Source organism: Mauremys reevesii, linkage group 6, assembly GCF_016161935.1.
Source record: "Mauremys reevesii isolate NIE-2019 linkage group 6, ASM1616193v1, whole genome shotgun sequence".
NCBI classification, from domain to species: Eukaryota; Metazoa; Chordata; order Testudines; family Geoemydidae; genus Mauremys; species Mauremys reevesii.
This window is the reverse complement of record NC_052628.1, coordinates 72,524,498-72,596,586: the sequence shown is the minus strand read 5'-3', so window position 1 is coordinate 72,596,586 and position 72,089 is coordinate 72,524,498. Positions and strand designations below refer to the sequence as shown.

Sequence of the window (72,089 nt, the reverse complement as noted above, 5' to 3'; positions counted from 1 at the left end):
GGGCTGGCCCGTAGTTTGCCCACCCCTGCTATAGGGAAAATACTCTGCTTTCTGCTCTTAATTCTGAAGCATGTTGCAGCAGGTGGGTATGTTGTTAACTGGCCAACAGGGAAGCATTGGCAGTGTTAATTGCAGAAAAGGGAAATTGGGAAGAAAATTAATTTTTCATTTTAATTATATACATTCAATGTTGTTTGATTTCAGCCAAATTGTTTTAGTCAAATTGTCTTAACCATTGTGGTTCACCAACTTTAAATGTGATGCTAGGGAAAGAATCATTTCTGTTTTGCTATTCTCCGTTTTGTATTTTTCTTGTAATAGTGATGCTCATTTATACCAGGGGTGGGCAAACTATGGCCCACGGGCTGGATCTGGCTGATTGAGGCAGGGGGAAGCACCGAGTGGGAAGGGGAGGCGCTGATTGGTGGGGCCTGCCAGCAGACAGGAGACTCTGGGGGAAGAGGAAGGTTCTGATAGGGTATCTGCTGGTGGGTGCTCAGTATTTTTTCCCCTGTAGGTGCTCCAGCCCCAGAGCATCCACAGTGTCGGCACCTATGCTATCCTCATTAAGAGGTCTAGAAATGCCAACTGTAATAAAAATACATTTTGGAGTGTTTCTGGTGAGATGTGGATCAGATGGATTTTCAGACTGCCTGGCTCAGCAAAAAGTATGTAGTTTTACTGTAACAGTGGCCAAATCTTGCTTGCTTTACTAATACAAGTAGCCCTAATTTTGTCAATAGAACTGCTTGTGTGAGTAAGGTGATCAGAGTTTGGCCTTGTGGCTGTAGTATGAGTTGTTTCCTTTAAAATAATAAAAGGAATAGCCAAAATAATCAGCAACTTGATATGGGGTACGAATCACTAAAGATAGGGTGGAGTACATAGAAAAGGGAACAACGTACATATTCTTTCTCTGGAAAAAATTTTTATAAGCAGAAATAGAGTTTAAAGCTGACCCATTGCAACTTTACATTATGCAACTACCAATTAAGGTGGATGTGGGTAGAAAAATTCCTCAATTTTTAATATCACTGAACAATCCCTTCAGACTTCACTCAAATGTCAAATCTTATCACACACTGCACCCAATCATAAATTTTGCCCAGGCCTTTGGCCAGCAACTAATCATCTTGACTTCCACTAACACAACCTGGAAGCAAGTGTGGGAAGGAAGGAGCTGCTGATTAAAAGGAGACCTGTGAGGTGTTTATAACTGCAGTTCTCCCATTTTTTCACATTACCTTGCTGGGATCCCTGTGAATAAAGAAAATTAAATGCCTACTGGACTATATCAGAGGACTTGACATTGCTGGAAGGGACAGCTTTCTAAAAGTTCACTCTCTCCTAAAGTTCACACTATTCAAGAGAATTCTTTCTTCATGTTTCTTCACATATTCAAGGAGACTCTTGACAGTTGAGGAAGGTTTTGTCTTGCAGATTTAGTATCATCGAGTTGACTTCTTAGTATGAAGACAAAAACACCTTCTTTCAAAGATGCTCAGGTCAAGTTTTCTTTGAAAATACAGACACGTGCATCATTGGCAGATCTTACTGCCTTGAAGTTTGTTTTTAACGTGTTTTGCACGTGAGATCTACAAAGTAGACTCAGAGTAATCTGAAATCAAATATCAGGATCTTTGCTATTCTATGAAGCAATTAAAGTCAGCTGGTCAGGAATTGCCAATAGGTCATTATCTTGCTCTGAAGTTTGAAATCCACAGGTGTCTCTTCACATGTAGGACTTTACTCTTTTTTTTTTTTTTTTTTAAATCTTCATGGTGATGGGCCTTAGGCCTGATTCTAGAAATATTTAGTCCATGATTTAGGAAAGTATCCCTATTGAGGACAACTGTTAAACAAGGCTTTTGATACTGTACCACAAGGCCTTCCAAACAAACTAGAGAAGTATAGCCTAAACAAATCTATTATAAGGTTGGTGCACAACTGGCTGGAAAAGCATACTCAGAGTAGTTATCAATGACTCACAATCATGCTGGAATGGCATATCAAATGGGATCCCACAGGGATTGTCCTGGGTCCGGTTCTATTCAATATCTTCACAAATACACCTCTACCTCAATATAATGCTGTCCTCGGGAGCCAAAAAATCTTACCGTGTTATAGGTGAAACCACATTATATTGAACTTGCTTTGATCCACCAGAATACGCAGCCCTGCCCCCACAGAGCACTGATTTACCACGTTATATATCCAAATTAGTGTTATATTGGGTCGCGTTATATTGGGGTAGAGGTGTAATTTGGATAACAGCTCCAGCAGCTCCTCTGGATCTCTGGCAGTATAGCAGCCTCTGTCAGGTCCAGGCTCCAGCAGTTGGGGGGAGGCATCCTGCTCCTCTGGCAGCTCTGCCTCAGTGGAGCTGGAGGGCCGGCCTTTCATAGTTTCAGTTCCTGTCCTGCTCCTCTGGCTCTGGCAGGGCGGTAGCGGGTGACCCAGTTCTGACCACCAGGGGACGGTCATGGCTCTCTCCCCATCAGTCAGGGAGTGACACCACTCCCCCTTGCTACAACACTTATAAAGCTTGTGGACAACACTAAGCTGGGAGGAGTTGCAAGCACTCTGCAGGAGAGGATTAAAATTCAAAATGATCTTGACAAACTGGAGAAATGGTCTGAAGTAAAATAGCAAACTCAATAAGGACAAATATAAAGTACTGCACTTAGGGAGGACAAATCAATTGCACAAATACAAAATGAGAAGTGACTGCCTAGGAAAGAGTACTGCAGAAAAGGATATGGGGGTTATAGTGGATCACAAACTAAATATGGGTGGACAATGTAATACTATTGCAAAAAAAAGAAAACATCATTCTAGGATGTATTAGCAGGAGTGTTGTATGCAAGATACAAGTAGTCATTCTTCCACTCTACTTAGTATTAATAGGGCCTCAATTGGAGTACTGTGTCCAGTGCTGGGCACCACACTTTGGGAAAGATGTGGGCTAATTGGAGAGAGTCCAGAAGAGAGCAACAAAAATGATTAAAGGTCTAGAAACATGACCTATGAGGAAAGATTTGTTTTAGTTTGGAGAAGAGAAGACTGAGGGGAGACATGACAACAGTCTACAAGTATGTAAAAGGTTGTTGTAAAGAGAAGGGTGATAAATTATCCTTAACCACTGAGGATAAGACAAGCAGTAATAGTTTTAAATTACAGCAAGGGAGATTTTAGTTAGACATTAGGAAAAACTTCCTAACTGTAAGCAAGGAAACAAATTATCTAGGGAGGTTGTGAAATCTCCATCATTGGAGGTTTTTAAAATAGAGGTTAGACAAACACCTATCAGGGATGGTCTAGATCAGGGGTAGGCAACCTATGGCATGGGTGCCAAAGGCGGCATGTGAGCTGATTTTCAGTGGCACTCACACTGCCCGGGTCCTGGCCACCAGTCTGGGGAGCTCTGCATTTTAATTTAATTTTAAATGAAGCTTCTTAAACATTTTAAAAGCCTTATTTACTTTACATAGAACTAAACTATTGTTGTATCTTATACACTTATAGAAAGAGACCTTATAAAAATGTTAAAATGTATTAATGGTACGTGAAACCTTAAATTAGAGTGAATAAATGAAGACTCGGCACACCACTTCTGAAAGGTTGCCGACCCCTGGTCTAGAAAATACTTAGTTCTGCCTCCATGCAGGGGACTGAACTAGATGACCTACAAAGGTCCCTTCTACTGCTACATTTCTATGATTCTATATGGTTAAATTTAAGAATGTGTTTGAGTGCTGTCCTGAACAGAGATATATGCATAACTACTTTTCAGAGTCAAAGCCTTCCTACCTGGTATAATGCTAACTACTGTGAGGCATCCCACTGACTTCAGTGGGACTCCTTGTGATAGTAAGCCCCAAATCAGGTGTTTGATGGATTGGGCACATAGTTACTCTGAATGTGGATCACTACTTTAATACCTGGCTCTGTGTTTGTCTATTTCATGGAAAACTTAAGTTTAAATATTTTTATAGAGGAAAAAAAAATCAGGGCTAGAGTTTTAAAATTGAATGGAATAGGTAGTATAGCACCTTCTGTGAAGGAAAGTTAGCAGTCTTCATTTCTGTTTACTGCTATTCAGGCTTACCATGAATAGACCAACAGGTACTTTAATTTCTAGCTCCCATGACATCAAGAAAGAAAAGTGAGGGATGGAATTAGAGTAACAGTAGTGTTACTCTGCTGAATCATCCCAGACTGCTAGATCCAGGGTAAAGTTATAGTGGTGTTACAGTGCTGTCACTACTAAGGGTTATTCTTCTGGATTCTGTGGCAATGAATATGACTGACAGTAGCTGAGGGCAAAATTACAATGTCAAATCTCAGCAGCTCAAGGTAGTTAATGTCTGATAAATGTTTAAATTACTCTGAAATAAAGGACTCTTCCCTACTGCAAAGCAAGTGATAATCAATATTCAGTGTAGGAGATATAATTAATAGGCAAGTATATAATCCAGTGTTTCTCAATCAACAAATGTCTCTATGCACACACTATGCTCACTTCATCATGTAGTATGATGGAAAGCAGGAGGGTTGGGTAGGTTGCCTTGAAAATATAGATTCATGGAATGTTTCCTCAAGGCCACAAAGCCATCCACAGCCCCTCCTCACCAACTACTTTCAGGCACTAGCATGTGACATAACGGGGTCTGACCCACCTGCTTGAAGGGGGAAGGAGTCAGGAGTACAGCCATTTTAGATAGCATGTTCCCTACTCAAACTGGTGTAACTTAAACACATTTGTCACCCTAACTGGTACTAAGAGCAGCATTCTCTTGCCTTGCACACTCTATGATCTCCATTGTGAGGGTCACTTGGGCTTCGCTAGCAGAAAGATAATGGTATTGCTGCATGTAGAGGAGTTACCAGGCACACAGACACAGGCTGCATGAATAGACCTTGTCCACAATCGGGCTGGGGGTGGCACCATTCTCAGCCATCCAATTAATGGTAGTGCAGTTCCACCAGCAGTAAAAATAATAGTCCTAGTACAGACAAGGCTTTTGTAGTCTTTAGAGATTTCAATAGCATGCCATTTAGTTTTATTCTGAGCTAGATTTAATACAATGGTCACACTGGTAGCCACAGAAATCTGATCTACAAGAAGAGGCTTCCTGCCATTGCTGAACTGGTGATGGTAACAGCTTCTCATCATTACCATTATCAACCTGTAATAAAAATCAATATGAATTCAACCACAAATACTAGCAATAGTTGGAAACAGCATATTTGTTTTACTTTAGATTTTGATTTTAGAAATTAGTCTCTTTAAGATCACAAGAAGGCAAAGGAACTTAACTAATTTCATTTTTTTGCATTACCTTATTAGAAATAGATTGGGATTTTATAGTACAATTTTGTAGGTTATTAAACCAGACTGAGTAGGTCAGATTAGGATTTAAAATAACTGAAAAATTGAGGTGGAAAATTCCTTTTTCCATGAGGAATTTACTGCTGTAGTTAACCAGTATTATTGATTTCTCTCATCACCACACGTGTGGGTTGTTAATACACATTCTGAGCATTCAACATGCTGAAATAACTGGCTAATGGGAAACAAAATATTACTTCAACACTTCCCCCCCCCCCACATAACATCTGCTTCTTATTTCAAGAGTCTGATCCCGCTCTGCCTCTTCCCTGCCCTTTCCTGGGCCTCACTGTGAAGTGTGTATTGCCAATAGAAAAAGGGAAAAGAAGCTTCTGCTCCACTGAAGTCATAAGTCGTTTCGCATGTCAGACTGCAGGTTTGGGCCCATTTTACTTTGTTTTTTAAATGTCCAGTTGAAAAGTGCCCCTGCCCTTACTCAGCACTTTTAAAGACTGAATAATTCTAGTCTTTCACAGTCAAACCGAGTAGCCAGAAAGTGACAAGAACACTGTTGATGATGAATTCTGAACTTCCAAAGGCTGTCTTAGAGGTACTGATCCCCTGCCTTTGGCTACACTGATGTAAATCTAGCGCAACTCCTCCAGCTTTATCTCTGGTTTCACTTAAATGTAATTGAGGCTGAAATTTGGTCCAATATGTAGAGTTCTGGTCAAATAGAGCCTCACTGGAAGAGCTGTGAGTATACAGCACCTCTCAAGATCACACAATAGTAAGCTATAAAAACAACTACATATAGCAAATGATAAAACAGACACATACAGCAACCAAAAGCAAGGAAAGACAGGAAAACTAACTCGCTTTCCAAGACCCTTTGAAGTGTTCCCCTGCAGTGTCCTGCCCATTATTCACTGAACACTCATACAAATACCAGGTCTGCTGTCCACAAGGGAACAGTGAACACACTAGCTTGAATGATTCAATTCAGGATCAGGTCACTGAACAACATCATAGTACTGAGATATTTATAGTGAGAACAATGATACGTTTATTACCAAAATTCAGAGATAGTAAGAATTATGGAAACAAATGGGTTACATATAAAACAAAATCATAAAACTATTTCTAGGGGCTAAACTTCTGTCTAAAAGTTTCTCACTTCAAATGTTCTCTGTAGCATTTCAGCCAGGGCAGGTTATGATCCTATCTTCATGGCTTTAACTTCACTGCCAAATTACTTCTTAGGTGCAGGATAAAAGGATGTCTTTCTTTCCTTCTTGTATTTCCCCCAAAATTCATTGTCTGTATCCAGAGTCAGGATAATCCTGTGCTGCCTCCCTGTTGATTTCACATTCCACTGTTGACTTTGTAGGTAAATGGAGTTTCCATTGTACTGACTTACAATGCTTAGTTTACATGCTGATAGAGAGACAGGTGAATCAACTTATTTTATCTGCCAGAAAACCTGTTTGTCAACTCAGCCTTGATACATTTTAGGAACATATTATCAGTATACATACATAATCTATGTACATTTCACAATAATATTAATGACCAGCCTGACCTTTGCTTTCACTTAAGGCTCCACTTTTTTTTGGTGAACCAGAATGTACATACCAGAACTGGGATATTCTTGCAGCCCTCTTGGTAGTGGACTTTGAGGGGTTCCTGGTAAATAGCTGCTTCGTGGAACTGTATATCAGCAGTCTAGTAAGTAAACTTTGTCTAAATCTGGTTCTCATCCATGACCACTGCCAATGACAAACAAATCACAGGGATTTAATTAAATCATAAAAAATATTTCTAATGCCAAAAATGTATTTTCACACAAACCAGATTTCAAAATTGGTAACAGAAGCATTAAACTTTGTTTTGCTTAGAGTGAATGGTTTTTAACAAGTGACGCAAAAGTTCAGAATCACTGATACTTGACTAATGCTGTCCCCTTTGCATATTATCAAATGGTCAGGTATTGCTCAGAATCACTTGCAGTATGAATTATTTTTTGTTCTCTTCCTGATATCACACAGGCAGACTTTAAGAGAATTAAAATATTCTGTTTACATTTAGGATTTTTCTTCAGGCACCTTTCACCAGAGCATCAGACAGTACATGATGAGGACCATTTGAGTAGTTAGTGTGACCACATTGAGAATGCCACACTCAGGGCGGACTGCAAGAAATAGGGCAGACAATTCCCCAAAACTGGTGGTTTATTCTATAATTAGAATCACCAAACCAGTATCAAAAGAGCTTCTGCAGCACCACACTGGTTAACAAGAAGCCAAACATAGCCCCCTTTAGGCATTCCAGCCTTTGGCTCCCATCTAGGGAAACAGGTTTTATATAGTGAGGGGTTACTGAAAACCTAATTCACCATATGTAAGGTTCTACTAATCCTAAAGGATCAGACACTTATCTCCAGGTCAGTATGTATCTCAGATCTTTCCTAAATATCACATTGTCAAACAATCCTTAGTAAACTAACTAAAGATTTATTAATAAAAGAAAAGTTTATTGGATGGTTAAACGATTATATACATTACAAAAGCTTGCAAGTCCTTATATCAGATTTGTAGCAGTGATGGATGAGTCTACTGGTTTGCAAAAGTCTCTCTGGAATCATCTCAAAAGGTTAGAATCCAAATGCAGCTTAGATGTAAGTCTGTTAGAGTCTTTCCATGCATTTCCCAGGGTATTCCAAGTAACTACTTGGACAATCTCAGTCCCACAGCTTAAACTTTCCCTGTTTAAAATTCATCAGACTAGAGATGACAGATCAGGCCTGAGGTTTTAGAGCTGAAGCAGACTGTTAAGTGGTTTGAGCACAGCATGTGACTGAGGATTCTTTTTTGCTGAAGACACCCTGACCCACCTCTTTGAAGTTAACATTAAATTTCCTATGCATACATAGGTAATCTACTAACACTTATTTGCATAAGGCAATTAGCCAGTCCTTCATTATAACAGAGTTAGATAAGCTGAAGACAATGTAGATAATTAGTTTCCTGCAGTAGCTCACATCTTTGATCTTAAGGTTAACTGGTAACATACATAATGTAAGGCAATTAAGAAATGAAAAGGAGTTAGCATCTAAAAGCTAATTTGATTACTTTGGTAAATGTCTAGCAGGTTACAGGTACACAGACATAAGAACATAAGAAAGGCCGTACCGGGTCAGACCAAAGGTCCATCTAGCCCAGTATCTGTCTACCAACAGTGGCCAATGCCAGGTGCCCCTGAGGGAGTGAACCTAACAGGCAATGATCAAGTGATCTCTCTCCTGCCATCCATCTCCATCCTCTGATGAACAGAGGCTAGGGACACCATTCTTACCCATCCTGGCTAATAGCCATTTATGGACTTAGCCACCATGAATTTATCCAGTCCCCTTTTAAACATTGTTATAGTCCTAGCCTTCACAACCTCCTCAGGTAAGGAGTTCCACAAGTTGACTGTGCGCTGCGTGTGCGACAAACACATTTAGCATCTCCCCTTGATTTCTATTTCTACAAATGAATGGGTTAATGATTGCTGGTCTAGTACATCTCTTTGAAATTCACATGCAAGTGAATTGTCCTGAAAATTGTAATGCCTCTTGTTTAGTTGTTATGGGTCACACACAGGTTAGCTGGTCTGCCAGTGTCACACTTGGATGTACAGACAACCTACAAGAAGCATATGGCTATGCTCTAATTTTATATATAAAACATGGGCTGATGCATAAAAGATACATGCACTACATACTGAACAACCTGCTGTATTTCTCACTGCTGTTGACTACACATACAAAGAAAATGTAGTGCTAGTTGTAGGTATCGGCTGCAGTGCCTCAAGGGCTGGATCAGGCTATAGGGTGTAATATTTTGTGCATACACCATTGACATTCCTAATTCTATAGTTCCAATGTGACACTTACAGTGGTTTAGGAATCAGTATTCTGTGTAGAGCTGGCAGGGAAACCAATTTTTAATTCCTCAATTTTGAGGTTTTGGAAATAATTTTAATCCTGAAGCAGGACAAAAAGCCAGAAACTCGCATTTTTGTGGAACTGAAATTCCGCAATATTTACATATATGGCATATGTTTAGAATACACTAAAAATGTGGTGTTTGTGAAACAGAATATGATCCCTGGCTGCTGTGGAGCTGGGTATCCTGGAAGTCCTGGGAGCTGCCTGGGGTCCATCAAAAGTCTGTGGAAATAGAATTGTTTCTGCAAATTTTTGTGCATGCTGAACTGGCTAATTCTAAAGGAAGAAGTGTTTCAGTGGAATTTTTCTGATCTGCTCTAATTGTTGGTAGCTCCTACTGCAATACTTTCTTTCCATAAAAATGGCTCTCCTCAGCCCCTCCACACACTCACAGCTACCACTATCCCTTGATTTAGAACTGGTCAAGTAATTATGTGGGGGTGGAGGATGAGAGAGAAGAAACAGCTTTCCAGACATATTTTTAAATACATTTCCCCAATTGCCTTTTGTGGGATAATTCTATTAACTATTCACAACAATTTAGATGACTATTTTCTTGGCAAATTCTCAGTGTTTCATAATGTTTGAACCAGAAACATATCTTTACTATTCTCCATTTGTTGTCATCCTGTTAAAATTAGGGAGCAGAAACCAGGGGCGGCTCTAGGTATTTTGCTGCCCCAAGCACGGCAGGCAGGCTGCCTTCGGCGGCTTGCCTGCGGGAGGTCCCCGGTCCTGCAGATTCGGCGGCAGCCTGTGGGAGGTCCGCCGAAGCCGCGGGACCAGCGGACCCTCTGCAGGCATGCCGCCGAAGGCAACCTGCCTGCCGCCCACACAGCGACCGGCAGAGTGCTCCCCGCGGCTTGCCACTCCAGCCACGCGCTTGGCGTGCTGGTGCCTGGAGCCGCCTCTGGCAGAAACAAATCCGTATGACCAATCACACACCATGAATAGTGAACAACACATAGCTGTAGAGCAGTGGTTCCCAAACTTGTTCCGCTGCTTGTGCAGGGAAAGCTTTGGGAGCAAGTTTGAGAACCACTGCTGTAGAGAATAGCTCATGAACAGTTTGCAAACCAACCATAGTCTGAAAATCATTTAGTGAATACACATGAACAACAAATGCACTTGCAGAAATCAGGAATGGTTCACAAATGATTGTCAAACTAAAAAAAGGCCTAAACTATTTGATAATTTTGGACTATCAAATACTATTTGATCAGCTGTAACACAATAACTCTCACACAGTGAAGAAGCGCCTGCAGCTACTACTGATCCATACCTTTCACCCCGAATTAGAATAACCAGGATTAAAGCCATAACATTCCTTTTTCTAAAACTCCTCTAAAAATAGCCCCCCACTGCCTCCTCAAAAAATTACAGTTCCGAAATGCTGGTGTTAGGGACTATTGGCTAATACTTCCTTCAAATCCCATCTATGTATGCAGCCTCTGAATCTGTTTTGATTAATGATTGAAATTAGAAGCCCAGTATGAAAAGAGTTAAAAGTAGTGACACATGAATACCTGAACTAGATTTGATTTGTACATGGATCCAGCATCAATGGAAAAATTCAGAATTATTCAGATCCTGATGTCTGAATATGGATATCAAATATTCACTTGACTACCATCTGTGTGCACTGATTGATTGGTCATTGCATAAAATCAGCCACTCTGAGTGTTACCTGCAATGTAAGGTCTAGTTTATGAATCTTTGGGGATATACTGGGTGAATAAGAGTAGAAATGCATGGGAGTTTTTCTCAGTCTCAAAATATCTCTCACTGAGTTCTGTAAAACTGAAATTTCTCTAGAAAGTGCTTGGCTAGCTGCTCTGTCTGCCATGAAAAAGCACATTGATACAATTAACCCATATGCTTAGGAAAGAACTATGCATGTGTTCGACAATAAACACTAGGTATAATACTTTTGGTCCAGTCCCAAACACTGAAAGCTGTGCAAAGCACTAAGAACGAGTGTACAGAGGACTCTATACATGGGGATTGTGTGAAAGTTGAAATCTAGTCTACTCTGGGAGAAATGCTAGTAGGTAATTGGCCAATTTCTACTGGAGGCTTTAGGCAACTGTTCAACTCTCAGTATAAAGCCAGCTTCCCTCTTGCATTTGATACTGTGATCTCAGCCAACCACTGATTCTTTCACCTTACACTTCAATATAAGGCTACATAGAGAAGTCCTTCTGAGAGTAAGCCCATAGCAGGGTCACCTGCCACTTCTGCCCAGGGTGGTTGCCTCTTCTACAGTGATTTTTCCCCCTCTACTTTTCCTTAACTACATGCCAGCCCCTCTTTGAGAGAATTGGGTAGGACTGGAAGAGCTTGGGAACATGTTAGAGACTAAAACAGTCTCAATAACACATGACCTGTTTGCCTGAGGCCTCCCCTCTATCACTGATTGTTGACACATACTGCACTTCAGCAGAAAATACCATATATCTGCATGCTCCCTAGGTGAATCCACCCTTCCTGGGATGATTTGCTTGACTGGGTAGAGAGGCAACCCAGCATTAACTGGCTGCAGGTACTGCTCTTCCTCCCAGAATTTTCTACTGCAGGAACACTACTCACTCGGTATCAGAGAAAAAATGAAGCCCTTGACTTCAAGGATCCTACTTTCTTCCTGGGAAAGGCCCAAATTGCTTCTTCCTACAGCAGCACTCACAACCCTTATTATTTCCAATCTACCTGTGGAAGGCAGAATGGCTGAGATCACCCATATCCCAGAGATCTGTTCTAGATTAACAAGCAACAGCTGAACAGGAAGTCCAAAACAGAGGAAACACTGGGCTGAGGTAGCACATCAACTCAGTAAGTGAAGTATCTATTGGGTTTCCGGGAAACGGGGCGGACCAGTAAGTGAAGTATCTATTGGGTTTCCGGGAAACGGGGTGGGCCAGTAAGTGAAGTACACAGGCTTTTGCCTGCTGATTTTAGAAACTTAGTGTTAGAGCCCATGAGACAAAGCTACATTGCACATCTGTGACATACTACATAGTTTTAAAAGAAGCCTTCCACTGGAAGTTTTTTTTTTTCCAAAAAAATCTTTGATATGAAAATAATCTCCAATTTAAAGCTACAACACAGCACATTTGGGAAGTATTTATGCAACAAGCTGGCAATAACAATACATTTGGGATGGGGCAACCTGTATGCACATAAACTTTCAGGTACATAAAGGGAGAGAGACCTTTACTGTCCCCCTTATGAAGCAGTGTAGGAGCCATAAATTAAAGCCCCTAAGTTCTCTGAGCAAAAGGATTACCCTAGACTAGCAACAGCAGTCATCCTGGGCACCCCAGTGTGACAAAGGCTTAGGTTTACCTCTCCTTCCCTAAAAGGCAGTAGAACTGAACCAGGGTGTGGTTGCAAGTCCATAGAGCATCCTTTCAACAGCTATCAGAACAGCCTTGCCAGCATGACCTCCCCAACAGCTCTAGGAGGAATTCTAGCGGACAAAATTCCTGCAGCCAACACAAAACCTCTTCCAATATCTTGTTCCCCTCCCCATGTAACTTTAAACCATGGGCCCATAATCTGACCATAGTTTAACAGAAGAGCTGAAAAAGCCAGTGGCAAAGTATAAAGATAGGAGCCATTTGCACTAAAAATAAGTGTGGTGAGATTATATTTCCACAAGGACTGCTTGGCAGCAGCTGGAATCTATTATACAACATCTTGAGCAGATGTGAAGTGGCTCTCACTGGGAATACTGCTAGACTGCTTCAGGGTCTGACAAAACGAGGTTTGCAAGATTCAGAAGTCTGATAACATTATATTTACACCACTGAACAGAGTTTCGTGTGTGTGGAACAGTGGACTCAGTGAGGTACACTACTTGTTTCTGCAGTATTGTAATTACAAGAGTTTCAGTGTCATGTTTTCCCAGGCGCTATATAGACTAGAAGTTTCCAAGTGGATATATTTATATAAACACACCAGGGACTGAATCATAGTCTTTTGCTTCTGTCTTTATTTCATGTCCTCAGTATTTTTTTTTTCTGATGTTTGAGGCAGCCTATATGTGAGACAACTCTGGGATCATATTGATGAGATTCAGTGCTGAAAGGAAACAGCTTGAAATGAGGAGTTGAAGCATGCTACACCCTCTGCTTCCTTGGAGTCAATAGCAATTAACCAGTCAAACAGAAGATAAAACTCTTCTTTCATGTTCCTAATGCTTTAAGAGGAGAGATGGTCTTGTAGTTAAGGCACAGAGCTGGGAGTCATAAGGTTTGGATTCTATTCCCAGTTCTACCACAAACTTTCTGTGTTAACATGAGCAAGTCACTTGATATCTTTGTATCAGTTTCTCCACCTGTAAAATGGAGACAACAAAACCTACCTACCTACCTTCCAGAGTAGTCCCGAGGCATTATTCATCAGTGTTTGTAAAGTGATTTAAGATCCTTGTTGGGAAGCACTTTAGCAGTACAGTTATTATTGAGCTAGCACTTTGATACTGAAGTGGATTTTGAGACTCATGTCCACAAAAGTTAGCACTTAAAAGTAATGAAGAATGAACCATTCTCTGCTAGCCTCTGTGGTGTCTGAATTAGCACCTCAGCTTTCTGCTTTTGAGTAGAAAATTGCCAGAGCTCACTTCTCCCCTAGGCTTTCTGCATCTTGCGGGTGTAACCTAGCATCACTGGTCAACAAGAAAGCCAGTTCAGTTTCAGCTTGGAAACAGCATCAGAAGTCTGCTTAAAATGGCCAGTTGCTAACATGGCTCTCAGCAAACTTGTTGTAAGGAGATATTATTATTAGAAGAAAGCTGAAGAGTGTGAAGGCAGGCAGGAGGGGCCTGAAGAAAGTTCTGGATAGAGATGGCCAGGAAACTGTCATATACATTTCAGAACAAAGTAATTTAGAACTGAAAAATTAAGCTTTTCATTTAAAATGTATCAAAAAAGGACATTGTGACAATTCTGAATTTTATTTATTTATTGCATTGTAGTTTCATCAAAACCAACCCTTTCCCAGTCTTGATTTTGCTGACTCAGGATTTTCAGATGCAAAATTTTGTCTGAAATTTCTGACTAGCTCTAATTCTGGGTAGAAGTTCTGGAGTGAAACAAGAGTAGAGAGAGAGAGTCCTTTATGGATAATTCTTTTTACATTAATTCCAGTTTTGCCAACACTTGTAATTGAGACTTGCAATATTTATTGTTCTCAAAGCCTCAGCTGCAGGAATCAGGTTATTGCCTGAGAATTCCAGCTTTTATTTGTTTATTTGTTTAAAGTTTCTAGCACACATAGTTGCAGAAAGAAGGTAGCAAATATGACCCCTAAATGCTAGAGGACCAAAAGGCAAAAATCAAAAGCACTCACAATTTATTTTAAATTGGACTATTTTAAGCCAATCATGGTTTTTTGGAACCTGATTTGAATGCTTGGGATTAGCGATACAGAATTTCATTGTTCAGTGTTAGAAAGTGACTGATTCTTTACCACTCTTGTATAATACAGAGTATGGACAAAACACCCCAAAGTCTATACTTTACAGATAATAAAAGCATTCACCCTGTTGATGGCACAGGCTTTTTTTTTTTCCAGAACAATTGTGATGCTATCTTTGGCAATATATCATTTAATAATCTTGACCAGAAAAGAATGATTTTTCTTCCATTAAACTACCCCATTCTGTTGAAAGTGTTATTGATCCAGTAGGCTGTGAGACCAAGAAAAAAAAATCAGTGGACTATTCCGGTTCCACATGTATGCTCTGTGGGCGATAGGAAATAGTAGTAGTTCAGTGTATTTAACATTAATACCCGAGCTGGCTAGAACTTTTCCACTGGAATGGTTTTACTGAAAAATGTCAATTTTTCATTAGGGAAAAACCTAAAGAAATATTTCATTTGGGGTTAGCTTGAATCAAATTGGAATATTTTATTGTTAAACTGATCAAAATATTGTTTCAAATCAGTTCAACAAAACATAAGCAGCATTTCCCTATTAGCACATTGCCTTGTAGGAATTGTTTGGACCCCATTCTCGCCTATGGGCTTGGCTTCCCCAGGGACTTCATCTCCTATAATGCAAAGTGTATTTTCTCTGCATAGTCTGTTGTTGCAGTTAGTCCAACAAGGGGCTTGGCCCATGGAGAGGAATTGGAGCATCAGTCTCCCAGACTACAACCCTCCCCGAGGCAATGCACCACTGTGGGAATGTACATTTTATTATTGAACTAATTATATAAACAAGATAGTTTGGGTCAATTCAGTAAACAAAAGCATTTAGATTTGTGGAATGTCAAACTGTTTTTCAATCAACATTTCTGAATGGGAATTTTTGTTCCCCCCCAAACATTCAAAACCTTGGGACAAATGCAAATACTGAAGTGTTGTAACTTACTGTGGGATAGAAATTCTGAATTTTGCTCAGTGATAATTAATACCAACTTGCAGGCTGAGGCAGACCCCTTTTCATATGCCAAAATGTTTGAATCTCCTTCCATATTTGAATAGAATATTTATATAAAATCATAAAAATTTGGAAAAAAATGAAAAGTTCAAAAAATAAAAAGAGGAGACAAACATTCTTTTGAGGCCTCAAGGTTGTTCGTTAGCATATGCTGTAGTGTTAAAATAGAAGTATGGAACAAATGCATTCCTGTCATGAGATGTCAGAACAAGTATTTTTTCAGGCATGGATAGTTACCATTTCTGGGAGCCAGAGTAAGACCTTGTTGAAAATAGCCTATGATTCTTAACTATCAGAAAATTAAGCTGCATTGCTGCTGTGTTAAAAACCCAATAGTGAATACATGTGAACATCTCCCAGTATCTCAGTCTTCATGTACCTGGTGTCTTGCCTCAGGTCTTTTGAGGCAGAAGCCGCTTTTGTATTGGAAGAAATGTGTTATACATGTGATAACTTCTGGGAAGGAAAATACTCATATTTACATTGAACATCTTTTAAAGGCAGAATTATGCTCTCAAAGTAGGTCACCAGTCCACCTGGCCATATGTTGTGTTGTGTTGATGCTTAAGAACTGGAAAGCAGGTAGGTATTTCAATAAAGAAAAAATGACAGCCCCATAAATACGAGATGGATGAAAGCCAATTTGACTAGTCTGAACTATTGTCTCATAGTGGTCAGGAGCTCCCTGGCTTAGGCGCAAGCCAGATTCAGGCTGGGGGAATAAACAAAACATGCAGGTCTGTGCAAAAATTCAAATGAAAGGAATTTTAGTGGTTAGTGATTTTTTTGAGTGTGTAAGAATATATTGCAATGATATAAGAATCATGAGGTTTAATAGTTTTGTGGAAGGCAGCCCCAGTGTCTTGATGACAGAACACAGCACTTCTAGGTATGGATCTGAGTTTGGGTGCAAAGTCATCCAATCTCCCTGAGTGGAGATAAATCTAGCCCTCATCAGATGAAGAGAGAGTCTCTGTTGTATCAGTCACACTATTACAATTAGTCTAATGAGTGAATGTATTGATTTCAGTTGGATTTAGGAGACTAAATGTTTAAAAAAAAATCTATCCTTTAGATCTTGAATACGCTGGTAAGTGGTTTTTTTTTCTTTTGTTTTTTTTAACAAGCTGGCACATCACATGAAGTTTGGTCCCTACTCATCTTCTCCGCAACTACCTTCATTTCTTATGTGAGGGCTGCTACCAAAAGGATACAAACACAAACCAAAACACTACCTGGTATAAAATAAACTAGAGCTGAAACGGATGCCTTTTGGTGGGGCAGAAGGGGGAAATGACCTCTGGGAAGGGCTCTCCACTATTAAAAGGAAAACATAGACAGGTTCTGGAACATTGCCCCTTTGGGTTTGCTTTGAAGCTGAGTCCAGAGTTAAATACATAAATAAACAAAGTCCTGAAAAAATGTATTGAACAGAATGCAAAGGATGTGAGGTTAAACTAAATATAAATGACACCACATTTACAATTGTTCTGCTCTTATTTAGGTGCACATCAGTAAAAGGAAGAAACTAAAATAATTTGAGGTGAAGTCAGAAATTATATTGAAGGGGAATGTAAAAATATGAAATTGTTGAAGTATTAAATGTACTTTTCCCATGAGGGAAGACATAACTAAATTATACTGGCTTCATGGATGGTAAAGCATAGGTAATAAAGGAGCTGCTCTGAAACAAATTAACATCAAAATGAATAAATGCCTATACCTTTTGGAATTGATGTAGTCAAAGAAAAGGAATAGGCATTTGTGAGCCAATAGAGTAATCTTTTAAGCTTGCCTAATGTGATTTAGTTTTTAGAAGATTAGAAAGAAAGGAGCAGGGTAATAATAATTAAGAAAGGGCAAAGGGGAAAACAGATTTGTTTCTATCAGTAGTACATATTATAGCAGAGTGATAGCTCTGCTATAGTTAACGTTAAGACCATCTTTCTGTTTAAAGAGTAACCCTAAGTGCTCTAAAATCTATACGGTTATTCAGATTGCCTTGAAATTTGGTGTGCCTCATGGGGATGCAGGGTTCTGTCAGTGACCCAGATTTAGGGCTATTTGACTAAAGGGTTCCTGAGTTATAGCTCCCTCCCTGCATAATAGCTTTTCTTATAGCTGGTCTTTTTGTAAATAGCTTAAATATCCTTTTGATTTTTTCTGTTATGAGAAATTTCAAATAGGGCCTGGTCCACGGCACATTGAAGTCAATGGCTCTCTTTTCCCTGACTACAATGAGCTTTCAATCAGGCACATAGTGAATACCTAAATATTAGAGATGAATCTAAGCCTAAACCCTGTATATCCAAAATCTGGGATTGGATTTGAATCTCAATTTTGAAGATCTTTAATAGAACCAAAATCTCAGACTGAACATTCCTGAACTTGCAGGTTCAAAATCCAAATCTTCCCGGTATTTGGGAGTCCAAATTTGATGACCGAACATGACCTACTTTAGATACAGGTTTGAGACGTAAATTTAGATGTAAATCCCAAACTGAGGTTTTGGTTTAATCCCATCTCTACTGAACTATGTGTTTATAAATTTAGAGATGATGATGTCGCTGTTTGTGTGGTTCTTTAGTTTTCGTTTTTGCCACTTAAACGCCGACATTTTTAATGCTTTTTTCTAAGTGTCTTCTTCCTGGCCAATCATGCATCTTTTAGTCCTGATATAGAATGATAAGCTCTTTGTATTGTGAAAATCTGACTTTTCAGTACTAAATGCAGAACTTTTCACTTGGTTTTTATTGAATTTCATCTTGTTGACTTCAGACCAATTCTCCAATAATCAAGGTCCTTTGGAACTCTAATCCTGCTCTCCAAAGTGCTTGCAACCCTCCCTGCAAATTTCATAAGCATACCGTTCACTTCATTATCCACATCATTAACAAAAGTATTGAATAATCAAGCTGTGAGGCGCTCCATAGACCTTACACTAAACCAGAACAAGGCTGGGGGCAGTACTCGGTCAGGGAGGCACCATTCCTTAGCAGCTGCAGGGCATCCTCCTGGTGCGAGGACAGCATAAAAGAACACTGCTAGCACAGAAGCTAGGGCGAAGGAGTTACTTCTCAGTGCAGCCCGTAAGAGTGATGCCTGTAGCTGTGAGAAGAGTGATTACAGTATCGGTGAGGCCATGCTGGAAGCAGTGATCCATATTTCTCTTCCCTCCATTCCCTTTCAGAGTTGGGAATCCAAGAGAGACCCCCAAAGAGAGCTCTGTGTGGTTCATGAGCTTGTCTCTCACCAACAGAAGTTGGTCCAATAAAAAATATTACCTCACCCACCTTGTCTCTTTAATATTCTGGGACAAACACGGCTACAACTACACTGCATACAAAGCTGACTTATACATTATTATTCTCACAATCCCTTGTGCTCTTTAATTATGATTCAGGTATTTACACAAAAAGCGTTATGTCAAGTCACCTCAATGAACTTTGTTTCTGATGGTTTTTGAAGTTTAACAACAATGAGGTTCTTTAACATCTTAACTCAACAGGATTGAACACTGAATAATACATAAATGTTGTATATGAGTTTAAGTACTGTTTAGACATATGCTTTAGTTTCACTAGCAAGTGATATATCAATTAGTTCTGATCTTTTGCCCATGTGCACTCCCCCCCACATCCCTCTAATTTAATAAAATAATAGGGACAAGAACAAAGGAGAAATAAATAACCTGTTGCAGAAGCACACCTCAGGATCTGCATCCCTGAATAGATACTCCTCAATTCTGTGTGTCTTGGAAAAATGCAGACTACTTTCTCTGCATGCATTACATGAGCCTGACTATGAGTATGGTCAGAGCAAAAGAGCAGGAATAATCTCAGCACTGCCTGGAGGAGAAGGGAGGTCGGAGGCTCAGGTGGGAGAAACAGCAAGTGGATGGGCATGGACAAGCTTGCTTTGTTTGTAGCTTGAAGCTGGAGGCCAGTCCTATGAGGGACTTTTGTGGTGCCCGTGGTCCCTTTTTATTCTGCATAGCTGAGCTCACTTGGAGCTCCTGCTGCAAGATGCTGAGACAGAAGTCCTAAATGCCTTCAACTCCCACTGTCATCAGTGGAAGTGGAGTGTGTTCAGTACTTCCCAGTTTTACTGTACACCTTGTGAGGGGCCATAATGCTTGTAGAACAGGTAGTCTGTATTTTTCCAAGGCAGCTAGAATTTCAGGCATGCAGCGCCTGAGGTGTTCTACTGAGACAGGATATTCATTCCTCATTTGTTCTTATAGATGGGTACAAAGAACAACAGGATCTCCCCTAATGAGTTTGAGAGTAAAGAGGGAGGATAGTGTGTGTGTGTTTTGTAAAAGATCAGAAACAGTCACTATATCCCTTGCTACTGGAACAAAATCATAATGTCTAAAACTGTACTTAATGGAGACTCATGAAGAGCATTTGTGTATTCAGTGTTCAATCATCCTAACAGAGTTATGATGTTAATAATGATGCTCATTTGTTAATAAACTTCAACAGCCATCATCTATAAAGCTGATTAATATGGCTTGTCTTCAGATAGCATTTGTATAAATTTGTGGGTCATAATTAAGGAGCCCTAAGGCTTGTGAGAATAATAATATATTTGTTAGCTTTGCCTAGAAAATGATTTCTCTTCATTTAGATTTCATGGATTATTAAGGACTCAAGTTACTTTTAGATGTTGACTGTTTCTGAAATGTTCTTATGTCCCAGCATTTGTATTCTATAGATTGTCCATATATTTGAATGGGCTATGTGAGGATATTTAGTGTAGACTAGAAGATTTGCCTGTGAAGTCATATACTGTGATATAGTGGACAGGAACTAAATAAGACAAGTTGTTTGTGAAGATGTGGAAGGTGACTGTCTGCTGTCACCAATGTTTTAATAAACAAGGTAAAACTCCAGGACAGGACATCAAACTGGTAGTGTGATCCCCGCAAAGTACTTTACTTTTATTTTTTACCATCCTCTTAAGGAAAATGTATTGTAATAAAGCTTCTTGTGGAAGCACCACTTTATGGTATATAATGCTTTGTAATATTTTTAACAAATTATTTTTTGGCATTTAACTATGTCACTGATTAATAAAGTGGTAAAGAATAACACCAGGAGGTTTGTAAAACAGGTTATAAGATTTTAAACTGGCAACCCTAATGAAGAACTGTACCTGATAAACAGACATAGGATACAGCAACAGGATAAGATTTCTCACATACTATGCTCTCAAAGTGCTTCAAGCCTAGACTAGAGGAGATCTTCTCTGGCTTGTTAGGCTATAGCAGTTTTGATAGGATGGACTTGTGGCACTGGATCAAAAAATCATTTTATCAGAATAGGAAGCACTTTATGCAAATAAAATTCCTATTGCAATTAAAGGTAAGTATGAACTGAAACTCTGGATCCAAAACTCCTAGATTATGGAAAAGTTTGGTTTTGGATCTCAATCTGAATCCAAACTTCGGGCCCCATTCTGTTGCCCTTATTCACAGTTACTTTAGGAATAGTCTCACTGAAATAAATGAAACAATTTGTGGAGTAGGGTACTATTCAATGTAAGGGTATCAGAATCAACCCTTTGTGGTTTAGATTAATCTTAAGTTATACTGAGTGGTTCTCAGGACACAGATCTTATTAATGTTTGTGAGTTACCCTCACCATTTCAGGGAATGAAACAAGTAGATTTGGATCCTTATCACCACCCTATAATTACCTACTAACTACAGTTATGGAATACTCCTTTTCTTGCAGACATTGCATCTTACTTATAAATGTGTGAGTTGAATGTATTATTTTCTTCTAGAGTTGCTATGGGTACAGACTTGTGTCTCCCTCACCCCCCATGGTAAGCAAAATTTGATGCAACTTTGCAGATCTAATTCCTTAAGAGTGACACTTTCAATGTGAGTCAAGGACTCTGAATTTTTCATTGCATGTATACTGGGACATGTAAAAATCATTACAATATGGAAGACTTGGCTCATATTCAGCAAAGCACTTAAACACACACACAACTCCCAATGAAGACAAGCACATGCTTAAGTGCTTTTCTGAATAGGGATGGGATTACTCATGTATTGTAAATTAAGCATGTATTTAAGTGCTTTGCTAAATCAAGGCCATGAAGTGTACTGTCCTAATATATATCAAACTTCCACAAGAAGAAGCATATCTCCAGCATTTGAAAGTAGTGGGGGCAGCACCATGACCTTGCTACCTGTGAGCTGGTGAGTAACTCTATTTACCAAGATTCCAGACCATTACTGAATCATTCAGCACATTTACTCACAGGAATTGTGCGAAGTTATAAGAAGCTACAAATGTATTTAACCTCAATTTGATAAACTTTTTTTTTAAATGGTCTCTTCCTGCAATTATATCTACTTGAATGGATTCCAGACAACCCTCCGGCTGGGATCCATATCTTCTTGCAATTTCCATTACAATTTCAGCAGTTAAAGAATAGAGGGGAAACGTCTGTTTAATGTTGCTTATATTGCTGCTCCTGCTACTTAGCCAAGGAACTAATAGCTGTCCTCTGGGGAAAATGGTTGGCATCTGGTTCATAGGATGAATGAAAGTGCAATGATACAACCTTGAATCCTAGCTATCCCAGTAATAAGGTTCTCTTGTGAATATTTGTTGTGTACTACTCCTTATGTCAGACCTATGCTACCTTTGCAGAAGTTTTATTTATGGTACCAATTCTCTATTCATTATTTACCTATGGTAACAAAAAAAAATCCCAAGGAAGTAGAGGTACCATATAAAGTAATGAATGACTGAATTAGTCATCATATTTATATTCTATATGGCATTCAATGTCTCTTCAGTACTTGTCTCTAATTAATCTAAGTAATAAGATTGCATTTCAAAAGGGCCAATGTAAATGAGAAGTCATGAATTGATCAGCCTGATAACTCTCTGCAAGAGCACTCCACAATCATGAAGCAGTGAAGTTGAAACCTTTTCCTTCCCTGTAATGTTTAGAAATGCTATTCAGAGACTTATAGCAACCTAGCATCAACGTGTAGTATGGATAGGAAGGCTTAGATGTGTAGAGACCACATTTTATTAGTTACTACAGCTGACTCATCTTCTGTTTTTGTTGCTATGGAGGGAGATGTTTTTCAAGTCTAGAATATCAGATAAGAAACAAGATTGGTATGACAATTCAGTGAGTACTGCTATATGCTAGCATGGTAGCTGGATTTTACTGGGAGCAGATGACAAACGGTTTGTGATTTTTTTAAACTCTGATGCTATCACTGATTCCCAAGCATGTGAAAGACAATTGGCCTGATTCTGATCTCACCCCACCTGTGAGAATCTGGGATAATTCACTGAAGCTTGTAGAGTTTCACACCAATTTTACAGTAAAATATGAGATTAGAATCAGGTCCAAAGTGTTTATATTACTAAAACATAGAATGTGATTGGGAGGACCAAGAAATTAAAAATCCTTGGCTTGAGAGAGAGCATACAGAATGGTGATATCAATTACAGAAGGGTCTAAACGGAAATCTCAGATCCAAACACACTGTTCTGAAGATATTTGGAACCATATATAAATGTTTCAGCTACTCTCACTCTCTAAGCAGGCCACATCTAAGGTCTGGAGTTGAAAACCTCAGGTATGTCTACACTGAAAAAACGAAACAAACCAACCCATAGCAGCGAGTCTCAGCACTCAGTTAAATTGACTCGTGTTCCCGCTATGGGGCTAAAAGTAGCAGTGTAGATGTTCCCACTCAGTCACTGAGACTGAGACCCACAGGGTCAGCTGACCCAGCCTCCAAGACTCGCTGCTGTGGGTTATTTTTGTTTTGCCATGTAGACGTACCCTACAGACTTTGCAATATAGCCCCAAGTCTAGTGTCAATTCATTTCTCTGAGCTCTGCACTTTGTTTCACAGAAACTACTCCATCATTTCAGATGCCAGCTTGTTAAGATGAGGAAGCAGGGGCAGAAGAAAAAAAACTTAATATTTAAATAACTGACAGGATATGATGAGCTAAAAGCTACAAATAAACCCTAAAACGATCTGCTTTTTATTTTTAAGTGACTGGTAAAGTGATTCTACTTGAGCAACAGTCTTTTCCTACAGCTGATTATTGGCAAGGTTTTAAATCTTTAACAAACCAAATACTTGGCACTGGGCTATTTTGTTTTTTGCTGTGAAGTCATTTACTTCTTGACTGATTCAAGGCTGCAGGTTGTTGATTCTTCCTGTGCATTTGCCACCTTTCTTTTTCTGTTTTTTTTTTATTCTAAATCAGACTTTGGCAAGCTTTTTTTCCCCTTAAGTATACTGAATTCAAGGAACTGGTCCCTTTTCATGTTGCTGCTTTGGAAGGTGAACACAATTGTCAAAGTGCATGTTGTAAAACTGGGTGACAGAAATGTCCCTTACAGAGTTAGTGAACTAACCAAAGATGTGGAGGGGCTAAGGGGTGGCTATCATGAACATTCTCCTCTTGGCACATATGGTATATTCATTTAAACCCTGTTATGCTTAATCTGGAGAAAAGCCAGCCTACGTCTAACATCCCCATTGGGGTTTATGCAGCCTAATGACATGGTGTGCCTAAATGACAAGTCACAGTCTCCTGCCCAAAACATCAAGATGTTTGCACCTGTTTGCAGTGAATAAGGCAGCAATTATTTAAAAAAAAAAATCTCAACCAAGTCAAATAAGGTTGGCAATAAAGGTGATAAAATGAAGGATGTATTCTAAAAGCTAATGAATGAAGGTAATTTGCTGACATGTCTACTTCAATGTTCAAAATTTGATAAAAAGGAGCCATTGTTTTATGTACCATCCAGTGGCCCCTGAGTTACTGAGGCATTGAGATCTTTGAATGAAAAATCTGCCATGTAGCCACAGCCCAGCACTGAGGGTGGTAGGGAGTATTGGAAGGCATTCTGCCTCAGAGGAGCCTCCTTCTGCACCTCCCCATTTGTGCAGGAAAAGAGCAATATCTGATACTTCTTATTCTTCTTCACTCCATCCTTCCCTTCCCTGCTGTTAGGTACTCCCATTCATTGTCATGTCTGAAATATGGATTGTAAACCCTGCCTGTCTCTTGAGAAACACTTATCCCACTTGCAGGTGCTGTAGTAGTAAATAATGATGTGTCCACAAGGAAGTAAACAAAAGGCAGTCCTGCTGATTTTTTTTTTTACTTCATTAGAAACGCAGTGGAGAAAGTCAATATTTGATAAACAATAAAGGACAAACTTGGTGAAGGGGAAAAATTATATTTCCAAACTTTAAGAAAATTACAAGCAATGAACTGTAAACATCTTTTTGAAAAAGTCTAAAAATAGCAGATAGTCTCTCTCTAGCTATTCCATTCTCACAGCAGAACTTCAGAAGAGATGATATGGGAAATTTGTACTCTGGCAGAGAAGAATGATCCTGTAAGAAACAAAATTACAATGAAACTTTGAAATAGTTCCACACATGATAATTATATAAAAACATGAATAAATGAATTTAATGACAGCAGGAGATAGGATATCTGGATTTGAATCCTCTGCTATGAATCAGGCAGAGGGAGGATTTGAACCCAAGTCTCCCTCATCCTGCGTTAGAGCTCTAACCATTGAGATAAAAGTTGTAATAGGCCACTGCAACCACTACCTCCTCCTCTTCTGTCCAGGGGAGGAGCTGAGCTGGTAGACATGATCTAAAGTGGCCTCTGAGCACATCTAGTAGATTGGGTCCTGCAAGTGAGATAAGGGAGGGAATGCCTATTATATGAATCACACCAAGAATTAGATATGAGTTCAATGCTGTGCTGCTGGTGATAGGCTCCTTTTCCTCAGGGACTTTACTAGTGGAAACTTGGGCACCTTAGGAGTTTAGATGCCTACAGGGTTAGGCCACAGCTGAGTGGAGGGTTCTGAGAATCTAAGTTTTAGATGTAGGTGCCTACAGTAGCAGTTAGGCACCTACATTCCCTCTTGTGAATTCCCAACCACAGTTCCTTCATCAATAAATCTATTACATTCCCCTTTCCTAGCTTACTCCCATCCACTTTGTTGTTGAAATCCAAGAACAAACTGATGTCAGAGTATTGAAATGATGAATATGAAAAAAAACCCAGTAAACTAGTTCAGAACAAAATGGAGGCTCAGTTTGGTACATGCCTAGAGACTTGAGAGAGAATGTTATCACCATGTATAATTTTGCAGCCTCCATAGAAATCAGACCTAATTTAAAATGGAAACACTTGTCTTTCTCCTATGCAGCTACTTCAACATCTCTTGCCTAATTATTGATTTATACTCTAACAACTATGGGAGCCAAATTAGTTTTCTGTGAATATTGTAGTTTAGTTTTCTTCTATCCTTGTACTATTTTGACAAGAATCTGATGTGATTAACAAACAAATAGGTCAAAGACAAGAGGAAAAAAAACAAACACAAAAATCATACTTCTGAAATGTTATAGTTTAATTATAAAAAAACATAATGCAGGAATTCCAACACAGACCATCTAATATAAAATGTCTGCATTCTTTGAAAAGAAATATGACCATTAATATATTTCAGTGTGATCAAGGACTATTGTACAGAAAATGCTTTGCTTGAAGTTTATGGTTAATATAAAATGCTTTCCAAACTGAAAAAAATACTTCTTTCTTAAGGTTATTTTTATATCGTACCTACTAGAGTATTGCCTATGCTGCTTCTTACCTTATGATATACGTGAAATTGCAAATGACAAACTATTGTATTGTACAACTGAATATGCAAGGGGATTCATGAGAAGTTGCAATTTTGCTGATTAATAATTAAGGCATTAATTGAAAATGGATTCTGGATGAGTAAATCAAAAACAAACTTCAAGATACAGAAAAATCTTTCTCATACAAAAAATTTGTCATACAATATTCATGAAATCAAAATTCTTGCAAAATGTGCATTAGTGACCTCAATATGTACCCAGATCGGGCTTTTGAAAAACACCTATGTGATTTAGGAGCATATGATACACTGACTTTTAATGAGATTTATGCTCCTAAATCACTTAGGTGCTTCTGAAAATCCCACCCGTATTCAATGGAGAATTGTGAATCTTTGTTGCTTTAATTGAAAATGTATACATTTATATAGCTGTGCTTGCAAACTGAACATTTCAGAAACAAATTGATATTTGGGTAACTAAATGCCTGATTTGCATGTCAAAATGTTTAATTTTTGCACATAGTTTTGGTTACTGCCCACACAAATGAATTTTTACTTTCTGAGTCCGGGCTTTGCTCTTGAAAATCTGGCCCTTAATGTTGATACCGTATCTAAATGTTCACTCAAGTTAACAGTAATATTGCACTGACTTCAACTGACACAAGATCAGACCCACAGAGCAAAGAGAGCTTAATTTTTTTTCAGGTTACCTCTCAAAAAACCTGAATACAGTAAACTTCATTCATGTCTCAGACTTGAAAGGAGAATAAACTGAGTTGATTCTTTTAGCATTTACACACATGGGTCTGAAAGTCCTAGTATTTGAAACCCAAGATTTCGACCACTAAGCAAAACCCTTCAGATAAAATGATTTTTATCTAATCATTACAAATTTACACACTGAGTAAAAAACAAAGCAGGGAAATTTATAAGGAGTTACACTTTTAAGACCTTATTCTTTAAGAGAAATGCTCTTGTAATTAAGTGGAAATGTAGGCAAATACATTCCCTTTAATGTATATTTGTTTTAAAGTCTGTTATATTAGCTTTATTTATAAAGTTTGCATTGTAAACACTAAACCATAGTTTTGACAAACTCCATATTGTAAAAAAAAAAAATTTTTTTTGCAAAAGCAAAATATATATTCCATCTGGTGAGGGAATATTAATAGTGTAAACACAAAATGTAATATGTAAATATAGTCAAACTGCTGCATAGTTTTCTTCTGACCTTATTGGCTTGCAATAGGTATTCACTTAGGGACTAATCATGATCTCCTTGAAGTTGGTGCCAAAAGCTGCTTTGACTTCAAGGGGAGGAGGAGAAGCAGGCAATTTGAGAACTGAATTTAGGTAAATTAAATCTTAGCTGAAATCCACATTAAAATGTAGAATTAGTTTTATAACTTTTGCAGAGAGTAACTGTTCGGAGGTATTAAGTTACACCAGCTACATTTGCAAGAGAAGCCAAATGTTTTTACATTTAAAATTGCAGTTTACAACTTCAGATGAAATGAACCCACAAAATAAACTATTACATATAGAATAATTGCATGGCATCATTTTACCTAAAATATGTTCATCTGATTTCCCCCTTGTAGCTCTGTATGTACCTTTTAAAATACTTCATAGTAGGAATGTATCTCAGCGTTCTATAAAAATTTAATCAAATGCTAGCAGGAACGTTTGAAACAATTACTATATACTGTAATTACTTCCTTCATCCCAGAGAATTATTGTATAAGGTAATGTTAATGTACTGTTGGAATGAATGTATAATTATGCTGTGCCTCATTGGTCTGCCGCTATGATATGCTCATAATTTTAATGAGTCTTGCCCTTGTAACGTCTCAGCATAATACATTAAAAACAGAGGTTAATCCCAATTCTGAACTTCAGGGCTTCATTCATCAGCATGTATTATTTATTTTCTGTAAGTAAATTTTAAAAGTATGAAGAGTTCTGGCTTGTGTTAAAGTAGATTTTTTTTAAAGAGGATGCTGTTAATTACTTATTACCCGTGTCCTGCTGGGCATGTCTATGTGATCCTGTTTGGCATATGAGTGATAAGCAGTTGTCAGGGCAGCTCTTATTACTGGTAATAGGCAGAACTTTCCACATTAAAACTTCAACAGTTCATTGCCTTAAGCATCAGCTAATTCATGTTTTGAAATCACAGAATTACACAGAATAATTTAGCATCTATTGCTTCTAGTCATGCCTGATTGAGTCAGACTTTTGTCTTTTTTAATCAAATGCAAAACTGTAATTAAATGTCACTACCACATGAGTGACCTTGACATGAGTGCTCCATTGGCAGGTTGCTATATTCACACAGATATCATCTCAAAGTGTTCTCCCTGCAGTTATAGGGACAGTCCCAAAGGGGCAGCGGGGCTGTCAGTTTACACCATAACATTTCTCTCTGACACCTCAAATGATAGAAGTTGGAAGTACATTTGACTAGATCCTCAGGTGGTTTAAATTGGCACAACTCCATTAGAGCCAATGGAGTTATGCTTATTTACACCACCTGAGGATCTGGCTTTTTTTTTTTTTTTTTTTTTTTTTTGCATTCATTGTCACTTGTGTCCTTGTATTGCAAGGGAGAAGTGAGAGTTATGCTTGTAACAAAGAGACTGGAATATACTGTTTCCTTTACTGATGTACCACAGGAATAAGAGCTTTACAGAAGCCCTGCTAGCCCTCTGCCTGTGGAAGCAAACTCTTCTGGGACCAAAGAACCCCATTTATGAGAGAGGTGAGGATATAGCAACACAGCCTGCTCAGCTTTCCACAGCAGTAGAGGAGGAAGTGGTTCGCAGGCTTCGAGTCTCCATTTCTTTGTGGCCCAACCTCCTCCGCATCACCAGTGAAAAAATAGAGCAGCCAAGTTGCTCCCTTCTTCCAAAAGGAACTGTTGGCTAGTGGGCTTACTCCCCTGTGGGAGGGGAAAGGGCGGATAAGAGCAGGGAGCTAGAGAAGCAGCAAGGACTTTGGGGATAGTAGCAATGTAGCCCTGCTGAAAGGTAGGGCAGGCGGAGGGGTCTGTATTAACTGTATTGTAGGTGGGCTGAATTAATTGTGTTGGGGCAGGATCAACTCTCTCTTCTCTAAACCTCTCCTCCCCACAAGAAGCTGAAGCAAGACCCTCAGTGCAAAACCTGAGGCCCTGAGCAAGCTGGGCAGGCAGCCCCCTTAAACCTTCCTTGCCCCTGGTCTGTAACTGATTGCAAAATTGGTTTAATTAGTTCACCCAGTGAGAAACCAATCTGAAAACTGATATTATATTTAAAATACCCTAACTTTTCAATTATGATGCAATGTGCCAACAGAACTTGCTGCTTCCTATTTCAGTCATTTGTCATACATTTCAATGGCTTGTGCAACACATAGATAGCTTTGAAAGTTGACAGGTGTCAGGCATCTCTGCCATGGGACTTCAGCGCCTCCTGAGGTGAGGAAGGCTCTGGCAGCATACATACACTGTTCTTTTTTTAACACATTGTTCTGTGCAAGCAATGAACTAACTCAGATCCAGGAAAAGTAGTAGTATAACTGTATCCGACGAAGTGGGCATTCACCCACGAAAGCTCATGCTCCAATATGTCTGTTAGTCTATAAGGTGCCACAGGACTCTTTGCTGCTTTTACAGATCCAGACTAACATGGCTACCCCTCTGATACTTGCATATGTAGAATGGTCCTAATTATGCCTTCGCAAGCCACTGCCCAGAACAAGCTTCCAAAAGACATCACTTGTGTCCTTCTGTAGTTTTCCAACTTACTTGAAATAAAGCAGCCTAGAGTCATTTCTCTTCATAGTTATGTCTTTAACAATTTAACAATTTGGGAAACATTAAGAACTCCCACTTTTTATATACTCAGATTACTGGTAGCTGACAGGCCACTCTATTAATGGGCAGGCAGGACTTGATTATAGTCTTATATCATTGACAGGTCTAAACAGCCTCTGCCCCCTTCAGCAAATCACTGCTTCCCATGATGACTTAACTACACTTGAGTCATACTTCCTTATGTGGAGTGGTGGATCTCTTAATCTGTTTTGTAAGTAGTCTGTTGTACCATTTTTTCAGCAAATAACTTGAAATCTCACCCTAGCTATGATTTAACTGTGAGCATTTTATTGTTTTAGGGATACTGAAGACTTTATCAAGGTGACACTCACCTTGGGCTTTTCAGCAGCTATAAAATACCCAGGTCTGGTAGCTTCCACACACTCTCATTTCCACTGTGCAGGAGGAGTTGATCGGATATATTGCATGGTTGTGTTTGTCATTTTTCCACCTCACTGACTCTCCAGCTCTTTCAAGAGCTTATCTTAAAATTGATTTTTTTCCTCTTCATTTCTCTTTCCCTCTGTTATTGGCCTTGTAGACACAGGTGGCTGTGGGTCAACATTTTACCTAGGGCACTGTAGTTCACCTTATCTGAGCCTGTGTTTATTAAATAAGGTCATATGAAAGAGTTCATTCCTTCATCCTGAGCACATAGTTATGTCAACCTGAGTTTAATTGTAGACCAGGCCTAGGACAGATAGAGTGATAAGGCCCATGTGACAGGACACTGGGCAAGAACTGCTGACTCAGCCCTCTGTCATTCCCGCTCCCATTAAGGGAAGTAAATTGGAGCTGACTAGAGAAAACCTGCACCTAATTGGTGAATGGGATACAGCTGCCCACCCAATTTGCGTGGTGCAACATAAAAGGCTGGGAGGAAGGAAGCAAAATGATAGTTCTCTCCTGGGTGAAGATACGAGAACCCAAGCTGTGTATGGTGAAAAGATGTAGGGAGCACAACCTGTAAATATGTCACCAGTGGTTACTGAACTCAAGGGTTTCCAAGTGACTTTATTAGCACAGCAGGGGCAGAAGCCAAGGGGGCCTTGCACCACCCTGCTGTAGCCTAATTCACCACTGCATTACTTCATTTGTGATATCTAAGGACCTATACTGGCCTTAGACTGGAGTAACTTCATGGTGAATCAGGCCCATTCATTAGATAACTTTAATTGCTTATAACTAACTACTTTATTCACTGTACAATGAGCCTCCTTCTCTTTCTGAAAGGGAGTAAGTTTAGATATTTGTTTATGTTCATACTTTACAAAGAATCCCAAACTGGCACTTTATATCAAACTGCCAATTATTATGTAATTGTACAAGCAAATCTCTTTAGCCACCTCACAAATTACCTTTGCTATTTTTTGCCATTAGTGATAAAGTTTGGTCTTGCCTACCTTGTTGTAAAATCTGATATTGGCTCTCTACTCCTGGTTAGATACCTTTCATCTCTTTGTTATCCATGTTAGCTGTGTTTTAAAATAAAGAATAATCAAAAAGAGGCAATTGGGTGGTATTATTCATTATATATCATCATCATCATCTTCAGATGTCTGATATATCAATATGTTCTTTATCTGTCAGTAACTCCTTTTTCAGTGTTTTTAGAATAAACTTTTTTTGTGTTTTCTTTATATGGCAATACTATGCCTCCATAGCAAAGATTACAGATTAAAATGATTAAAAATCTTCTATTCCGTACACATTGTGTGTGTTACAAGTCCTAATAGTGTGATGCTTTTTCGTGTGCTTTTCTTCCAATTAAGGCTCTTTGAATTAATTGACTATTTTCTTGTTTTGGCCATCTAGGCTCTTGAACTGCATGGTGTGTGCACTAATGATTCATTATTTCTAATAATTGTCTGTTTTTTTTCTGTAGTACAGAGCATTAGATGGATATTGGATTACTGTGTTTGTAATTTTGGTATAAACAAGGTCTATGCTTTATTCATAAGATATTTATGCTTCCATATACCAACAATTTTATAATCAACAGCAAGGCAGAAGTTTTATTTATTATATTTTGCATCTTTTTATTAGTTGATGAATTCATGAAGATTGAGAAGCTGATATTGACTCCACTGGCTGATTAAAACAGCTGTTTTGGCATACTATTTGTTCAAACTTTAATAGGGACTTTCCATTCTTTTAGACAGAGACAGGTCTTATACATGTAAAGCACCAAAAGATGAATAGCTCCACATGTTGTGATGGGGCTTAACCCCCTTCACCTGCAAGACAAGGGAAAGATCACCAGCTAGTCATGCTGTGCTCACTAGCTAATTGCCTCATGTACTGAGGTGGCAGAGCTAGGCCTTCTAAGCAGACTGAGGGAGCTCAGGTTTGAGGGAGATGATAGAGAAGATGGATCTCTCTGGCAAAGAGAGAACAATCCTGAGATAGGGTTTAACAGACTAAATTAATTACCTGACCTAAGAATACTTTGCAGTTACTGAAGCATAACTATATAGATTTCCCCCCACATCCCTCCAGTTGTTATCCTGCTCCTGAATTGGTTCCGGTGATCTGATTTACATAATTACTACATGCATACTACTTAACTATACAATATGTAAATCACTGTACTCTGAATGACAAATTCTTAGGTACAGTGCTGTTTTGAATAATCTATATATGGTTACTGTCTTCAGTGTTCTTACTGTGAGCACACACATCTCTCTCCTAGTATTGTTGTAGATATGTTGGTCCCAGAATATGAGAGAGACAAGGGGCGTGGGGGCATGGTGTGAGGTAATATCATTTATTGGGCCAACTTCTGTTGATGAGACAGAATAGCTTTCAGGTCCTGAAGAAGTTATTGAAAGTTATTGTCTCTCACAAACAGAAGTTGGTCCAATTAATGATATTACCTCTCCCCTCTTGTTTCCCTAATTTGGCTATTGTAGTCCTCTTGGTGAGCTCCTGCACTCATAGTTCTCAGGCTGCTTGCCAGTAAGGGAGAAATCATGTCAGCCTTTCACTCTCTTCAAGTGAATCAGAAGAAACACACAAGTTCCATATAGCAGAAGACTTTCCTCCACCACAAAACAATCCATCAAAGAAAATGGGGCTGGGAAACTATTGACTCACTTCCTTCATTTAGACATCAGCTATGTCTTTTTTACTTTTACTGTGGGATAACCAATGCAAGTTAGCTATTCTCAGGGGCGGCTCTAGACACCAGCGTGCCAAGCAGGCGCGTGGGGCGGCCGTTTCCCGGGGGGGCGGCATTTGGCTCTGGTGGAGCTCCCGCCGGCATGCCTGCGGCAGGTCGACCGGAGCCCGGGACGAGCGGAGCTCCCGCAGGCATGACTGCGGCAGGTCCGCTCGTCCCGGGCTCCGGTCGACCTGCCGCAGGCATGCTGGCGGGAGCTCAACCGGAGCCGCGGGAAGAGGGGACCCGCCGCGGGACCGGGGAAGGGCGGCGCAGCGCTCCGCGCTGCTTGGGGCAGCCTACTTTCTAGAGCCGCCCCTGGTTATTCTGCTGTAAAATCCTAGTGGATATATGGCAGTGCACTTATCATGAGGTAGATAAGCAAGGACAATCATGGGCAGAGGTGGAGTGTTGACCTCTCGTACCTACCTCACAGTAAAATCTGCACAGTAAAAAATGCATCCTTTTTGTCAGTGAAGACATAGCATTAATCTTGCTTCCATTGATGTTAATGGGAATTTTGCCTATGACTTCAGTGAAAATAAATTTTTACCTTTCCTTTTATCCTTCTTCTCCCCGCCCAGCAATCTTTTCCCCCTCCTTAAATGGTAGGGATATTCTTATACCTAGTCAGTTTCACATTTGTACTCTAGACTGGGACAATTCCATCCCCCTTCTTGCCAATTATGGATTTTTTTAAAATATGAAATATATAAGGATAAAAGGAAGAAGGATCAGATTCTGCTCTCATTGAAGTCATCAGCAAAAACTCCCTTACAGCAATGGGAGGAAAATTAGGTCTAAATTAAGGAAATAAGTCTCCTATCTGCCTGCAGATATATCTTGCAGTTATTCCAGGGGGACTCTTCTCTCTGGCCTGTGGAAAGGAAGTGGAAAATGATGGAGAAAGAAGAGAATGGGTTGGAAAGTAGAAAAACAAAGGAGAGAAAGATGTTGAGGAGAAGGAAGGGCCAAAAGTATTAACTTCCCTGAAACAGTTTCTTTCTGCAACCATATTTTCTTTGTCGTTTTTCCTCATCTTTTATTTAAAACATGACTAAATGAATTCAGTATTACTGTATTCTGTGCTAATCAATCCCAAGCCCAATATGGTTTGCCTGCACAGACACTGAATTAAGGAACTCGGGCTTTGGCCCAGCATTGTAGTATAATGCAGTATACATTGTTAATTACCAAATTAATTGGTTCTTAATAGTTAATTGGTATGTATTTTGCATCCAGTGTAGCAAAATTGAGGGTTTCATCCAGCTCCTGTTTAAGTCAAAAGTCTAGACTTCATTCACTTCGGTTAGATTAAGAGCAAACCCTAAAGGCTAGATTCTGTGCTCAGTATGTGCATACAGTCCTCTCCCCCCTCATACCATCATGACTGCAATGGAAAGTTGTCTATTTGTATCTGAGGGCAGAATTTGGCCTATAGTCAGCATTGCAATGTATTAAAGTGTCCTTAATGTATTCCCATGTATGGAATAAGGTATGGCCACAGGAATATTTAAAAGGTCAGAGAAAACCACATGTTCACTGTAGCATTCCACGGAAAGCATAATTATCCACCCTGCACCCCACCCCCTTTGGAATGGTTTGACTTTTTCCATGCAAAATCAGCTCCTTGGCATTAAGACCAAATTTCCCCGAGACTAAAGAAATGCTGATGTTCCCAATTTCCTGACAGCAAGTACTGATAAACACCATGACCATATTAATATTTGAAACTCATTCCAAGAGACTGTTGTTTGTTTGCAAAGTAGTGAATGGCTTGTTTCAGTGTAAAGTAAGTTCAGCTTCATCTGCCTCATTAAAAGTCAGTGTTGTGGTCATACACAAATCTTTTCAAAGGGGTACGTAGAAATGACTAAAAGTATATTTTCTGGCTGCAATGTAGAGATTCCAGTGCTGCTTTTAAAAGAGCTTTTCTACAGATAAAATGCTGTAGCCACGCAGCGAAGACACTACCTACACTGACAGGAGGGGTTCTCCCATTGGCACAGGTAATCCATCTCCCGTCAACCTAGCACTGTCTAAACGGGGGTTAAGTCGGTGGATTTTTCACACCCCTGAGAGATATTGTTTTACCAAACTAATTTCCTAGTGTTGGCCGGGCCTAACTTTGTTTGTCTTCTGAAATAAATTTGTTTCATATGTAACTTAGGGCTGGTCTATACTGGGAACTTATATTGGCATATCTATGTCTCTCAGGGGGTTGAAAAATCCACGCCCTCAAGAGACATAGTTAAGCCAATCTAACCCCCAGTGTGGACAGTGCTATTCTGACAAAAGAATTCTTCTGTCAGTCTAGCTACTGCCTCTAAGGGAGGTGAATTACCCTCCGTGGCGATGGGAGAACCTCTCCTGTAAACATAGGTAGCGTCTACTACATGGAAGTGTTACAGGGACGCAGCTGCAGCTGTGCTGCTGTGGCAGTTTAAGTGTAGACATCCCTTAGTTCTTGTTGAGGGTAATCTGGGACACTTTCATCTTTGTGTGCTATTAACATAGATAATCTTCTTTCTCCGTTGGTGGGCACAGACACAGCATGAGGTTTTCTTTAATGTCAACAATCTATCCTCAAGCTTGTAAAGTTTCAAGAGTCCAGTGTTGTCTTATGCAGCAGAGATCTAACTTTGCATTCTTGTCCTTTCAAATCTTTCTTTCTCTGCTACCTATTTATTTTCATGAAAGGCTGAATACATAGGTTTTCTTAAAATTGATTGACAAATAATTATCACTATAGAAACATTCCCTTTTATGTTAACAGATGTTCATACTTTTTCATGTATTCACTACAGGTATGTATTTAGACTGCCTCGCTCAGATGTAAGTGTATATCATGCAGATCATATTATAAGGCAGGTGGTACATTACATTTATCATGCACGTTTGGCTACTTTTCCTGCTCATTTCCCACAGGTGCATCTATTCCAGGTGAACTTCTGGCACTGCATTCCTCTGTACAGCTTCAAATAGCCACTATTAAAAACAAACACACATCAAAAACTCCTGCCATACCACCTAAATGTTGAATTTCTCTTCAAATTTATATTACTCTGAGGCCCAGTTCAGGGCAGTATTCAGTCCTGGTCCATTAGAAAGGTTTAAAGTCCAATATCTTGCACCCCATCCAACTTGGAAACTGGAATCCTATGCTATTAGAAACTGGAGAGATTCCAGTTTTCCAGTATATATACCACCTGCTTCTACCCCTGATATACTTGACTTTACAATCACACCATTATTTTGTTTGAAAAATGTTATTTTAGGTCATGCTTCTAATATTTTAGGTTATTTCCCTCTGCTCCTGAGACCTGGATAGTTGAACTTCTTGTACTTGGAGGAACAGGTTTTTAGGTGGAGAGATAAGCAACATAGTGCCAGTGAAATATTTAAAAACTGTACCACATTTCTAAAATGTGGTATACACAGGATATGTAATTGTAGCATGATATATACAAAAAGAGCCAGGCCTTAAACAGCAATTAAAGAGCTCCCCTGAAACACATCCTAATAACTGTTGAGGACCAAGAATTCTCTAACCACCTCACTCTCTCCTTTTTAATGAAAGAGTAAAACTTAAATTATAAGTGTATGTGTGTGTGCATACACGTGCCCACACATTTCAAAATTTACTTTGAATTCCTTAACTATTTATACTACCTTATAAATTCCATTTAAACATTGCTGACCACTGTTTTAAAGTTCAAGTTTCTGAGGGGGTCTGATCACTCCTCCAGACTGTTTTCACTTCTACTGAGTTGCATATGGAGTACACTGTGGACGGAGGGCACACTTTCCAACAGAATACCTGCAAGTCCCAAATTCTCTTTGTGTAGAGAAATATTGAAGATGAACCAAATTTCTGTGGAGCAATTTATCTGGAATCTCCACTAGGTAGGATCTGGGAGTTTCCGCTGAGTTCCAAATGTTTAGGTGCTTTTCGTCAAACTTTGTTCCCTGGGCTCAGTTAAGGGAGTGTTTTTGTTCTGTGCCAAACATTGATGTTTTGTTGTTGCCAAATTTTTGTTCCAGCATCCTATTTTCAAAATTCCTTCAGGCTGGGTCACTTAAATTTAGGTTGTATTGGTGCCACAGGTAGAAGCATCCCCTAAAAGGTTCTTCCCCTAAGAGGTTCTCTTGGTGATAGTCCAGACTCAAGTAATAGTGACTTTTTTTTTATCATGAGTGCTTTATAGAGGTGCATGAATTTTTCCAGAAGTCTTTTTAAAATCTGCACTGCTCTCTCCACCTGCCTGTAGCTCTGTGGGCAACGTAGTAAATTGAGGCCCATTATCTGATATGAGGACTTCAGAAACTCCATGTCTTGCTGACAGTACACACTTGAGACCCAGCTGCAAAATTAAATGTGATCCTAAACTTATCTACCGACTTTTTACCTATTAACAACTGCTTACCTTCAATGCAGTGCTACCAGTCTTCCCATTATTAGCTATCCACTCTAAGGTCCCTTTCTGTTTCTGTAGCCACACTACCTCAGATTGAGATCTCACTAAACCTCCCAAAGGCAAGAAAGGACAAGTCTGGTCAATAACTTATTATGGAGTGGGACACATGTTTGCATCCAGTTTGCAGGTTCTGGGACTCTACCACAAGTAGACAGTCCCCAACCCAACTGTAATGGTAAATTAAATAAAAATAAGGAGGAACTAACAAGATACATGTTCTAATAAACATGATCTTTCACTCTTGTAACCCTCATCTTCCCATACAATTTCCATCCTTAGTTTATTTTCATCCCTAACTATATATATCTGGTTTAGGGCCAGAGATGTAAACCCAGAGTATCTTCAGTGAAGTTTGTGGACTTACTGTAGTTTTATACCTACGTGACCAAGGTCATAATTTGACTCTTACTGAGTAAGTTCTTGGGGCACAGACCTATAAGTCTATCTGTCTGCAGAGCACCAGGTCCACCCATACGCATCCATAAACAATAATACTATTTTCACCTTTTATTTGACATAGCAAGACAAAAAATAAAGATTGATCTGATACTTATTGATATTTATTGCACTGAGTTCCTTTAGTGCCCTTTTCACATTTCACTTGATTCTGTATGTATGACAAGTTATCTGGAAATTAAAATTTAAAACAGCAGTTAGTACCTGAGAGATTTTTTTGCCTTCCTTTAATACACCAAATTAATTCAGTTGTCTCTCTGTAGAAAAAAAATCTTTACACCGCAAGGAAGAAAGAGAAAACAAATGTCTGAAACTTGCCATACCTCATGTCTGTTCACTACAGATTCAGCAGCCCATTCATGTTTGGTGTACAGCTGAAGCAGTGAATCACAACAGCAGATAAATACCATAATTATGAATTTCAAGCTCTGGAAAGATGAGAGAGGCTTTAGTGGTGATGAAGACACTTAACCCATCAAAGATCCTTCATGAAATAAGTACCTGTGGAGTTGTTCATTAGACAATGTCGTGTCTAAAAGAGTCTTTTACTGTCCTTTATTCCACAAAGAAAATATGAAAAAGGTCCTTATTTACACCTGGAAAAATTATCGCTGGGGTGTCTTTAGAGGATGTTGGTCAATGATTAAGATATTGATTAAATTAATATACAAGAAGATGACCAGTTGTGGTGTTATAGATTTGATTTGTTTCTTTCCCCCATGGGAACTTATCCATATTTTTTCTTTATAAATAAAATATACAAAACCGGGATTTTTACTGAGATCTCTACTATGCTACCACATATGCTGTGCAGAAACGGGAAAGCCATTAAAATGAAATATCTGCTATGCAGTGGCAGGTTTCGTTTACATGTCTGTTTCAGAAGCTTTGTAAGCTAAGCAATGCTTTTTACAACATAGTGCCACAAGTACTCCTGTTCTTTTTGTGGATACAGACGAACACGGCTCCTACTCTGAAACCTTTTACAAGTTTCCCCTTTATAAATAAGTGCACATGAACATCCATCACCAAGTTACATACAAATTTCTTGCATAAACCAATGACATAATCCTTAATCATGTATGCACCCTCACACATTTATTTAAACAGACATTAAAGGTCATTCTGGAAATGCCTCTTCCAGTGTGATGACAAAGGCATGGATAAACATATTGCCATATTACTAAGATTTCTTTAAGGGTGTGGGGAAATACATTAACAAGGCTTTTGCAAGGAAAAAAATACAATAAAAGCAGAATTTGCATTTAGTTACAAAGCTGCAGAATATTTAAGAACTGCCAGTTTCCAGTTCCTTACCGCTTTTCATTTAAGTAAAGCGTGCAGTCTCCATTCAAGTCTAGATGGTGCCTGTATGCATTGGCTTGAGTAAGTGGTGGTGCATTGGTGCACCATCACAGGGGGTGCACTGAGAGGCCAGGTGTCTCACAGACATCCCAGAGGTACGATTCTTCCTTAGGCTTCCAGTTGCTTTGACGAGGGAGTAATTGTAATATCGCTTTTCAGGGTTCAGTCTCCTCCTCACCTTCCATCCTCTACTCAGAGCCAGCTAGCTCTAGAGGATGGTAAATAGTCTATGGCTTTGCCTAGTCCCTGTCTGCTTTGGCAGCAACTGGAGTCACCACAACATCCCAAGCTAAGATCTGCATTGCTCTAATGGCTATGGAATAGGATGAGAATCTTTATTCTCTTTTTGGCTGTGCTGGGGCTTGTCACAATCTAGGTAATGTAGAAACATGCTATGGAGAGCTAAACTCTGAACCAATCATATTCTTAAGAAGATTTCAAATATCTCTTCACAGCTCACAGAATTAAGATCATTGTTCTAATTAGTAAAATTGCAGTTGTAACAAATGTTCTAGATTAAATTAAAATGTATAGCGATAATGGCTCCAACATGCTAAAAACCAGTACTGTACAGTTTTGAAAAACACTGAAAAATAAATTCCTTTCATGTTCTTTTATAAATTTTATAGCATGCTCAAGTAATGGGAAATGGAGTAAATATGGCCTCATATTCTCCTTAGCAAAACTGTTCTCTAAACACTTGAGTGTAGGTGTTATCAAAAACTTTCACAGGATGGTGGACCAGATCTGGACAGAGATTTTCTATCTGCACTCCAATTCTCAAATGTATAAATTCCCTCATGACAATTACAGTAATTGTTTCCATGGGAAAGTGATATTAATAAAGGGCTCAGTGTATTTTTAGCTTATTTTTTGGAGGGTTGAGGGAGAGGCAAATTTAGCATCTCACAACAAAGAGACAGCACTATTTGACCAGCCTGGTCTCTACAGTCCACCTGCAAGTGCTTTGAGAACAGCAGCTCTCGCCTTACTACTGATGCCCATGGACAAATAGGTTTTTCTCAAGTGTTTTATTCTATTTTTTTTTTTAACAAAAATGCCTCTCAACAACCACTTTATTACTCATTCATTAGGTTGTGCTTCTTGAATTAACGAGACAAGTGTTCATGGAGTAAAATCCATAGTTTAATTTATATGACATTTTACCTTACTGCTGAAGGTTTAACTATGCCCTTCATATCATTTAAGCTTCTCAAACTCTTAAATCAGGGCATCAGTGATATGAAGGGTCAGGAATGAGCTCTCTCCTCTAAGGTAAGCTGCTGAAGAAGCTAGAATATCAATTGAACAATGCCAGTAGTTTGGAGCCTTTCTGAAGATGAGAAACACAAGGTCAAGCCAACTTCATTGTGCACAAAGAAAAAGTGTTTTCCTTTACACTGACAACAACATAATGTTAGGAGAATAGCTATAACAATACAATACAGCATGGTTGCAAGGGAGGCTGAGCCAGCTGCAGTCTGTGAAGGAGAAAAACAAAGTAGAGTTACATATTGAATGTACCTGGTGCTAGCATATTAGTCTGACTCCCATAGCAGGGCACGGTGAAGGGTTGTTTTGCAAGTACTTGTTGCTGTTGTAGTCCTGCATAGGTTTACTTCAGCCCTGAGGCTTTGTGTAGTGAGCATTCTGGCAGATATATAACTGTACCACCTGGAAAAGGAAGTGTAAAAAGGACTTAGTAAAGGAGCAATGACAGGAGTATAGTATAAAAAAAAATCTAAAACAAACAGTACCCTAAACACCAAAAATGTCCCATATCATTTAGATGATGTCTTTCTTTAAGCTTAAGGCTACCTAAATGAATGTTCCAACCACAAACATTCATATCTTGTCAGTTTGCCGCTTTGATCCAACTTGAAATGTACTATTCTGTGTGAGATCAGGCTGATTAGCTGGAAATAGGGACAGTATTTCCTGTGTTGTAAGTTTTGCCATTTAATCAAGAATCTTTAAGTGGCTACTGCCAGCCAGGTGAGGGAGAGGAAGGTGATTAACCCATGGCTGGGACAAGGGATCTCATGACAAGTAACTGTTGCTTAATAACATTTTGAAAATTATTGTGGCATTTTAGAACATAAGAACATAAGAATGGCCATACTGGGTCAGACCAAGGGTCCATCCAGTGTAGCATCCTGTCTGCCGACAGTGGGCAATGCCAGGTGCCCCAGAGGAAGTGAACCTAACAGGCAATGATCAAGTGATCTCTCTCCTGCCATCCATCTCCACCCTCTGACAAACAGAGGCTAGGTACACCATTCCTTACCCATCCTGGCTAACTTTGTTATTGCAGATAGGAACAAATGTGTGGGAAGAGAGAATTACATTCATTCTTTGGGATAAGAGATAGTCTGTGAGTTTGCTTCATTGAAGGCAAAGCAGCATCTGTAAACTGGAGCTCATCTTGAACACTTTAAAGCAATGTATATCTGTAGTAACTCAACCTGGACTCAAGAGAAAAAGCAACAATGAAATAAGTGGAAAGTTTAACAAATGTGGGCTGCAAAGGAATCTAATCAATAGAAATGCTCCATTGAGTTTGATGGACCCATTACTATGCTGAATAAAAATGGAATAGAAATTTATAATGACTATGAATTTTAGATTAACATAATCAGATGTTCATAAAACTTGGATAACAATTAAAATGATGTTAAAGGGTGTGCTGAAAAAATATTATAAATTGGTTCCTTGAGTTCTCTCAAATGCAAGTGAGTTTTGAGGTATCCAATATTAGACTGTAAACCATAGAAGTTGAGTTGTGCAAGATCTTTGTCTGTAAACTATAAAATTCCTACAGCATGAAGATCTTTCAAATATGCGTAGCAGTGAAAAGGTTAAACTTAAAACATGAACCCACAAAAACATGAAAAGTCTGCATTAAGGTGGCGCAATGTGATGGCCACTGGCTTGGCTAACACCCAGGGGATTCAACTGGCGATCTCCAGGGCTAAAAACCATGAGCTGCTAAGCTTGAGCTAAAGCTCACTAGCAGGTAGTGTAAGTCATATCCTGAGAGGATCATCCACAGAAAGGGACCTGTAACACATACTCACAAGTAGATTACATAAACACTTAACTTTTCCCTGGATAAGTAATGCATATGGTCCTATATCAGAGAAGCCTAAGCAGCATGTGTGATTATCTATAAATATAGTTCATAATTCACACTGGTGTATCCAGTATAATGCACTTCCTGAAATGTTTTTTTGCATTCATAACACTTTAAAAAGTACACATTATTTTTTGCATTACTGTGTACTATATAGGACCTAACCAAGAGCAGGTCTCCATTGTAGTAGTCACTGTACAGAGTGAGACACAGTGTCTGCCTTGGATAGTTTCTAGTCTAAATAGACAAAGGGTATGGGGTGTGGAGCACAGGAGATAAATAACTTTTTCCATGGTCATATAGTAAGTTAGTGGGGCTAGAACTGAACTCCGACCTCCAGTCCAGGACCCTACTCACTAGGCAACACTTCTTCAGCACAAATGAGGGTTTGTCTAGAAAAAGAGTTAGTATGTGGCATGCTCAGCTGTCCGCATGCACTAAAAGTTCCCTGGTCTGCACTGAACCACTGCTGTTTCAAAGCTGAGCACTAACTCTCCATCAAGTCAAATCCTGAGGCTAAAGCTGACTCAGTCCTCAGTGAAGATTAGTCACATGTTAAATCCAAAATTCAACCATTTAATTATCTCTGTACCATCAATTTCAGGTTCCCGCATAATTTCCAGATGTTGGATCTTTGCCAATAATACTGGCTCTAGTTAAGGGGCCTTGTTGTAGAATTTAGGGCCAAAGTGTATTTCTCCTAGCTACTGAGAAGAAGAAAGGAGGCTTATATTCCTCTTTGACTGCAGGGAGGGAGTCGTATGGGTGTCTTACTGCTTCCCTTCTGGCTTTGGGATTCAATGAGGGAGGGGATAGAATAAAGTAGGATTGGGAGGGAAAGAAATGTTATTTTGACAAAGGTGGAGGCGGGGAAAACAGATACTCGAGCAGTTGAAGGCATCAGAGTGGAGAAGGGTTTAGATATTCAAAAGCTGTTCAGAAAAGCGGTGGGAAGCATAGCATGTTCAGTTTCAAAGTAGATCACTTTTACCTTGGGGCAGGATAGAGTTGATTTTCAGAGGTCAGTGTCCTGGCGAGATGTCAAGATGCCTGAGAATCTCCTTTGTGTGGCTTAAGGTGCACACTGAAAACAGCAAGGACTCCCTTTGGGTGAGGAGGCAGAAGCAGGCAGGGAGCACAACATGGCAGCTAAAGGCAACAAAAATCTCTCTAAAAACCCTTTTTTCTGTGGCAGCTGGCTCAAATAGCAAATTCTGCAGCCAGAGAATTTAGGGGTATATGAACTTGCTGCCTGAGCTCCCACTTTTCTCTCCCAGGGCTGAGAAAGAAGACTGAATAGTCTGATGATTATTTTTCTTGGAGAAGCAATTAATATTACAGGTGACAGAGGACAACTTTGACCCTCTTGTGTTTTCCCAAACCATAGTTCACCATCAGACCAAATGTGTGCACAAAGGACAATGTGTGAGTGACCATCAGCATGTTTACACCATTGTCTGTGACAAATAGCCCAACTTTAAGGCATATATATATATATATATATATATATATATATATATACACACCTGCCCCTGGAAATTTCCACTGCTTGCATCCGAAGAAGTGGGTATTCACCCACGAAAGCTCATGCTGCAAAACATCTGTTAGTCTATAAGGTGCCACAGCATTCTTTGCTGCTTCAACTTTAAGAGGAAGCTGTGCTTAGTTTGCTTAGAACAGTGTTCTGAAAGATCACATAGTGAGAATGTGTAAACCATCAGTTGTATTTAAATTTCATTTTTATTTTAGAAAATGAATGTTCAAGCTTCTTTGTTAGTGGCAGTCATGCATTCTGAAAAGTCAAAATGACATCCTTTGTCACATAACCAGATTAGAGACCCAATCTCATGAGGAAGGCAAACTATTTTGACGCTTGCAATATTTCTGGATTGTGTGTGTGTGTGTGTGTGTGAGAGAGAGAGAGAGAGAGAGCAAGCGAGCACATGAGAGTGCAAGCTTGCTCTGCACCAGTATTTACAAACAAAAAAACAAATAAATGGTGAAAAACTCCTACCCCTTGGCCTGACTGAGCATGAGAAAGGTCAGTTTTGAACGAATGGAAAAATATTTTTCCATCTTGAAAAATGCTTTCTCTAATGTAACCCATCATTCTCACTACAAATTTGCTTGTAGTTTGGGATTTTATCTGAATCTTAATGAAAGTGATCTGAGTCCAGTTTTGAAAGGAAAGGGGTCCTGATCCAAACCAAAAAGCAAACAACAAAAACCCACATCACCATTTTTACAAACTGGCATCCATGTTGGCAGTCACAGCAGCAGAGTTAGCTGAAAAATAAGTTGTTTCCTGTTAAAAACAATTTAAAGGTTCCAAAAAATGTACCAGCTCTAGCCAGCAGACATCCAAAAGACAAAGAAGGCTGAATGAGCATGGAGAAGAGTACGGATGGAAGAGAAGCAAAGCAAATATAGAAAAGAGAAAGGAAGACAAGAAACCAAAAACATAGAAAGCTAAGAAGAAAATAGAGATGGAAGAAGAGCAAGAAATAAAGCAGAATTCAGGGTTGATGAGACAAGGAGTTGGACCCAGGGGCGGCTCTAGCAATTGCGCCGCCCCAAGCAGGGTGGCACGCTACGGGGGGCACTCTGGCGGTCACCAGTCCCGCGGCTCTGGTGGACCTCCTGCAGACATGCCTGCGGAGGGTCCGCTGGTCCCACGGCTCCGCTTGAGCATCCGCAGGCATGCCTGTGGGAGGTCCACCCGAGCCGCGGGACCAGCGGACCCTCCGCAGGCACGCCTGCGGCAGGTCCACCGGAACCGCTGGACGACCGGACCCTCCGCAGGCATGCCTGCAGGAGGTCCATCGGAGCCGCCTGCCGCCCTCCCGGCGGCACGCCGCCCCAAGCGCACACTTGGCGTGCTGGGGTCTAGAGCTGGCTCTGGTTGGACCTGCAGAAATGGGGTAGGAAGTTCAGGAAAGTGGTGATGGAGAATTCCCCCTCCCAGGGGTCTTGACTTTTTAAAATGTTGAAAGTGAAGAGAGTTGCAGGGGAGGGATGAGGCTTGACATGGAACCATAGAGGATAAAATGGCATGCTTTTCTCTTCAACCTCTCCCTCTCCTCTTCTTTAACTCACACTGAGGGATGGATCCTTCACAAAGTGGCCCCAGGATCAGGGGAGTACAGGTAGTACAGGGGTGATCCTTAAGACAGCTTTGGACTTGCCCTCACTCCTCTTGACCATTGATTTGTGTAGTTTGTCCTGACCCCAGGATCTGCCCAAAATATCTATCAGAGGAAACACATACCAGTTACAAAAGAAACACCTTCATCTTCACAGCATAAATGTTCTCAATTACATTCATTACGGATTGATGTTCCATAAAGTTTCTATTCCTTCACCGAGCCTCTAAAATATTATCTTATGTCATAGGTGCTACGGTACAGGTGCAGATAGGCCTTGTTGAACTTCTATTATGAAAATAGACTAGTAGTTACCCGCTGTCTTTCTCAGGTTTCCTGCTGGCTAGTGGCAGAAAGAGTTTTCTGAGATGTGGTAAGGTTTAGAATTTCCTTTTGCATCCCCCACCACGACTTTGTTTTTCTCATTAGGAATCATAACAGATTTTTAAAGGGATCGTCTAATTCTGGTCTCAGTAATACCGGTGTAAATCTGGACTGACCGTTGAAATCAATGGAGTTTCATTGACGTAAAGCTTGTATGAGATCAGACTCCGGCACAAGCATCTTTTCCGGGCAAGATCTTTTGGTACCTCTTTTAATGCCCATCCATTGCTTTACAACAAGAATGCTTTAATTATTCTCTAGAGCATATTGTAGCTAGTAATGTGTGTGAAGTCTAGTTTTGAAAGCATAACAGGCTACTTGGAAGTTAATCTTAACATGGAAAAGTTCCAGGAAACTTCTGAGACTCTCTTTTCTGTTTCTTGTATTTGCCTAATGTCTTCTTACAAACCGAGTGTATCAATAATTGTATCAAATTCTCTGGGTCAAATTCTCTGGCCTGTTCATGCCCAGGTGACACTAAGGCAGTGGCAAGTAGCCCAGATCCCATACTGTGAATTCCTCTGGTGCTATGGAGTCCTGAGCACGTGCGGATCACAGCTAGCTGGTGTAGTTTAGCTCCTTGGTTGCTCTAAATTATGCCAAGGCTGGCATCGAACTGGCCCCATGATCTGAGCTGCAAATGACTCTTGTTGACCGTTCTCCTACATCTACAATGCAGCCTTCTGTTTAGTTATTGTATTGATATCTAGTGTTCCAGAGTGTAATTCTAGATTTTAAGGCCTTCAAGGGATGGAACCTATTAGGTACAGGTCTCCAATTGCACAGCACTACGTTCACTTACTTCACCTTATAAATTTGTAAGGCTACAATGTTGCCCTCTCTCCCAGGATATGATGTTTACAATGTGATATCCTGACACAATCTAATCATTTCACGATGCAAAATGATGTACGTTAAAATGGCATAAAGTTATGAGGCAACTCTGGGATATTTCATAGCCCCATCCCAGCCCAACTGATTTTTGAGTCCTGTGAATATCCTGGTAGCAATGCTTGTGGGATGAAGAATTGCTATAAGAAAACAAAGATGATCTTGCAAACACTACAACGGACACTAACAACCACTCTAAACCAATGACTCCTATTTCCGGTTTTGGTAATTTATTCCTTATTATCTTTGCTTAATGCAAATCAATTCCTTTTAAATTTCTTGAGTTACCCCTCCTTAGTTTAAGCCTCTGTTCCCTAACTGGCAATTTACATTACTTGAAATAGCATTTAGCATCTCTATTGTCCTCACAATTGTTTATATACTTTGATGCAGTCAGTTTTTAACCTTTTGAAAGATCTGCAATTAATCTACACTGAACCACAGAATACAGCATCAGTCTGCACTACTTTTGTGCATATTCAGTCATTGAGTTGACTGATTGTTTGCCAATTTGGAGTAGCATCAACAAATTTGAGCATCTTTATGTCTGTTATAGTTTTCTGGTTATTTTAAACACATATTAAATTGAAAGTATTCTAATACAAAGATTAAATAATCAATCTCTTCTCTAGAGATAAATGATATTTAGATTGCAATCTAGTTGAAAAAAGAACTTTTTTTCTCATTCCACAACAGATGGCAACTATGCACACTAAATTTAAAGATGCAGTTGCCTCATGAAACTACCATGTCATGGTATTACTCAATAAATATCAATTGCCCCATCTAAACCTATCCACAGATATCAAAATACAGCACGTTATGCTGATACTATCAAACTGAATTTTTCTTTTTACACTAATTTCCCCTCACAATTATTTCTTGCTTTAAGATGCTTTTTTACCTTTTCTTGTGGTTGGCACTTGTGTTGCATTTTCATTTTAGACAGAGGAGCTGCAGTAAAGAGTACAAGGTAGGGGGAAGATTAGAAAAGGAACAATGACACCATCTGTCTAAGAAATGTATTTCAAATGAGAGATGGGAAGGACGAGGTAGAAAAGTTGGGGTACAGTCTCTGGGTTCAGAAGCCCATGTGAAGGATTAGTACTTTGCCCATTGCTAATTTTATGGACAACAAGTGAACCACTGTATTATGTTTTATATGCCATTTGTAACATTCCATAAGTAGTTTTTTTCAGAAGTGATACCACTAAGCTGCTGTTGCCATTCCATGTGGGTGTACAGGTATGCAGAGTGTGAGTGTGGGAAGATAGGTGGCACTGAAATTCTGAATCACTTCTGAAGAAGTTTGTGTCTTTTATGGAGCCTGTATTCTATTGGATGGGAGAAGGAATTGTACAACAATGGCTGCACCCGGTGAGATTGTGTTCAACAGGCTTTATTCTCCATTGTCTGCACCTTATGTAGTCATTTTTCACCCTTGCAAAGTGGGTGTAAAATGCTACTAAATCACTGTGGTAGTATTTACACCCACTTCTCACTTTCCACTGGTGAGAATGACTGAGCAGTAGAGAATCAGGACCATTTTCTCCTGGCATTCTGGAAGGGTGCAGGATTGAGCAGGCTATGGTCCTTTCAGAGGGTGTAGCATATGCTATCCCCTGTGCTGACCAGTAGTGCTGGACAACACAATGTGGAGGGACTGGCCCTGTCCTAGTCTTATCACTCTGTATTGAGGAGTTCACACTAGTCCACCTCGTGGGACCTGTGCTTTAGGAGTGCAAAGAATAGGATTATTTTCCAGAGGTCCATATAAAGTGGAGGGGATATCAAAACTCCTTGCACCTTCCTGCACCTTGTGCACACTGAGCTGGGCATAATTTACCCTATTCGTTTATTTTTCAGTGATCTGAACTAAGATTACAATTCACATGAATAAGACATGATAAATATCACAGATCATTACATTCATATGGATTTAATTTCTAATATCTGAAGAAAGCTACCCAGCATTTTGGATACTAATGAACAACAGGTGTTCACCAAGCTTTGCATTGATGCTTACCACCTGCGCACAAGAACAAAGCCAGGGGTCAGTACAAGTATGGTAAATTCTCTCACAACAGTGCTGGGTGGGGTTATCTTTACAACACAACAGGCAAGTAATTATAGTAACTAACCATATGCGTTGCTAGATGATTTTGGTTGCTTTTGCAAAGATACCATTGTAAATGTGGCCTACTGAGCATATTTACCAGTTAGCTGATATAAACATACTGCCACTTAATCCACTACTTCCTATACCAAAACTTTCTGTTCTTCATAAACAGTGCAGATGTTAGGCATTGGATGTGTATTTTAATATTTAAAACTTTTTTCAGAGCCATCCTATGGCAAGGAAGCAACCCTATCAAAAACCTCTCCTGCTAAAAGATTTAGTCCCAGTTAAACCTCTTAACCACAAGATGGTGTACTAGCATTAGCTAGCTAGGTTTGCAAATAGGATTCCTCTAAATTGGGGTTGGGGAGGTGAACAAAAGCTTTCTAATGCCTGTGCAAAAAAATAATTTTGTCTGGTTGTGCACAAGTATGTTCTGGAAATGAATTACACAATTGACTTATTCAATGTTACTGACACAGAGCTGTATTTTGTTTGCTTTCATGTAATAGTGGAATCAGCAGCTAATTATCATTGCATTGGGTTACAGTAATATAAAGTATATTAAAACAATTATTTTTAAATCATACATTGCATTCTACTCTTACTTAATAAGATCAGTTGTACTTCATGGTCTAAATCTCAGCTGATAGTATGGCCTTTTTGCAGCACCCGAATGGCACAAATTGGCTATAAAGCTGAGGATTCCACTGGTAGAGAGAGTCTGAACTGGGATAGAGCTGGAATAGACAACGCTATGCCTCCCTCACATGACACCCAGCACAGGGAAATATCAGAGGGGAGCCAGGATGAAAGCGGTATGCTGGCTGTCCCTGGTTGTCCTTTGTTTGTTGCAGCTAGCGCACTACAGTCACAGAGATCAGAGAAGTGCAAAGGTGGTAAACAGCCACCTTTGCTCCTCCATTTTGGTCCTGAAGCAAACAGAATTCAGTCAGATGAGAGGATCATGGTCAAGATTTACAAAAAAATCATTAAGATAAAAGAAGGAGCCAGTCAATTGACTAAGGTTGAATTGCAGTGATTGTTATGAGTACCTCAGAACAATGAGGATTGAGTCTCATAAAAAATACTGCTATGTAAGAGAAGCCTGAAATGTGTTTGTTTGTTTTTTTTAAAAAATACAGACTATTCCAAACTGGGGTTACAATATTTATTTGTAAAATCTAAACCATTATCTAGCTTAGATTGTGGTATGAATGCTAAAAATAGATGTTAATATAGATCTTGGTTCACCATAATCAGTAAATTTATAATCTAATATAACCAACAATTTAGCCAGAAAAATTAGACCCTGATCTAATAAAGTTCTTAGCATGTACTTTGTTTTTAGTCACTAAAAAGGAAAAATTCACATCCTTAAATTTAAGTGCTTTACTGGATTAATGCTTTAAAGCTTTTGTGGTACTAACATTTGTAAATTTCTCCATTAACAGGCAAAGCTTGTTACTGATTGGCGGTCTTCCTTGCTAGATCAGAGGACCTATTAGAATCTGATGTCAAAAGGCCACTTTTTTTTTAAATCTAATTTTATTCTTTATTGATCAATTATAGACTCTAACATAATCAAACCATACTACCTTATTAACTGAATCTCTTGTTTCAACAGTTTTGTACACAAACAAATAGCCCTTTCTATAGGTCAACTTTTACTTCAAAAATGTCTTCTAATGAACCAGGTAAAGTTGGGAGGATTATCTTCCTCTGACTCCTCTTTTCAACCCAATACAGAGGATGGAAGCTCTGGATTTATTTACCTTTACAATGAAAAGAAATATCATCTTGTATTAAAATGTTACAACTCCTGCTCCTCTGATAAAACCAATGAGCCACATAAATTCCTCAGGCTGGATAATTCCATATGAAGGAATTTCTGAAGTCAGCTAAGGATGCCTCAGTAAAGTATGTCTGGCTTATTATTAGTCATTCATATAATGGCATAAATACATGGTGCAGTACAGTAGGAGGTCTGGCAGCCCAGTAAAGGTTATCTAACAGTATGACTGGTGCTGGCACCAGTTCCATTCATAAGTGTCTGCTATACCTCTTATTGCTATCAGTACCTTTAAGACCCTGAAATCAAAATGCATCCCAAGTTGTTTTTCTATTCATCTGTACTCTGCATCCTCAATTACTACAGAGTCAGTTACTACCACAGCTCAAGTTACATGTCTGATGGATTATATTTGCATTCAAATAAATGAATAATTATTTGTATTAAAATAAATAACAGTAGCATGCAGGCATTATGGAAAACAAAATATGAATTATCCATGAAGAAAAAAGAGGTATTCATCTTGCATTCTGTGTTTGGGTAAGTTTCCTAATAATATAGTTTATAATCCCATTGATGGAGAAAAATCACCTCCACATTAACACGGTCAAGATTGCTTTGTGTTTAAAAAAATAAAAGTACATATTGTCTAAATGTCCCTGTTCCTAATCAAGAACAATCTAATGTACAGAGATCAGCATGAAATACATCCAGATGTGATGAAGTTAGATCCTGGAATGTTGTATTTCATGCCTAACAAAGCAGATTTTCTACTGGAGATGTGCCAAATCTGTCAGAGGGGAGCATCCAGGCAGTTAATTTATTTCCCACCTGGATTCATATTTAGAAATTCAAACACTTTCTTCAGTGGCAGAAACATGAGTCTGTCCCTAGCCTCTGCCAGCTTCCAGGCATGGAAGGATCTATCTTCAGATAAATAGAGCACTAAATCAGCAAAAAAAAGTTCCATACTAATGCACTTCCTGGCCTTGTTTGGTTGGATGCTCTTTCAGTTAGAAAGTCACATCTAGTAAAACATCTTTAGCTGTCGAAGAACAAGATAACTTGCTGTGATCACACAAGCAAAGAATCTGAGACAGGCTTACCATATTTCTTCAGCTGTAGTCATTCACGTTTAAAGGGGGGAAAAAAAGAGGCGAGGTCATAGAGCTGGTTTAACTGACCAAATGAGGATTCCCTAGGGATCAGGAAACATGCAGATGCTGAACAGCTGGCATAGCCAGCTCTAGGCCACTCAGCCTCGTGGTGTAGGAGATGTGGCTGGAGCTTTGCCCTACTAGATGGATGACTTTCTTATGCTCCCGTTACTGTAGTTATACCACTTTGTGATCTGTAAAGTGGCATAGACAGCTGGGGTCCTCAAGAGAGCCATACTGATTTTTCTTCTTAGAGAGTGGCTAGTGTAGAAGTAGCACTGATGGACAATCTGTGAGCAACTGAGAACAAAGTTGTAATTAAACTGTTTAACTAGCAAATTAAACTATAGCATTTGCTACTAAGAAAGCACTTACCTGTAAAAAAAATTAATTTTTAAAGAACCGTAAAAAGCAAGTAGCTGGTCTATAAAATTCAGAGTGCATTTTTTCCTGCTTCTGGTGTACTGATAAGAAATGCTCTGGGACAGGAGTGGTGCATGTGGTTGTTAGCCGCTTAGATTTTGGTCACTGACAATTGGGACTGTTTCTTCTCTTACAATATTGTGAAACCAGTGCAACTCCACTGAATTCATTGGAATAGTTTCTGCTATACAAGAATTAAGTGTGAGGGGAATCAAGCTATCTGAGAGCAAAAATTGACAGAAATCCAAAATAAAGCTTCTTGGATTATGTGAATCTTTTAATCCAGGTGCTGTTGCAGTTTGATGTGCTTTAGTACATATTTCTTCAAAATGGCTTCTTGACATTTAAGCATTTTCTATCGACTTTTGAGGGAATAAGCTAGGAACTCTTCTATAATCAATCAGTCAGCTGCAGTACTTATTGTTCTGAAACAAATCCAAATCCAACAAGAAAACAAAGATCCCAATCTCACTATATGAATACTCAAAGTAGACCGTGCTCTCAAAGAATTCAAGGAAGGAATTAGAATCAAGCATACATGTTGACAGAATTACATGATGAAAAGTTGCAAGGGAAAATATTTAAGTTGTGATTCCACTGGGCTCAGATATCATCATTTCATTTGTAGGAATCTGTCTCTTGTGATCAGAGACCTTTGCCTACATTGGAAGAGATGCCTTGTCAGAGGCTGCACTTTAAAGAACAGGGGAAAATGAGTTTTGAATTAGTATCTTGCCCATGGGATGAGCTACTGCTACAGTACTATGCACAAACATTTCTCTTCAGCTCATTGTTGAAACACTACTTATCCAACTTCCCATAAGGGAAGAGAATGAAAACTCCAAATTCAAGGGAGAACAAAATGCTTAGGTTGGTAATGGAAAACTGTTCTTTCCCTGTGACCAAAGTGTTGCTGTCTTGTTCGAGTAGGAAATGAAGAAAGAAAAAACCAAACAAATTTCAGGAGTTTCCAAGAAATGAAGAACATCTTGAAAGATGGAGTTGTTTCCTAGAGAATCTTCATTGGCTTTATATATTTCTGCTTTGCATTTTTGGAATATGCTGACCACACATAAATCACATTAACTAACTACATTATTTTAAGTCAAACAAAGGAGATTGCTGTGTCCTTACTCTTTTGCAATTGAAATATATTCTACTTTAATATCTACCCAAAAGAAAACTATCAAAGAGAAAACTACTAGCAGACCATTTCAAAAGTGTGGTGCCTTTAAAGCAGAGACATAGTTAGAGAGCACAGATGAGCAGATTTCAAAAGGTTTCCTGTATCCCTTGACCAGTATCCTACCACTAACCACTCTCAGTCTTTGGGATAGGTCAACTATGAATGCTGTGACTAAGCCCCTTTAAACTGGACTAAGTCAAAACATGTTCAGATTGAAATCCAAATTTTGCAGCTAAGGCCCATCTCCAATAATCTTCAAATATTTGGATGATGATCTGAAGCTTATTCACAGCACTTGGATCTGCAAAACTGTGTGAGACATTTTCAAAGTCAGCTTTCTGGCAAGACATTTAGTAGTATGTTTAACCAGAGAATAGAAGTGAAATTCGACAAGAATAGTCTTTGTGTGTAGTTTTGCTGCACTTCCATTTAATTATAGAGCTAAATTACAGGAAAATGAAAGTGACTGGGGTGGGAGGAATTATTTTTACTTTTTCAAATCTCATAAGTGTTCAGCTCTGATTCTTATAATACCTGAACTTATTCCACCATGCCTAGTTAAGCATGAGCACAAGCAAGCCACAAAGACATTGTCTGGCATGTAATGTTTTAAGAACTATTGGTTGACTACAATATAGTATAGTCTTTAAAATCTGTGAGACATACCAATGTTGGCTTAGGGTCTAGCTCTATATTGTAATCTCATTATTGTAATGTTAATATACTTTGTAATCAAAAGAGCTAAATATTACCATAAACATATTTTAATAAATAAACTTAAGATAAAAACTGTAGTAACTGTATTTACAGTAATATAGAATTACTGTAATTGTATAAAAAATAATTTTCCTATAGTATTTTTTTCCTGGGACTCGACAGCAACAGCATGTCTTTAGGCCTGTGATAAGGTTCTCCCTACTCTTAACCCTGGTGGGTTAATATGGACAAGAGAGAGGCCAATTAGCAATAGGCTGCACCTGAAGGGGAGCTAAGATGTGAGGAGGCTTAACTGGGGATAAAGTTTGCAGTTATACCCTCTGTTACAAAGTGGGGAGAGAGTAGGAGCCTGTAATAATGTAGGAAGGACCAGTAAAGGCTAAGAGAATAGATTTGAACTACTGGTTTGAGGGCACCTGGATTGGAACCCAGGTTAGAGGGTGGACCTGGGTTCCTCTATAAGCCACATGGTCAATGCTGTAGCTATGGAGACTGCCTAAGACTGTGTGGAGAGAGACTGTGGTGAGACCCTGACAGGGGAGGACAGTTGTGACTTGGTTGGAGGATAGGGTGACCAGACAGCAACTGTGAAAAAACGAGATGGGGGTGGAGGGTAATAGGTGCCTATATAAGAAAAAGTCCCCCAAAATGGGACTTTAAAAATGGGACATCTGATCACCCTACTGGAGGACTAAGCCATGAAAGAGAGGTGCTGTAGCTCCTGACCAGTGAGAGAGGGGCTGCAGAGCAAGTGACTAAGACAACAGGCTGAGTGACTGCCAGATGGAGTGTGGACAGAGTCAAGCTAATTCCCCAGATGAGTCCCAAGGAGCTGCCACTGAGTGGTGAGTAGCACGCACCCTGTGGCAAGACCCCATTTATTTTTGGACTCTGTGCATTTTCTGTGAACCATAACAAGCTGATTGGGAGCGTAGAGTCAGGGACAGCTATTTTATGCTCACCTAGAAAACACTGTATTGCAAGCCAAGAAATGAAACCGACATTAATGTACAGTAAAACATTTTATTCAAGTATGACTTCTGTTCCCCCTTGCAAGGGATATGCGTCTGCACCCTTGGCCAGTAGACTTGTGGTAGCATGGCTGGTCAGCTACTAGGATGGAGAGGAGGGTTAAGAAATAAAATAAGTGCTCTGGAATGTGCATAGTTGATGTTAGAAATTCCTGCAGGCTTCTGTGTAGCTGTAAGACAGTACCACTTGCTCAATCTATGTTGCTGCTAATCCATCCTACAAGGAGGTAGGATGATGTGGTTTCCAAACCGCAAATGAACCAGATTTCAATACTACTACTCTTTCTTGAGATTTTCCTTCAGAATGTGACATTATGCTCTCAGGGCTAAATCTTCCTGCCAGCACCCAACTCGAGTATTATCTAGGCTGGGTACTGGGCAGATGTGCAGTGAAGGTGGGAGAAGAAATATAGCCTCCCTCAGCTGTGGAGAGGCTGTGTGGTGGTTACCTCAGCATATGCTTGAACCCATATGCATATATGCCATGGGGTGGATCGCTAGAGAATTTCACACACACCTTCTTCAGAATCCTCACCAATCCTCTTTTCTTTGCACTGTGGAGCTATACTGTGACCTCTAGCATAGCATAGTAACCACCATGGCTGTGAAGTGCATTCATGCCTTAGTGCATGTTAAAAAGGTCAGAAATTGAGTAGAGAGCACAGTTGAAAAGACTTTGATCTATTTTTATTACTTTTGAAAGCCACAACCCTGGCCCCAGCATAACTACCTCCTTGCTTGAAGCCTAGCTCTGGTCATGGCAGACCTCCTTGTTTGAAGCCTAATTCCTATACCCTTAACCTTAACTCTGGTATGGGCAGGTCTACCTCCTACAACCCTATGTATATTTATGTATATTTATTTCCCCACACTCCTTCATGCTATGCTAGCAGTTTGAATAAATTCACTCACTTTCTGCAAAAATAAATACTTTGATACAAAAGTTTGCTGTATGTATAAAGTCATTGGAACTTGCTTGACTTTGAGCACTTGATGTAAAGTTTGAGAGAAGTGAATAAAAACATCCATTTTGTGAGATCTGTAGTGTGCAGATTAGATGCTTCTCTAAGGGACCACTGCCCTTTCAACTGAACTTCACAGACTCAGATTAACAATTGGATCCTAAGGATAATACTCTTCAATAACTGATTTCAGTATGTTTTCTGAGTTTTAAGACTGTATATTCCCTTCTGTCATGGGAAATGGGCAGCCCTGTGTGAAAGTTCATGTACTCTTTAGCATCCCAAAGAGCATTTGATAATTTTGGTTCCATCAGAATCACAGTTCCTTTATATGCTTTTTAAAGAGAAAAATCTTGTCATTCATTAGCCACAGAAAGTAGTTTATGAAAACATACATATGAGGCAGCTGTAATCTAGCAGATTGAGTTCTGTAGTGGAAGATGGGAGACTGCACACCAAATTATGCTCTTGCGTATTCTGGTGAGCATTTCATACATCCCAGTTACCCCATGGGTAAAATGCAGATGCTAATATTTAACTCCACAAACTGACTTGAAATTTATGGATGGAAAAACACTATAGAATGATTTCATGTAAACAGCAAGTTTGCTTGATGCTCAACAGCATGAAAATAAAATCTCAGTGACTAATGAATAGTGCTGAGTGAATAGTGGAAAACATTTCCATGACTATTATTTTGAATTGGAAAACTACTGTTGATTCAACTGTGCTGGCAGCCTTTCCATGTTGATTCTGAAAATATTTAAATGCTCAAACTTTACAAAGACTAATACAAAAAGTGAACATTCAGCTGACCAGTCTGAACATCTCCCAAGAATAAATATAAAATTATGTGTGATTGTAAAATTTATAATTTGTCTGTTGACAGACAATTTACAAACTGGAAAAAAGGGCAAATTTGAAAAATTATGTATTATTTCCGTAGCTCTACCAATGAGGATTCTCATCAGTCATAAATAATTATTTTATCACTTATTAACTTCTCTCTCTTTATGTTAAAATAACCACGTGGGGCACTATTTTCCCCCTAATTTTTTCCTAATTTAGATTGGGTTTTTAAACACTACAGGATTTAGGATCCTGTGGTCCATAAAGGTGCTAAAAGCTTTTATTTTGTTGTCAGTTTGAATGGTAAGAGCTGTCATTATGTTAACAGCTCCTGTAAAACTGTTTTGACTTGGCAGCAAAGTAAACTACTTATGACAGATTTTTTTTGAACAACCACACTTTTTTTGGGGTGTGAAGGTGAAAGGCTCAAGATCAGAATTTTGAATATTACAGTCAGTCTATCCAACAACCCTGTTCTGTGTTATTTAATTCCACATGCCCTTTAATTTATGGCCCATTGTAAATTGAGCATTTAAAAACACCTAAGAACTTCTTGCATCCAAAGGCAATGGGCCTGATGAGAAAATTATAACGTTTTACACCATGTGACTTTTCTTTGCTCATGTGTCAGCTGTGCTGGCTTAGAATGATTTCAAGAGAAACTAAGGCAGCACAGCCTTTATTGGAGATATGTTTGCCATCTAAAGAAAAATGAATTACAGCTGACAAACACTTCTTCAAGAGCTAAGGCCTAACTCCACAAAGGGACTCGTGTGGTTTTGTCCCAGTGATTTTTCTAGGAAAAGCCTGAATCAGGTGTCTAGGCTCCCTATACAATGTATGGGGAAGATAGTCATCTAAGAATGGGATCCACAAAAGTCAGCAAGGTAGGCTGGGAAAGCTACTCAATGGAAGATGCCAATGAGAGGGCGGTGTCCTAAGCCCTGCCCCTTTCACCAACACAGGTATCTAAGTCTGGCTGCAGGGAGGCACCTGTCTTTGCTTGTGATCTATAACTGAGAACCCCTCTTCTGGAGTCAGGCAACTTAGATGCCTAAGTAGTTTCTTCTGAGAATGTTAGGTGCCTGCCTTTCTTCACATATAATAGCTGCCAGGAGGGAAGGAGCAGAAGCAACTTCCTTATAGACTTTTGTCCAGTGGTTAGGGGACTCAGCGGGAATGTGGGAGACCCCCCCCCCTTCAAGTTCCTCTTATGCCTGAACCTGATGAGGAAAAGGGTTCTGAACAGGGATCTGATACCTCTCAGGTAAGTGCCCTAACCACTGGGCTATGGGATATTCTAATATGGGTATCTCTCCAGTTAAGCTGTACCACTTTATATATTTAATTGACTAATTAATATTAATTGGCCCAGAGAAACAGTGGGACTCTCTTCATTCCACATCCCATGTGAGTACTTCAACCGCTAGGATAAGGTTATAAGGGAGCACTACCACCTCTTCTGTCATTTTGTGTATAGGTAGGTGAGCATCCTACTGGCTCAGACACTGCAGACAAGATAGGTGGAGGAAAGCCTGTCTTCCCTTGATTCACTGAATCACTCTGGGGCTTAGGCAGGAGTTGGGTACCTAGATGAGGCAGCTATGCACATGCCCAGAGGTAGAAACATGGGTAGGGACAGTGCTTAATTTGTAATAAGAGGTGCTGGGGCTCAAGCAATTTTTTTACATTAAAAACTGATGCAGCAAGCCTAGAGGTGCCGGGCTCTGCCCTGGCACAAATTAAGCACAGCAAAGAGTGATAGCTGAGCAAGTTTAGGAGCGAACAGGGTTAGGCAGCAGCCAGGCAGGGTTTTTTTTGGATCACAGTGGAACCTAAAAAGGGGACTTAGGTGCCTAAGTGCAGGGTTAGGTGATTCAGATAAGCAGATCTTACAATATCTTACTGCTTCTAATAGTGTCATGTGAAAGCTCCCAAAACTGTGATAGATGGTTGGGTATAGAGTTGTTTTCATTGACTTTCATTTCTAATGTCTCATGAGCTCTGAATTTTTTTTTCAAAACTGTCATACCATATCATACACCCAGTGATGAGCTGCCAAAATCTTAACAACCGGTTTCCTATCAGGTCTTTGGCAGCACTTTGGCGGCGGGTCCTTCACTCGCTCCGGGTCTTCGGTGGCACTTCAGCGGTGGGTCCTTCAACGATGCTGAAGACCCGGAGCGAGTGAAGGACCTGCTGCCGAAGTGCCGCTGAAGACTTGGAGAGCCACCTGGTGAGTACAAGCCCCACGTGTTTTTTTTTTTTTTTTTACGTGTTTTTTTTTTTAAAGTCATCCCTGCCGGGGCCCCGTCAAAACCGGGCCCTGCACTTCCTAAAGCTGGCCCTGCACATCGGGGTTGCAAAATTATATCCAGGGCCATGTAGGGAAGGCTGTGCCTCCCAAAACAGCCTGTCCCCCCCGCATCCAACCCCCACCCACGTCCTGCCCCCAACTGCCCCCTTCAGAACCCGCAACCCATTAACCCCCCCTGCTCCTTGTCCCCTGACCACCCCCTCCTGAGACCCCCCACCCTAACTGCCCCCCAGGACCCCACTCCCTACCCAACTCACCCCATTCCCTGTCTCCTGACTGCCCCAACCCCATCCACCACCACCCCGACAGATCCCTGGAACTCCCATGCCTACCCAACGCCCCCGTTCCCCATCCCCTGACCACTCCCCCAGAACCTCTTCCCCCTCCAACCACTCCCTGCCCCTTATCTGACCCTTCCTCCAGCCCTGGCCCGGCCCCCTTAACATGCTGCTCAGGGCAGCATGTAAGGATGCCACGCGGCCCGCTGGAGCTCACAGCCCTACCCCTGTACCATGCTGCTCAAAGCGGCAGGAGCTGCAGAGCTGCCCAGAGTGCTGGTGCCAGTGGCTCAGCACACTGCAGCTCTGCGAGGCGAGGCGAGGCGAGGGGAGGGGGGGGGAAGAGAGGGAGGGGGCAGGGGAGCCTCCCCAGCTGGGAGCTCAGGAGGGCCGGAGACAGGACAGTCCCACGAGCCAGATGTGGCCTGCGGACTGGAGTTGTTTGCCCACCTACCCATCCCTTTAACAGCTGGTTCTACACCGGCTTCTACATTTAACAAACGCTTCTTGTGAACTGGTGGGAACCAGCTCCAGCTCACCACTGCATACACCGCCAAGAAATTGCTATGAATATGATATTACAATAGTCTTGGCCAATTTATGCTCTTTTTTTGAAGAACATGTTTTCATATAGATGTTCAGACCAGTGAAAGAAAAAATGGAATCTATGAAGAATTGTTCCTAAATGGAATATATTTGTTCAACTTTTAAACACGTTATCAGCTCTTTATGGTCCTTATAAGCAAGCAGCTGAAATTAGTCTACGTCTCAGGAAGGTGGGAACTCAGCAGTTTTAGCTCTGGTTTTCAAATAGCTTGATAAAAGAAATATAGCACTTTCCAACAATTTAATGTAATAAGGGCTCTATCCCAAAGCTTCTCAAGTGGATTTTGAAAACATCTTAAAATCTGAGGGCCTAATTCTTATTTACAGTGAGGTCTCTTTATACCACTCTGGCTTGTAAAGGGGCATTGAAGTACATGTAGATCAAATTTATGCCCCCTTTACAGGGCCTTAGTGTAAATGAAGATCAGACTCTAAGGGTACATCTACTCTGCAATGAAGTACCATGGCATGGCCGCAGCTGACTTGGGCTCATGGGGCTAAAAATTGCCATATAGGCATTCGGGCTTAGGCTAGAACCCAGGCTCTGAAACCCCAAATATCTACACTGCAATTTTTGGCCCTCCAAGCCCAAGGCCAAGTCCAAGACAATTGGTCCGGTCTCTGAGATTCTGTACCATGTTTTTTTTTATTGCAGTGTAGACATACCCTAAGGGTTGCTTGCCTGGATGGAGAAGCAAAAGCATTGCAGCCCCCACTCTCTTTTGTGATGGAAAAGGAACTCTATGGCAGTTCTTTGCAGGGTTCCATGGAGGGGTGGAATATGAACATGCCAGGTTATTCATAAAACTCCAATTTGCTAGGCTGCAGCCAGCTACTGCAGGGCACGAAGGGAGCATCTAGCTACCTATATTCACTAATTCCCCATGCCCTGTAGTAGCGGGCTGCAACTTAGCTGTATCAGTTCTCTAGGAATGACTTTCAGTTAGAAGGGTAAGATTCTGCCAGGTTGCTTTGTGGGAATGTCAGATGAGCAGAGTCCTTTTACTTACGAGGTGTTCACTTGCTCAGGCCTTTATTTTTCTCACTGTATTGATTTACTTTAGGTGTCTGGTCAGATGTAACTTTAGTCATTAAAAATTCAAAACCTGTTTCAGCCTCATAGAAATGAAATAGCTGGAAATAATTTACAATCCAGAAGACAAAGGGCTGCTATTAAGAGATCAGAATAAGTTGATTCCAGTCAGGTTTCCATGCGACTAACTGTTATATGAGCTGTGTGTGATTATTAGCATGTTACTGATTTCTATCTATTTATCTGACAGGCACTACAGAAACCCTCATTGCTTTGTGTCACATGTGTATTTACTCAGAATGTAATTTTTTTGGGGCTGGAGGTATTTATTTAGGCTGCATCTTGTGTAAATTGTTACATAAGTGGAAGGTGGGTGCAAAATGTTATCGTTTCTGATAGTGTTTTTGCCTGCTTTTCACTGGAGTAAATGACTACACATGATGCAGAGCAAAGGTGAATTGGGCCCTTAATTTATTCTGACAAAGCCCAAAGTGTGCTATGCATTTTAACAAGCAAAGAAGACAAGGTCCTTACCTGAAGGAGCTACCAATCTAGACTTGAGTCTTATATGATACAAAGTATCATTGTTCCTTCTGCCTGTACATCATTATTAAAGAGGCCACTAACTTAATTTATGTAATGTTTCTTCCTTAGTTTATACTAAGTGCTCATAATAGATATTTGCTACAGTTGGATCTCTTTTTATGCCTGCCCTTTTAAAAATGCCTTCAGCACTTTAAATCTTATCTAAATGGGTTTAGATCTATTGCTTTTCTCTCATAAACTATGTCCACAAGGATATCTATTAATAAAAAGGGATGCAATTTTTAGTTAGGTTGCTTTCTCGAATAAAAACAACAAACATAGAAGGTAAATAGCCTTTACAATAATTTTACCTTCAGGCATGAATATATTTGTCAAAAATTGCATTTTATTTAAATGAAAGTAGTGTTATTGTAGTTCATTTAATTACAACCCTTAAACTAAGTTGTTTTTTGGCATCTAGGGTTTGATTCTATGAAATGCTGAGAGCCTCTCACGGCCTGAAAATGGGATTTACAGCAGCAGGTGATCATTATGAATATAGATGGGGAATAATTCCAGTTTGACTCTACAACAATGCAGACGATTTGGACCATCCCCACATGGCAGCTATGCTTTTACTGTGATAATCAAAGTCACCATTGCTTTGGGGCACCTGGCTACAGGATCCTTTCAGAAAGTCCTGGATAAGCCAACTTGCTGTTTCCTTTTGCTGTTCTCCAGGAGTATTAATATTTATAATGACTTGCCCAGAGACAGACATTATCAACGGTAACTCATGTAAGAGGTCTATGACATTGCATGTTTGCCATCCATCCGAAGTGCCTTAGTCTTCATTTATGTTCCCCTCAAGGCACACTCACACACTTGTGCTTTCAGGAACAGAAAGGGGTTATATAAAGTTCTAAGTGGAATTTTCCAGTTACTTTGCTGTTTATAATAAGAACCACAATTTGAGTGCCAAGTTTTGGTTCTAAACTGTAGTTACCATATTCAGGAAATACTATAGTGGTAAAGAGCAGGAATTCTTTTACTAACCATCATACTCCTGTGCTGACTCCATTGGGGTCCATGAAAGATTTGTGGGAGAGTTAAAAAGCAAGCAATTACAACACCAAACTGTGTGATAATTGTCTTCATGAACAACAGTGAGAAGAGACTAGTTTGAGGCAGGAGGGGGCAATGTTCTAGTAGACGAAGGATCTGTTGTTTTAACACACTTTTAACATGTCTTGGCCATAGAGTAAGATAAGATAGCCAGGTGCTAAGGGTTCAGTGCCTGGGGAAAAATGCACTATGAAATTACCTCTGCATAAGGCACAGGACTACATATATTATTGCCTTGTGGCCAGATGGACATAAAAGGTTTGCTGACATGGAGGAGGGACATCAGCTCTTCCAGTGATTCAGGGAGAAATGGGGACACAGCATCAACCAGGAAGAAAGTGTGAGTGCTTTTAAATTGCCTCCTGCCATCTCTCCATACAAACAGCCAATAAATTATGCTTAGATCCGTCTTTCCCTGCACTAGGAAACAGTATTTTAAAATCAGGTATCCATATATGCAGCCAAATGTAGACCTTGATACAAATCCCACTGAAGCCAATGGAATATCTCCTATCCTATTGTACAAAACAAGGAAATATTTAAATGCCCTGAAGTTCCCTGTGCCTACTCTCTCTCTCCCTGTAGTGTGCCACTCCTGCTCCCAGGGAAAGACCCAGCCCCAGTGATTTGGCTAGAGAGCCCTCCTGATTAGACAGCTTAGACCATCCAAAGGGAACAGAACTATCTTGTGACATAGGTGACCAGTCACACATACATATAATAAGCATAGTGACCATTTTGCTGCAATTTGGTCAGATAAATAATTTTTCAGGGAGTACAAATAAATAAATTTCGGAAAATCATGATTGACTGATGGAGAAAAATGGCAACAGGTGTTTATTACTGATAATTCACTGAACTCTGCTTAAATTAATCTTTTCTGCAGGTCCCTACATGCTACCGAAACAGAACTTTTATCCATTTAGTAGAGTACAGTTAAAAGAAGCAGTTCTTTTAAAGATTAGGTTTTTGAGCATTCAGGTTTAGGAAAGTGCAATGAAAACAGATGGGCAATGAGGAGCAAGCTTTTAATATTCCATTAACTGCTATTGGGAGGAGGTTACTCTACCTCTGAAGAAAATTAGGTGTTCTAAATCAAATCCCTGCTGTGCAAATCTTTAAGTCTTAATGCTGAATTTAAATTTCCCTTTATATGCTAGATGTGTGTTAGCAGAATGAGATGAGAGGAATGACCTGCAGACAGAGGCATTGGAAGTGGAAGACTATTTGTCTGCCTTCACCCATGAGCTTCAGCAAAGATGTACATACATTGTTACCCTCAGGGACATGTCACCTTTTGTTATATCCATTTTACACATATGCAGTGTACACCCCCTACTAAACATAGTTTGTTGTGTGTGTGTATTTGTCTATATTTCTGTGCCATGTATTGCACAGTTCACATGCAATTTACCATACAGTACTCTCAAAATGGACAAGCCCAGGAACCCACTATTATCAGCGGGAGCCATCACTGAGCGAGGTGTTGGAATCCCAGCCTTGATCTCTTGCTCTCCCCCAGATGGTAGTTATGGGGAACATGCTATAACTTATATCTGCAAATGAGGGGAAAGGAATGGTTTGTGCTATTGAGAGAACAGCCTTTTCTAGCCATGTGGGGCATGATTTTTGGAGATGCTGCAGTGCTAATCGATTTTAACTGAAGGAATAAATCAGGGGTGGCCAACCTGAGCCTGAGAAGGAGCCAGAATTTACCAATGTACATTGCCAAAGAGTCACAGTAATATGTTAGCTCCCCACTGCTCCCAGTGCCTCCCACCCACCAGCAGCCCCGCCAATCAACACCTCCCTCTCCCTCCCTGCACCTCCCTATCAGCTGTTTCATGGCATTCAGGAGGCTCGGAGGGGGACGGGGAGGAGTGATGGCATGGCAGGCTCAGGGGAAGGGATGGAGTGGGGGCAGAGTCAGGGGTTGATCAGTGAGCATCCCCACGGCACATTGGAAAGTTGGCGCCTGTAGCTCCAGCCCCAGAGTCGGTGCCTATATAAGGAGCCGCATATTAACTTCTGAAGAGGCTCCGGAACCACAGGTTGGCCATCCCTGGAGTAAATAATCAACACCTCTGAATATCAGACATTTGGAGGAAAAACAGGGCTTCAGTAGCACTTTTATTTTAGTTCCTCATCCTTTTTGCTAATTCATCATCCCTTTTTAACTGCTCAGGCTTTGATCTCTTTAATTTACAGGTTTTCCCTTCGTTTCCTATGCATGCTCTTCTTACATACAGCCCCACATCTGTGCTTCCTCTTTAGTTTTCCTTTTGTGCATTTGAAAGTTGTGTTTGAAAGCTCCAAACATAAAAAACAGGTAATGCAGTATGTGGGATATGAATGCTGAATTACTTCAGCCTCCCTCTGTGATGTTGCACTGGAAATATAATAAAACCGTAATAACCAGTCATGGTACTTAAGAGTATATGAACCCCCTCCCCCAAAATAAGACCACCCCTATCATCCACCACAGCAAAAGCTTGATCACCTACTATCTTAAGATATGAAGGTGGTATTCTTAAACATGCGTTAGTATTGGAGGGCACATCCCTATCAAGCTAAGACTAAGGAGGAGGCAGGCAAGAATATCTGCCAAATTCTATGGAATTAAATATAAATTCTGCTATAACAAGATTCTTTTTTTGGAGGAAAGATCCCCATAATTGGCTGTAAACTTAAAAATCCAACCAGCCAAAAAACCTTCTGGTGAAAAGGTTACTTTTGAATTGAGTCAAATGGCATGCTTCTATTAAATATGGAAAACTCAAGTTATCTAGAGGGGAGAGATAGCTCAGTGGTTTGAGCATTGGCCTGCTAAATCCAGGGTGATAAGTTCAATCCTTGAGGGGGGCCACTTAGGGTTCTGGGGCAAAAATCAGTACTTGGTCCTGCTAGTGAAGGCAGGGGGCTGGACTCAATGACCTTTCAAATTCCAGTTCTAGGAGATTGGTATGTTTCCTATTATTTATTTATATTTTAACTTGATCTGGCTTTATAGAAAGTGATTTTGGTTTACCAACATACTTATGAACTCTGGCAGCACTAGTCGCTATTTTAAATGATCTGGTCCACAGAAGCACTGCCCTCTGAAGAGGTAGGTACCTTCATGGTTAATGTTATAGAACTGGCTATTGTCAATTTGCCCATTTGAAACATTAGGTGATTCTCTTTTAGAAGGTTGTAGTATATGCCTACTGTAGTGTATGTCCACTGAAAAGTCAGCTATCCCCTTGGAACAATATACCCATTAGCAATCAGGTGAACCAATTAATTTAGATCTCTCTCTCTAAAAATATATTTTGAAAGCACTTTAAAAATCATGGGATTAAATTAAGATCTGCTACCCCAGTGTGAATCTGGAGTATTTAAAAGCAGAATTAGGACCATGATATTATGGTGGAATTTTGAAGGGTTTTCATTTCCAAGTTCTCCAGCTCACTGGCAGTACTTATGTTGTACGGGAGTAAGTATGATGCCCGGAAGTAAAAAATTGCAGTATTGGACCATTAAGTAGTATTTATTTTTTCCAGGAGACAGGCTTTTTTCTGGCTGCATCTCTTACTGAGATGAACATTGTATATAGCACATTGAATGAGTATATGGGATAAATGCAGAGATCCTTACACAGGCAAGTTCCCACTACTGAGTTAGGTTCTGTATAGCCTCAAACTAGCAGCACCAATGTGTAATATCTAGATATAAAATGAATTGTTTAAAAATTTCATATTATCTAGATAAAGTGTGCACTGAGCTCATGACCAGGACAGTTCAGTTCAGTCACAGTATTGTTCAAGGCAGAAAAATTGCTTGGTGTCAAAGCAGCAGTATTGTGTGACTTAGCTACAATAGTACCCTCACAAAGGGTACTTGTACTGCCTTCTGATGTTAGATATAGAGATATGAAACCTCCTTTACTATCTTTCAATATACAAACAACATAAAATTACATCAAGTTAAATGTCATGGACATAGGCGTTACATATCAGCAATCTTGTCATTTCAATTTTATTTTCATTCAATGTGGTCTGTAGCTTGGTAAAATCTCATCCTTACAGCACAGTACCCCAGGCTTCTACTTTCTAGCACAGGTCAGAAATGCCAAACATAATGAAAAAGTGGAAGCACTCTATAGAATGCTACAATCAGACTGTCTGTGACTGACTCTCAAAGGCTTGCCAGGTTTTTCTGGTTTATCCGAGAGTTAGTGGAGCATGTTACTCCCTCAGTTATACTACTGGCACACATTAATGATGGAACTGACAGTCTGTTCTTTTTCCTCCTCCTCTTCTTAATGAACTGTGAAAAGACCACAAGAAGATGCAGTACAAATAACAGGAGCTAAAGCATTTACAACATGGACTATGCCTGATAGTGGGAGTAGAAAAACATCCTTTCATCAACCAATATTCCTTTGTGAATCCCCAGAAGATAACTGCAGTTCTGAATCTGAGGAAATGCTGGAAAAGGAATAAGAGGATTGAAGGGGGACAAATGTAAACACAAAACAAAAGAACACCCCAGAAACTCCCATAAAGGGGAAAGAGTCCACTGACAGACTACTTGCTCTATTGGTGCCTCAGCCAATCAACATCCTCAGCTCACATGTGAATGTATTTGTTTTATCCAAAAGCCTCAGCCAATCAACATCCTCAGCTCACATGTGAATGTATTTGTTTTATCCAAGAAAATGTCCAAGAGTTTTATCTGACTTTAATTCCAAAGAAATTAAAATCCTTGGCAAGTGTGATGTCCATAATGGCAAATCACCATCCCACAGACAGTACCACCTAGACTCTAAGGTCAGAAGGGACCATTATGATTGTCTAGTCTGACCTCCTGCACAACGCAAGCCACAGAATCTCACCCTCCCACTCCTGTATCAAACCCCTAAGCTATGTCTGAGCTACTGAAGTCCTCAAATCATGGTTTAAAGACTTCAAGGTGCAGAGAATCCTCCAGCAAGTGACCCGTGCCCCACGCTGCAGAGGAAAGCGAAAAATCCCCAGGGCCTTTGTCAATCTGTCCTGGAGGAAAATTCCTTCCCAGCCCCAAATATGGCAATCAGCTAAACCCTGAGCATGTGGGCAAGACTCACCAGCCAGACACCCAGGAAAGAATTCTCTGTAGTAACTCAGATCCCACCCCCTCTAATATCCCATCACAGGCCATTGGGCATATTTACCGCTAATAGTCAAAGATCAATTAATTGCCAAAATTAGGCTAACCCATCATACCATCCCCTCCACAAACTTATCAAGCTTAGTCCTGAAGCCAGATATGTCTTTTGCCCCCATCACTCCCTTTGGAAGCTGTTTCAGAACTTCACTCCTCTGATGGTTAGAAACCTTTGTCTAATTTCAAGTCTAAACTTCCTGATGGCCAGTTTATATCCATTTGTTCTTGTGTCCACATTGATACTGAGCTTAAATAATTCCTCTCCCTCCCTGGTATTTATTCCTCTGATATATTTATAGAGAGCAATTATATCTCCCCTCAGCCTTCTTTTGGTTAGGCTCAACAAGCCAAGCTCTTTGAGTCTCCTTTCATAGGACAGGTTTTCCATTCCTCGGATCATCCTAGTAGCCCTTCTCTTTACCTGTTCCACTAGTAACCTCCCTCCAGTCTGAGAGTTCATCTTTCAGTACTACCCACTGTAGTCTCCCCTTTAACCAGTTACTTATTCACCTTTCAATTTTCATATTGATCCCCATCTTTTCCAGTTTAGCTAATAATTCCCCATGTGGAACCATATCAAATGCCTTACTGAAATCGAGGTAAATTGGATCCACTGCATTTCCTTTGTCTAAAAAATCTGTTACCTTCTCAAAGAAGGCGATCAGGTTGGTTTGGCACAATCTACCTTTTGTAAAACTATGTTGGATTTTGTCCCAATTACCATTGACCTCAATGTCCTTAACTACTTTCTCCTTCAATTTTTTTTCCAAGACCTTGCATAACACAGATGTCAAACTAACAGGCCTGTAGTTACCTAGATCACTTTTTTCCCCTTTCTTAAAAATAGGAACTATGTTGGCAATTCTCCAGTCATATAGTACAACCCCTGAGTTTACAGATTCATTAAAAATTCTTGCTAATGGGCTTGCAATTTCATGTGCCAGTTCCTTTAATATTCTTGGATGAAGATTATCTGGGTCCCCCGATTTAGTCCCATTAAGATGTTCGAGTTTGACTTCTACCTCGGATGTGGTAATATCTACCTCCATATCCTCATTCCCATTTGTCATCCTACCATTATCCCTAAGCTCCTCATTAGCCTCATTAAAGACTGAGGCAAAGTATTTGTTTAGATATTGGGCCATGCCTAGATCCGTAACCACCTCTTTGAGATGCTTGCTCATCCAGCTTGGTCTACAATTCCTGCCTATGAATTTTTCCCCTTTCTTGGGATGCAGGCTTCTGATAGTTTCTGCAACTTTGACTTGAAGTAATTCCAGGCCTCCTCTGCCTTTAGAGCTACAAGTTTTTCAGTCCAATCCACTTCCCTAACTAATTTCCTTAATTTTTTAAAGTTAGCCCTTTTGAAATAAAAAAATCCTAGTCACAGAACTATTTTTGTTTATCCTTCCATTTAGTTTAAACAGAATTAGCTCATGATCGCTCGAACCAAGGTTGTCCCCTACAACCATTTCTTCTATGAGGTCCTCACTACTCACCAAAACCAAATCTAAAATGGCATCCCCTCTTGTTGGTTCAGCAACTAGTTGGTGAAGGAATCCATCAGCTATTGCATCCAGGAAAATCTGAGCCCTATTATTATTACTAGCACTTGTCCTCCAATCTATATCTGGAAAGTTAAAGTCTCCCATTATCACACAATTCCCATTAGTATTTACTTCATTAAAAACATTAGAGAGGTCTCTATCCATATCCAAATCAGATCCTGGTGGTCTATAGCACACCCCAAGCACTATCCCAGGGGACGCTCTAGTAGCTTTCTTCCTCAGTGTGATTTTTGCTCAGACAGACTCTGTCTTATCCATTCCATCTTATTTCTTTATAGTCTACCTCATCATTGATATACAATGCTACTCCACTACCTTTGCCTTTATTTCTGTCTTTCCTAAACAGCACATACCCCTCAATACCTGTACTCCAGTCATGACTACTATTACATCATGTTTCTGTTATCCCTGTAATATCTGGTTTCACTTCCTGTACCAGTAACTCTAGTTCCTCCATTTTGTTACTAGGCTCCTCATATTGGTGTACAAACATCTTAATTTTTGCTGTTTGGTTTCACTCACATTCTTTACCTGATTAGGCATTCTACTGACATTCTACTGCCAATATCACTTATTAGACTGGTATCTACACTACTTTTCCTCCTTATGTCCACCTGTGATGTTGCACTCATATGCGTTATGAAAACATGATTATGAATGCAAATATGATGCAACTGGAATATGCTTTATGCAAAAGGTCTGTTGTAAGGTATCATTACAAAGCTTATAATTTACTGAGTGTGTTCATCCTATTTGTATGCACGTATCATTCTTGTATCTGAAGCTAGAAATATGAAATATAACTCTGAGGTCCGATTATAATTATGCAAAGTGTGGCTCATTAATAGTGGTTTAGAATCTTGATGGCTCCCATTGACTAGGACAATTGGTTGAGGATGGTCTGTTTACCTGTATGGATGGTTTATTTACCTGTATGTGTGGGCCAGCACATGGGTAATAAAGAATGAGGTCTTACAGTGACATGTGCCCATGTCACATGATACCAGAATCCATCCTAAATCTGGTACATTTCCATTTAGAAGGAGGGGTGGGACCCAGAGAGACAAAAGATACCTGCCTGGTGCCAAAGCTATAAAAGGATGTGGAACAGAACAAAGGGGGCTGCCAGTCATGAGAACACCACTACTTTCCATCTAAGATGCCTGCTGGAACTAACAAGGACTGTACGAGGGGAAAGGATTGGGCCCAGACTAGGAAGGAGCCTAGTCTGTGAAAGAAGCTTATTGGAACATCTCTGAAGGTGAGATTTTACCTGTAATCAGTTTCTTAATGTATTAGGCTTAGACTTGCGTATTTTGTTTTATTTTGCTTCGTAACTTACTTTGTTCTGATTGTTATTACTCAGAACCACTTAAATCCTACTTTTTATACTTAATAAAATCACTTTTGTTTATTAATGAATCCAGAGTGAGTGATTAATAACTGGGGGAGCAAACAGCTGTACATATCTCTCTAGTAGTGTTATAGAGGGTGGGCAATTTATGAGTTTACCCTGTATAAGATTTATACAGAGTAAAATGGATTTATTTGGGGTTTGGATCCCATTGGGAGCTGGGTGTCTGGGTACTGGAGGTTGGTGACCTGAAGAGCTGTTTTCAGTTAAGCCTGCAGCTTTGGGGGCATGAACCAGACCTGGGTCTGTGTTGCAGCAGGCTAGCGTGTCTGGCTCAACATGGCAGGGTTCTGGAAGTCCAAAGCTGGTAAGGAAAATGGGCTCAGAGATAATTCCAGCATGTCAGGTGACAGTCCCAAGGGGGTTTCTGTGACCAAACTTGTTACAGTGGTGTAGTCGAGCAGGATCTGTGCACAGCTGATTGCTTTGAGACACTGTTAGTGATTTTAAGTGAGTTTTAAGTGTGCTGGCTGGAGAACAG

General features: G+C 39.9%; 2 long non-coding RNA genes across 3 annotated transcripts; both read right to left on the bottom strand.

Moving 5' to 3' along the window:
• Positions 1-6,121: 6,121 nt before the first annotated feature.
• On the bottom strand, positions 6,122-8,191 carry LOC120408282. Of its 2 annotated transcripts, none has more exons than XR_005600580.1 (3): positions 7,892-8,191; positions 6,968-7,101; positions 6,122-6,769 (listed from the first exon to the last, which is right to left on the bottom strand). It is a non-coding gene; the product is annotated as an uncharacterized LOC120408282 (long non-coding RNA). The 2 variants fall into 2 exon arrangements; XR_005600579.1 differs by having other exon boundaries at positions 6,122-6,688.
• A 16,776-nt stretch (positions 8,192-24,967) lies between these two features.
• Positions 24,968-52,417, bottom strand: LOC120408283. The gene is made up of 3 exons (XR_005600581.1): positions 52,337-52,417; positions 41,293-41,442; positions 24,968-25,179 (listed from the first exon to the last, which is right to left on the bottom strand). It is a non-coding gene; the product is annotated as an uncharacterized LOC120408283 (long non-coding RNA).
• Between the last annotated feature and the right edge of the window lie 19,672 nt (positions 52,418-72,089).